Raw genomic sequence first — 70,786 nt, forward strand, 5'->3', positions numbered from 1 at the left:
AGATCTGAAAGCTCCTGTTTGACAGGAAAGCTTTTGTTTGGGAAGTAGTTTAGCTCAGTGGTTAAGGCATTAGAGTACTGATGTGAAGGTTGTGCATTTAAATCCCAGCACCACCAAGTTGCTATTGTTGGGCCCTTGAGCAAGGGCTTTAACCCTCAGTTTAATAAATGTGATGAATGTAAGTTGTTCTGGATAAATATGTCTGCCAAATGTTTGATTCAGGAGAATACAGGCAGCTCCTCTGGAATCTTACTATGTCAGCTGTTCTGGAGGAGTGCAGAGATGAGAACTTGAGAACTCATGCAGTGGGACTGTGGCCTGGAGAGGTAAGCATTTTGATGTTGTCCTGCTCTCCCCTTGCTCAAAGATACCAGGCTCTAGCAGCTGCCACTGCCACAGCCAGTGGGATGAGGCAAAGTGGCCGGAAGACAAAGGTAACTGACGGGTCAAGAGGAAGCTAGTGGGGAAAGGCATAGTGGCAGCAGCCAAGCCCCCCAAACAGTGCAGGACATTTCTGTTTTAAGGGTATGGCAACCATCAAAATTACAGACCCAACTGTATACAAAAGGGATAATCCCAGAGTGGTGTATACTATGTCACTGAGGAAGCCTCACTTCTGAGCAGCACCACTAGGTTTCTATGTCAGAATGATGGAGAGAAAAAAAAACTGCAGACCAGCTTTGATTCTCACAGGTATTTACAGGACAAGCATAGGGAAAATGAAGTATACTGTACTTGGTATATTTGTAAATGCTTGCAATATACACTACTCACAAAAAGTTAAGGATATTTGGCTCTCAGGTGAAATTTCAGGATGCACCTAAAATGCACTATAACCTTTACAGGTGAACTTAATTTGACCTTCTGTACACTTTTGAATGCACATGTCCAACTGTTCAGTGTTTCAGTACTTTTTGTATAACTTGCTGTTCTCTAACAAGGTGCTTGACGGCAAAATTCACAACTGGTGTTTGATCCATGAATCGACCAATAAATTTTCTGGTTCAATTAGAATTGGTATGTAAACAGTCCTCTTCATCATGCTGTTCACATTTTGACATCATGAGACCAAGACGACACCTAACAATTGATCAACAGTACCTCGCCATTGCGAAGCTTCAAACAGGATGTTCTCAGAGGGAAGTGGCCACTGAGCTTAGAGTGTCACAGAGTGTCATGAGCAGGTTGCGACAGAGATACAGGGATACTGGAAGAGTCACAGAAAGGCATAGAAGTGGATGTCCTTTGGCCACAACCCACGCTGATGACCGCTTCATTGTGAACAGTGCCCTGCAGAACTGGATGATGAATGCCACTCAACTCCAGGCACATTTAAGGGAGGTGAGAGGCACCCAAGTGTCACATCAGACCATTCGAAACCGTTTACATCAGAGTGGTCTGCGTGATAGACGACCAGCAATGGTACCTGACCACACCACCAGGCACAGGCATCGGGCCAGGGAGCATTTATGCTGGACGAGGGACCAGTGGGCCTCAGTGCTGTTCTCTGATGAAAGTCGATTCACGTTGAGCAGAAATGATGGCCGCCAACGATGTTGGAGACGTCAAGGAGAGCGCTATGCAATTGCAACTGGTGGTGGTGGTGTTACAGTCTGGACAGGTGTGTCTACTCAATACAGAACTGCCCTACATCTTGTGAATGGTACAGTGACAAGCCAGTACTACCTGAATAACATCATTAATCCAGTCATTGTGCCCCTGCATGAACAACACAGGCCTAATTTCATCTTCATGGACGACAATGCTCCAGCTCATCGAGGTCACATCATTAGGGAACCAGACCTGAATCCCATAGAAAACCTATGGGATCAGCTGAGTCGCTGTGTAGAGGCTTGTAACCCTGCACCCCACAACCTCAATGACCTGAGGGCCGCCCTTCAAGAAGAGTGGAATGTCATGCCTCAGCCGACAATAAGTTGACTCGTGAACAGCATGAGACGTCTTTGTCAAGCTGTAATTGATGGTCAAGGGCACATGACAAATTATTGAGACATTGACATTTTTTGTTGTGGTATACCCACCACTGTTGTTGGCTTTTGTTTCAATAACTTGTTTGAGATGAGGAAATCACCATTGCATGCTTCTACTTAAATGCCCTAATTTCATGATATAATATCACTGTAGCGTAACTTTTTACATTTTCCATAAATTTCATCCAAAAGCCAAATATCCTTAACTTTTTGGGAGTAGTGTATTTGGTTATTAACTGTGAATTTTAAGAATGGAAAATAAACTGTAAGAAACCACATCAGATCTGTTTGCATGTGCTAAGAAAATATAAAACACACACATGCACACACTCTACCCACCTGCAGAGTAAGGAAAATAGTTATTTGGCTCAGACAAAGATAATAACCCATAATACACACCTCCACCCAGTTATTAGTAGGGTGGGAATGAGTGCTTTCATCAGTGTTGGTATAGCAATTGAATTTGATGTTTTGATTGAAATATGATAAAGTTTTGCCCAAGTGTATATTCACTTATGATGAAAAAGAAAACGTTGTAACATATCCAAATAAAACAAAACAGTTTTAGCTAATACCTTCTAACTGGAATGAAGGCATATCTCATCCAGCAAAAGTGATTATTGTCAGACCATTTTATATTTTATATTATACATTAGCAACATTTCTATTATAATTGTCAAATGTCTGTTTACGGCTTACACTAATGTGAAATTATTCAATTTAAATTAAAAGGAAAAATACTTTGTTTAATTTTTGGAAATTAGTTGATGGGCATAAATCTCATCATCCTCAATTCTGAATAAGAGTCTAAATTATACTTGATTTCACGTAATACTTTTGGCTGTTCTTGTGCTGAATGGCATGTGTTGAATCTCAGCAAGTTTAACTCTCACATTAGTGAGAGCAAATAGTGAGGCCCTGTTCTCACAGTCTCTTACTTCCCACTCTTAAAAAATGAGACAATATTTTACACATGATAGTTCATATAAAAAGAATATATGACCACAACTCATGATATCCTTTTGATAAGTTAATAAAATGCCTTTTATTTAATTACATTATTTTTATATTCAGTTTCACTCATTAAAAACAAACAAGACTACAAAAAAACAAAAACAAATATACAGTATAATACACAAAGTACAAAGAAGAAGATATATGTGAATTGTATCAGATGATAAACACCTGCAGTAAATGTGTGCAAGCTTCTGGTCAAGGGCTTCAGAAAGGCTTCACACGCATAAAAGCACAAATCTGGCACCAAACTGATAGGAAACATGTTAAAATGTCATATTTGCTCTCAAGCAATGTAAAATTCCATTCACAGAGAATTTTCCCACACAAGAGACCAAGTCAGGCGAGAGGACATATCGTAGCCTAGTTCTCAATGTTCTGTTGGTGTGTGATATTTAAGGGATGCTTGATGCATGGAGCGAAGCATTAAGACAGCAGGGTAATGAGGGCATCAAGAAACTTTCCTTTGTCTTCCATCTTCAACTCAATAACTAAAGGAACAAGAGGAAATAAAACAAAAAGTTCATACTTGCATTGTGCAGAATATCTGAAAAAAAGTTAGTGTGCATGAGACTGCATGTGAACAAATGTGTTTATAAAAAGTGGACATACAGGAATGGAACAAAGTAGCAAAGTGTCAGTATCAGTGAGTCTGATACATAAGAGTCTCTATTTCTATGCAGACTACTGTGAGCAAGTGTGAGGGAAAACTAGTGGAAGCACTGTACTGGTATAAATAAAGTATCTCTTGCATTCACGTAACTGATAATGACTGCAACATGACTGATGTATTAAAATAGGACTGCAAAACAGTTATTGCTACAAATGTAATGTGGAGATCAATAACTGTTGCCAAAGTATTACAATTTTTACAGATCAGTCCAACATAAAATAGGTATCATTTTCAATAACCACATGACAGAATGGCTTCTCAAATCCATACTGCACAACACGCTATCTGGTCAGAGTGGTTTCTACAGATCACATAGGATAAATTTACAGTGATGCCTGAGTGGCTCATCTTTCAATAGTTATTTTTAGATTACATTTCCATAAAATATGTATTCCAAGTTCATTTTCAAAAGCCACAATTTAAGTCATGTTATAAGGAATTTGACCTGCATTTCCCAACTGTGGCTGACTGCTGTTTTCCCACAGTCTGAATGTAGCTACCCTGCTTTATCCTGACTAGAAATAGTCTAACTGGGAGGTAGGTCTGCCACCTGGTGGTACATGTACACTGTATGTCTCTAAAATAGGATGTTCCTTTGGCTACATCAGTTACCCACTTGAAGTGTCAAAGTGATCGTGCAGCGTCCTGGAGCTTGTACTTTCAGCGGCTTTCTCAAAGGCCCTGCCGAAGAAACTGGGGGGGGGGGGGGGAGAAAAAACCACAAGTGTTCATACTGCAATTACTAATGTTTTGCAAACACGCATGCATACTTCTGCTTTCTGCTGTGTCATGAGCTGTGGGTCACACTCACAACTCTGATATTACATACAGAAGTATTTCCTAATCTAGAAAATACAGAAGACCCTGCGTGCAAAACAGACACTATTTAAACAATATAAATTTGTTGGTGTTTATTGGTGAATTCCTACACTGGTGTTATGTTTGCTTTTTTTTAACTTTTTTTAATTGACATTTCAAATGATCTGTTTCTGTGATGCATCAAATGTTTATGTGAAATAAATTAATAAAAACAAAAACAAAGAAATAAACAAAAAGAAAAACAAGTGACTGTAAATCAAGTAAATCTAAATCATGCGAGTTTAAGACCGCATATTCTACTTACTTTTTCTTGTTAGAGGTCTCCGATTCTGGTGGAATGCCTAAGACAATGACGGTACCCTTCTCCACATCCATAGGAGCAGCCATAATGAGTGGCAACAGCTTGCAGCGCTTATTCCGAGTCTAACACACAGACAGGGAGAGCGTTTTTTATTCTCTAAGACATGAAGTGTCTTTTGTTGTAAGAAACATTTACAATTACTCAGGCAGACACTTCAAATAACCAACATGTGATGCTGTATGTTACACTGATCATTTATTTTTCCACCATATTTAATTGTTTTAATATAATCTTGTTTTTCAGGCACTCATGTATCATTTGTAGACCACCACCTTTGTCCAAAATAAACTGGTCCAGTCTTGCTACATTTTTAACTTTATGCATTAAATAATACATTTCCAATTACTAAACCATGATTAAACAAATAAAATAATGAATTAAAGGAAGTAATCCTGCATTAAATAAATAATTAATTAACCATTTCATTCAAAGCAGTACATTTCTCACACACAAATACACACTCCCAGATACCATATGTGAAAAGCAGGAGGGTACGTGTCACAAGTGTCATTAACTTGAAACATACCACATTTATCACTTATCAATAGCTCTAAAGTGTTGCTTGTGTGTTTTTTTTTTATATACATAGCCTTGTTTAATTTTTTAGTTAATGCTAATTATATGAAATGTGATGTTTCATTAAATGTGTGTAACTGAAAACACTAACTATTAACCTGGACAGTGTAATCCATATATAAAACGGCCAAACAATATGATTTGTAGTTGATCATGCATACACCCAAGGAGCATGATTCCCAAATTCAATGATTTTCATGAATATCAAATTTCCTGTGTAAATGGACAGATGAATGATTTACAATCATTTGTTCAAATCCAGCTTGATAAATGAGGTCCAGAGGACCTGTGCTGAACTGTGAGTGAGAACCTTGAGAATTTGAAACAACAAAGAATTCATTCATATTTAACCATGTATCAATCATCTGTTGTCCTTACAGAGCAGACAAAGGCCTTGAGCAGGTATTTACAGAGCAGAGTCAGGGCCAAAGGCTTGGAAAACAGCTTTACATCTGGAGTTCCCTAAAATGCCATAAAATAGAAGAGAATTCTATCAAAGCTTCACTTCATAAAATCAGAAAAATGTACAGAAAGTTCAAATTACACATCTATGTTTACTTTTTCTTCTATTATCTACAAAGAGAATGGAAATGAAACTGTATATGTACTTATTCCTACCTCCAGTAAATGACAGTAAAGAAAGGGTCCTTGTGATAGAATGAGATTAGTACAGATGCAGCTGGCGACTGTCTGCTGAATAGCCTTCAGCTTTTTCTTAGCAAGATCAATTCCCAAATGCAACCTTTCTATGTTACTCCTACACACACACACAGATGGAGCAAAGCACATAAAATTTTTAAGCACATTAAATTGGTCTAATAAACCATTGCATGCATGTTGTGTTTGAGCTCACCGTGAGAGGCAATCCAGAGCTTTGATGAAGTTGTCTGTAGCAGTCTCATCCTTCTCCACATTCTCCAGCAGGGCTGCAGTAGCATGTACCACATCACTCGCCAAGAAACGATTCTTAAAGCCGAAATGCACGCCAAATGTCTGGACACGGATGTCCTTCATTCTTATATCCACATAAAAAAAAGTTCCATATGAGCCAAGGAAAGGTTTGGTAATCAATTTAGAACAATCTGAACATTTACTTAATATAAACGCTGTCTTACCCAAATTTGTTGGAGGATTCCTCAATGACCTCACGAAGGTTCTCTTTGATTGACATGTCCATGGAGCTAAACTTCTGTCGTACCTGTTTGAGTGGGAGGCTATGATGACATGGAGATAAAGTGGTTTAAAGTGGACTATATGATCCAAGAATATCCAAAGAATGAAAATTGTCAAACCACTCCAGTTATATTAATAAACGATATAATAAAACAGGATTGCAGCAATAATAAATCATATGAAAATAAACAGTTCAGATAATAACAACAAAACTAACACTAACGCACAAATCATGATTTCATTAGCTAGCCCACTGGGTAAACGAAAGTTCCAGCACACGTTTGCTTGTCTGGATCTGCTGAGTTCGATCTGCCTACATAATACATGGAAAAGAACAAGTGCTATTATCCTCTTCTAACAGAGTTTCTAATGTAGCATATGAGTGGTGGCTCTGTGGTTAAAAGCTCTGGGTTACTGATCAGAAAGTTGACACAATTATGTAACAAATAAAGGCATCCATTCAGCTCTCATTTTAATTAATGTTTAACAAAAAAAAAAACAAACACACCAACAACAAAAACCCAGCAAGAACGTAAAGAAAGCCAGCAGTTCCACCATCAGATTTGTTTTATTTTTCATGCATTTCCCCATCCTCATATCCTCAAAAAAGTTTGAATCTGGCTGGCATCTTTAAGTGTTCAACCACATGACAATGACATCAATAATGGTATTTGAGGACTCCAATTTATTTTGCTCATTTTAGTCGTATTTTCACACTACCAAATTCTTTACATGTTGCAGACTCTGAAAATCACTCGTCCTTGGTAGCCATTCAGAATGTTTAGCGTGCATTACAGTGACAATATGTGGGTCACAACACTGTGAAACATTACATATGAACATACACACCAAATGAAAACCCTTTCAAATGTTTTTTTTTCCTGGTTCTTGAACCTACTCAGTTCCAGGCACCTGCTACTGATATGTCCTTCCTGGCTTAGATGTGATTTAGAAATAGACAATAATGGAAATAGAGACTCACCCCATGTCTGCCAGGAACTCCTGTAGTTTCTTCTGCCCATTGATAGACCAGAGTTTAAAACTGCAGGAGGTGTAACAGGAGTTGCAGATGCTCTCATACAGTGACCAGTGCTGGTACAAAGCCAATCTCAAGCTAACAGACCTAGTTAAGGGACTGTACATACCAACACAACAAGCACACAATATTGCTTTTCTAAAAATACAGTTTTGACAGGATACTCGTATTCAAAAGTGATCCTCATGCAGTCAATAGAGACAGAGTTATCTTCATCCTCATTGCGATGGTTATGGCGAGACACATGCCTTTGCAGAGTAGCAATGTCCGTTACATACTTGATACTGAAAGAGGCAGTAGATTCTGGAGTTAGATATTATTACCAGCTTAGTTATCACAAAATGAATGAGCATTGTGAACAGCCATTGATACAAGGTCAAAGGAGAAATACTTACTGTGTGATTTTTTCATGAACCCACTGATCAGTCAGACCAATGATGCTCCACCTGTCAAGCACAGTAAAAGCATTCATACCCTGATGGTATTCGTTATGTACATACATTCTGTTTGTTTAAAAATAAGTCCTACCACAGCATGTCTCTGGTATCTTTGGTCATAACCCAGGCCAGCTCAAACATAACCATTGCTGCCTGTACAAAACAACACAGTGATGCAGGAGGATATACTAAATTCAATAAACAACAAATTACTTATAACAGGCAGATAACAAGTATAACAAAACCACACTGAACAGAAACCCATACTTACTGAAGTGCCATGGTACTCATACTGCTCATAATCAAACAGGATATCCCTCCTGAAAACACAAAGGCATTTTCGTGATAAGCATATCGATTAAATGCACTGTTGAAACTAGCAATTCTTCAACCAGTATGACTGACCGTCGAGCCTCCCACTCTCTCCTTGCTCGCTGACGCTCAATTCTCCGCTCCAATGCCCCCTGAAAAATGTTAAAACATCAGGCCAAATCAACAAAAACAACATTATTTTCCCCAGGCATCATTAGGGAAAGAAGAAATCCTACCTCATCAAAACGCCGCCGTTTCCCAGATGGCTCTGAGCCACCATCACTCTCATTCCCAGAATCCCCTCCATCGCTGTCTTCATCCTCATCATCACGGAAAATGTCATCATAGGAGGGCACACCAAGGTCATCATCTTGTTTAATTAGCAGTTTGATCTGAAATAGAAGAAATCTACTTTTTTATTGGGGAATTCAGTTTAGAGATCCACACAAGCATCTAGACATTTGGCATGCACAAATTATGGCTATCATGTTAGCTATAGAAATGCTGGAATCTTATTTGGCACAAATTGAAAACAATCTAAAAAGTTATTTATTACAGAACTCTTAATGCCTGTTGTGGTTTGACCTATTTTATTTCTATCTAATTACATCAGTCATAGTGGTGTAATATTATTGATGTTAGATGACACGTAATAACTACAAAAATACTTACCATTCACAGCCATGTCCAGATTAAAAAGGTTACAAAGCTCACACTGAACTGCACTTCCAATAACACGGCTCATAGAGAAGTGACAAGATCATTTTAACTAAAATAAAATGTTTTCTACTGAATGTCTTCAGTCCACTCATAACAGAGAAATCAAACATTTTCCTGTTTGTTTCATATTACGCATATTTTACACCTTGAAAACATAAGTCGCAAGACTTTCATCTTTTGTAGGAATCCTAGAGTAATTTGGGTATGTGAACCTACCTGTGTGTCATTGTAAACATTCACCACATCAACAGGTCTGTGGGTATCACAGATGAAGAACACGGAGTCTTCATCAGGCTGGAGAGTCTCCAACAGGTCCACATTTGCCCCACAATTAATCAGCACAAAATACCTGTACTATAAGTTACAAAAAAAGAGAGAATTAGTGAATCTTTTCCCAGATTTTTGGTCCCAAACCATCAAATACACAGAAGAAGATGATCAATTTAGAAGGTGGGAGAATAAAAGTACAAAAACGGAAACATTACCTGTTCCTTATGCTCCAGAAAAGCTGTACCGAGGTCCTGCCATCCTGTCACAGGTACCAGTGTGTACTGCACCTGATCGCAGTGGAACAAAGCCTGGACAGAAATAACAAAGACAAAATACAGGACAGAATATTACGCAGTCACATCCCTTTAAGACACACTACGTAATTAAAGTGCTATAAAAAAAAAAAATCAACCGACCTGCAAGATTTTACACGCACACAGCGCGTCGATGTCCGAGGACACGAGAAGGGCCACTCTCTAAAACAATAACAAACGGTAATAATAAATAATAAATAAATAATTCCAAGTCCAGTATCTAAGCGGCAGGCTGTTACCGAGGATATGCGCTAACTGCTGCAGTCGCTAACAGACAGCTCTCCGCGAGCTAGCTATCCGACCAGACACGAACTTCGTTAACAAGCTTGTCAATAAAATGCGCGAGGCACTCACCTGATTAACAACAACATCATAAAATTCCTTTCTAATGTCTGTTACAAACATCTTAAATAGAGGACATAAAATCGTCAACACTTCCCCGCAATTATATATTCAATTAAAAACTCTCTGGTTTATAACGCAGGGTTGAAACTCTGGCGCCAAATTCGTTTGTGAAAGAGTGGGCGGAGCTTACAGCGGTATCCAATAGAATCAGAGCGACAGTTGCTCGTCTCTGTCCTGGAATGTTCTGTAAATGAAACCTTTAATATTTCCAAAATGTTCAGATTTATTCATGTTTCCCGATTTCTTGTAACAAAACTAAACATACTACAAAAAGGAACATTAGATGCTTACTGTCCCTGGATACCGAATTTGACGCACTTCCGGGTTTGCCTCATGGCGTAACGGTAATTTGATTGGACCGTGGGTTTGTTGTGGGGTAACGTCACATCCTCCTAGTCTGTGTGCACTTCCCTGTGAAGGGAGAGCTCTTGTTCCGTCGTGGACAGCTTTCATGAAATATTTTGTATAGTATTTGAAACTGTATAGAAATAACAGGACACCATGGTGGGTACTCCAGACTGTAATTATCAGTGTATTAGTGTCTATGATTGATTAAAGTAAATTGTACTAGTGAACTTAGCTGAGAGAGAGCTAATGCCAGTGAATAAAAGCTGCAGCGTCACTGTGTTTTGTTTTGAGTGTTCCGTGTTGTTCTACAGTGTGGAGTGAATGGTGAATTATTATACTACTGTTAGGAGGCAATCTGTAGTATTTACAGCAGTGTAACATAAGCAGAGCTAATGTGATCAGAAAGGCCCGAGGTCTGTGTGTATGATTTATTTATGGTCATCTTCTCTTCTGTACAGTTTTCCTTTAACATGTTTGATCACCCGATCCCGCGGGCCTTCCACAACCGCTTCTCCACTCAGTACCGCTGTTACTCAGTGTCGATGCTGGCCGGACCCAACGACCGATCAGACGTCGAGAAAGGCGGAAAAAGTCTGAAATCCTCCATATAGCACAGTTTTTATTGAATTAACTTACTTTCCTTTAGTAAATCATGACCTGTTTGAACAGTCTGTTGTATTTGCACTGCCAGTTTCTTATTTAAATATGAGCTTAAACCCACTACCTCTCATTTTGTACATGGTATTGTTTGGAAACTTTCTTGTCCATTGTAATTGTTCTCTCTCTCTCTCGACTACTGTAGTGAACAGGTTTCCACTTACTTCCAGCTACATCTGTTGAATCTGTCTATTCTCACTCACTCTTTCTCTTTTCACAGTTATCATGCCTCCATCTGCACTAGACCAGCTAAGTGAGTACAGATGTTAAATGCTTTTTCCTAAATGTTACTGATACTGAAATGTTACTGGACTGGTGCATACGTTTTCACCTATTTGGGGGAGAAATACAAATGTGGTGCCTTTTGCAGCAAATTGTCCATCAGTCAACCACACATAAAACCCTTGCATACACAAATATTGTTCTGGTGCTTGAGCACTTTGACCTACTAAGTATTCCTCTTAATGTTAATGAGATTTGGGGTTTAGAGACAGCCCGAGTGAGGACAGACACACTGTTTAGCTGTTCAGTTTGCTTATATAGCTTGATAAAACAACACATTAAGTAGTCTGTAATCAAATAGCAGAAGTCTCTGTAAAGGATGCTTATTTGAACTAGTCATGATACATATCACTTGTTAATCATATGTGAGTCACCATTGTTTTCTGTCTTACTACAGGCAGACTTAATATCACATACCCTATGCTGTTTAAACTGACCAATAAAAACTCAGACAGAATGACACACTGTGGTGTTTTGGAGTTTGTTGCTGATGAAGGGATCTGTTACCTGCCTCACTGGGTAAGAGTCAAAAATTGGAAAAAAAAAATAGTGAACTGAAATTATATATTTATTGTAATTACTGATGTTAATTTTTTAATAGGCAAAGTCATATTCAATTGATATTTGTATGATCTTCCCACAGATGATGCAGAACCTCTTATTGGAAGAAGGAGGTTTAGTCCAGGTTGAAAGTGTTAATCTCATGGTGGCAACATACTCTAAATTTCAGCCCCAGAGTCCAGACTTCTTGGACATCACAAACCCCAAAGCTGTGTAAGCTGCATGCATTTACACCGTTACAATTTAATGTCAGCCCTGTTGTAGAGAAAACCGTGCTGACCTAGCAAAATCTAACGAAATGTTATGTTTTTTTTCCCCTAGACTGGAAAATGCTTTGAGAAACTTTGCCTGCTTGACTACAGGTGATGTCATTGCCATCAACTACAATGAAAAGGTGGGTCAATGATTGAGATTCTTTTTTTTTTTTTTTTTATTCAGTGAAAAATGCAAGATATGAAAAGGTGATTTTTGTCTATTTCAGATCTATGAGCTGCGTGTCATGGAGACCAAACCAGACAAAGCAGTTTCCATTATTGAATGTGATATGAATGTAAGGCTACTGCACTGCTGTATTTAATTATATTATGTTATATATATATATATATATATGTGTATGTGTGTGTGTATAAAATTTTATATAATACACTAACAAACAGACTTACCAACCACATTCATACAGTTATCTAGTCAGCCAATCTTGTGGCAGCTGCACAATGCAAAATATCTTAATATCTTGCTGAAACAATGTGTGATTTCTGTGACTTTGACCATGGCAAGGTTGTTGGTGCCTCATGAGCTGAGTTGAGTATTTCAGTAACAGCTGATCTCCTGGGAATTTCACTCACAACAGACTCTAGAGTTTACTTTGGGTGGAAATGCCTTGGGCACAGACTCTGCAAAACTGGACAGGTGAGGCATGGAAAAAGATTAGGTTTTTCTAATCTTCATCTGTCCTGTTTGGCTGACTCTGTGCCCATAATGGAAACCAATGTGGTCTTCTGCTGTTGTAGCTCATCCACCTCAAGGTTTGATATGGTGTGCATTCTAAGATGCTTTCCTGCTCACCATGATTAAAAAGAGAGTTACTATAGACAACAGTATATTTCTACTCAGAGAACTCAGTTCTTTTTTGTTTTTACACCATTCAGAGTAAACTCTAGAGACTGTTCTATGTGAAAATCGCAGATCAGTTTCTAAAATACTCAAACCAGCAGATCTACAAGCAACAACCATGAATGTCTGCATGGTATTTTACATTTTCTGCTGGCACATGATTGACTGATCAGATAATTGCATACACACTCCTATACTATATAAATAATATTTGTGTAATTAATAATTGTTTATATATTCATTCATTCTTCGTTAGGTTGACTTTGATGCTCCACTTGGATATAAAGAGCCAGAGAGACCTACACAGCATCATGAGGAGCCAGCAGTATGTTTTTAATAATTACTTTATTGAAAAGACAAATTACTTTTTTTTTCCCTCTTAAACTAAATCAAACCCGTTTGCTTCTTAGGATGAAGAGACAGACCCCAGCAATTACGAGATGGATCTTGGATTCAGAGTGAGCAAAACACAACACTGTCACTATATTCTTACAAGACAATATACACACTGAGCACTTTTATTAAGAACACTACTAATACTGGCTAGGGCCTCGCTTTGCTCTCAAAGCAGCCTCAATTCCTCCTGGCATGGATTTCACAAAATAAACGATTCTTGCCCATGTTAACTTGATTGCATCATGCAATTCCTGCAGGTTTTACAGGTGCATTTTCATTCAGTGAATCTCCTGTTCTACCACATCCCAAATATTTTCTATTGGCTTCAAATCAGGTGACTGGGAAGCCCACTGAAGAACATTGAACTCATTGTCTTGTTTATGAAACCAGTTGGAGATGACTTGCTTTTTGACATGGTGCATTATTGAGCTGGAAGTAGCCACTAGAAGATGAGTAAATTGTGGCCATGGATGGATTCACAAAAATAAAAAATACTCAAAATGTCTGTGGCATACAAGAGATGACTGATTGGAATTAAATTAATAATTAATTAATGGTGTGTCTGATTAAAAATTAATTTTTGCCCATACCATGTGTGCCTCAATAGAAATTGAGTCTTCAGATGTCTAGTTTTGGTGAGCCTTTACCCACTACAGCTTCAGCTTGTTTTTCCTGTTCTTGGCTGGATACTGGAACCTGATGTGCCCTTCTGCTGTTCTAGTCCAAACTCTTGATACTGCTGTGTGTGAAAATCACAGGAGATCAGCAGCCATAAAAATACTCAATCCAGCCCATCTTGCACCAGAATTATGCCATAGTCAAAATCACTAATCACTAATCACCATCAGAATGGAGAAAAATGTGAACATTTGTCAAAGCTCCAGGCTTGTAATCTGCATGATTTTACATTGCACTGCTACCATGTGATTGGCTGTTTATAGAATTGCATGCATAAGTTGGTGCACAGGTGTTCCTAATAAAGTGCTTGGCGAGTGTATTTAGTCGGTTCTTACTATGTTACGCAATTAGAAATTAAAAACAGCACTGAATTACATTTTCTCTGCTCTGTCTCATTCTGCCTAGGCTTTCACAGGCTCTGGAAATCGTCTTGATGGAAAGAAGAAAGGCATTGAGCCAAGTCCTTCTCCCATCGTACCAGGTGACATCAAACGGTAAGGAAGAACTTTCACATGTGGCCATTCTAACTGCGATTTAGGACTTTTCATGAAACCTTTGTAACTTTTTGACAGGGGTATTCCGAACTATGAATTTAAAGTTGGGAAGATCACTTTCATCAGAAACTCCAGACCACAGCCTCGGAAAACAGAGGAGGTACTGCAAATGACTCGTCATATCATCTCTCTAATCATCTATCCACACTACAAACGTTTCTAAACCTGAAATGATGACTAGTTCAAGAAATAATATATAAATATAAAGTCAGGTACACTTCCATCAAATAGTGAAACATCTTACTGATTCTGTTCTTTTTGTGCAGGATGACTCTTCCAGTAGCTTCATTGCATTCTCGGGAGAAGGCCAGTCTTTGCGCAAGAAGGGAAGGAAACCGTGATTTAAACCACATGTAGACCAGAAACGAATAATAAAAGCATCTACAAACTACTCCTAATGTATTCTGTTTTTAGATGTAAAGGTCAAGTGCCAGATAAAAGAACATAAGAAAAGGAATTCACTGATAATTCGTGTTTTTGCCACAGGATATGACACATCATTACACCCCTTACTGGTGTAAATCCATTGACTATACATGATATTTTAATTAATTTATATATGCAAGGTTAACATAATTTGAATAAGGAAGAGTCCATGAGGCTACTTTTGAGCCATTGTTGCAGGTTGAATTCTTTTCTGCTTTTCGTATTATATTCTAATCTTAAAACACACACATTAATAAAGTTTGTTATATTTATATCCAAAAGCTTAATACACCTCTATGTAGCCTTTTGCCTATTCTTTCACAATAATATGTGTAAAATGAGTCATGTGTACCTTGAAATTAACTGATTTAATCCTATTTCATTAAAAGGTTACATAATAGTCAGAATTTTGCACATTAACTGGTATGTTAAGAGAAATTTGGAGTTTTTTGGTATTTTGTGTTTGTTAATGTGAGTGGTTATGTATTAAATTGTCCAAATATTGTATAAAAGGAGGGATGTTCTGGAACATGCAACTGCTCTGAGAACTGATCATAAACTCTCAATCAATCCTCATCCCTCTGCATAATTTCAATTATTTTGCTACACAGCTATTTATTGACATATAAAGCTGAAGTTGTGTCTCTTTTAACATTTTTAACAATGTTTATCAACAGAAATGTTACCCCATAATCATATATAATGCAAGTACAAAATATAAACAGAAACTTGAATAAAATAAGTTTGTACCTTCTACATTATTGGTCAAAAGTTTGCACATGTTCCTTGGACATGTACAAAAGCCTGAAGCTTTTTGTAACAATATACAGTATAAGAATATACAAATATGTTTACTTAATATGTGTATACTTTAATACATATAGATACACAAGTGATCATATGCAAGGAAATATAGCTGGATTTTCAGGGGGTCAAACTGACCAGCACAGCAGGTATGCTGTACATATTTGTAAAAACATTACACATAAAATGAGCTAAGGAGAAGAATGTCACAGTGCTGTTGCCGTCTGCATCACTGTAAAATAAGCCTAAAAAGAAGATAATACAGACAAATTCTAACATTTCAGCAAATAAACAACAATGAGACAATGAACAATTGTCTGACTGCTTTGTGAAGCCAGTGCAGAGCTCACAGAGAACATTCCCTCTCTATATTAAGCATCTGATTGGTAGTTCCAGATAGCAATTTCTCCATTGTCACTGCATGTGGCCAGCAAACCTGCTTCTTTGGGATTCCAGGCCACACAGTTAACATCTTGGCTATGGGCTTTGGGCACATGAGCAGATAAACAAAACACAGGTTGCTCAGGATCAGAGGCTGCATCCTCTTTAAAAACACGAACTCCATCATCTCCACAAGCAGTAGCCAGTGCACCAGTTAGATGACACCTTAAAAATAAATAAATAAAAATGATAAAAATAAAAATAAAAATTTTGTTAACACACAAATTAACAAAGTTACACATTCAGCAAAGTCAACAAAGTACTGTATTAAGTATTCACTGGGTAGACTTTTATACGTGAGGCAAAATACAATCAAAGCAAAAGACAAGTAGATTTCTTGTTAAGCTATTATTTTTTATTTGTAGTTGCCCATTGAACAAGTTTGTTCGACTACCAGAAAGAGAAGTAGGCCCAGTCTTTCACAAACGTTTTTTTTTAATTTTGTATGTTTAAAGATAATGCACTTCAAGTGTTATGATGTACAGTGATGCTGTAACCAAAGCGAAGAACATTTTTTTCTAGGCAGATTATCTTTACATAATAAGGAACATTAGTGTATGTGAAATCACTGACCAAAACAAGCAAAATAAAAGTCCAACTTAATTGTCATACCCTCCTGACTAGCACATCATGGTCACGTCACGATTTAACAAACCAAAAGAAGATAAAGACTCTAGTCAGACTCAAATGATGTATTTTATGTATGGTTTGAGGACAGCAAATCCTTCAGGCATTGCTTAACATTTGCCAAGAGTACAGACATGGTATACTACATGATCATACACGTCTTCCTTTCTTTTAGTCTGTGTTAATGCACTTAACAGGCTGAAACATTACATTAGCTACCACCTTTTCAACAAGGTCTCCTCATCGAAAACAGCACACTGGAGCTGCCACCTACCTGCTGGACAAGCTAATGTATTTATGATTTATTTACCTCTGCTTAGTGTTAAAGCCCAGAATTTCTCTCACTTGATTCAATTTGCATGGTTATTGATTTATGAAAAACTTCAGAGATATCTGATCTCACAGTCTTCCCTTTGTCTTCTTCTAGATCATCATTTGATCCACATGCATGACCCTCACCTCTTAGATTTAATGTAAGTGTTTTTTCTTGGTACAAGTAATGCCATGAAAACTCAAAGGGCAGTGCAATAATATTTGTTAAAGCAAATCCTTAAATATGTTTATACATATAATAATTACTGGATGTTTTATTTCTCACCCACTAGACATTCCAAATAAAAAAAATAAAATAAAAAACTGTAAAAATATTAAGCCAAATAAAAACATCTTGTTAGAATGTATAGAATAAATTCTATGCATTCTGGTGTTTTAAAATGGCTTTGAAACATGACTTCTTATATTCAGAACAAAATTTTAACTCACTAAAGAAAAGTACAAGATTGTAATAGAAACAAAAAGAAGTCACAGCTCTTGGACAATGACAAAGGTCAAAGCCAATTCTAGTACTTACCATGCAACATCATATACTGTGCGGCTGTGAAAGCCAGACAAGGTGCAAACACACTTCCATGAACCATCGACAGATTCATCACCTGTAGGGAGGTAACATGTAGATTTTAAAAATCAATTTAAAACTAACTTGGAAAACATTTAAAAGCCTTTGTAATTTATTCATTTAATACATTTTCTTTTAAAATTCTTGTTCACCTGCTAAACACTCCTTCCATATTTTCACAGTGCGGTCATCACCACAAGAGGCCAGTCGCTGGCCCTCAGGGTCAAAGGAGAGACTCCACACTGTTGATGTATGTCCCTCTAAGGTTGCCCGGCATTCCCAGTCATCATCCTCTTCTTTATAAATACATACTTTGTTGTCATAACTGGCTGAAGCTAGAAGCTGTTAAAAAGAAACACTAACATTGACATGCTCGAAAATAAAGAGTCCAGTTTTTTCAGTGATACAGGCAGAACTGCAGATAAGAACAGAGCCGCATTAGTAAATCTTTAAACAAAGAAAATAATACCTCTTGTGTGGGGTGCCAAACGACATGTTTCACATCCTGCGTGTGAGAATTTACGACGCTCACACACTCATACTCATCCTCTTCATCCACTGAGGAGAAAAAAAAGGCAGCTAATATAAAGCTACACATTTTATAAGATTAAAATAAGACTTTTTCCAGACTGTGCTGGTGCCCTAAATTGGTAAAGGAAAACATTCAAGATGATTCAGTACTAAAAACAGTGCTGCACAAAATGTAAATATTTATCATGTTTTTTTATGTTCTGAAATTGAAAAGTGATTAAATGGTAAATGAGAAACATAACATTGTGTAACATTGACAAGTCTGCCACTTCAGTAGGGTATAATTCCAAACATTGAGCTGATAATAAGTAATTAAACTGAAATGCAAAACTTTATAGGGATTTCATTCTGTCAGGTGATGTATGAAAACTTTTGAAAACAGGTGTAAAAATAGAGATAAACCAGTAGTCAAATTCTTTGGAATTTTTGCTCTTGACTGAAAACCAAAAGGGTCATATTTGACTGAAATTTTGTCAAAGTTTTGTTATAATACACACCTTCCCATATCCAAACACTCTTGTCTCTGCTGCAGGTGGCTAATAAGTTACCAGATGGGGCCCATGCAACACACTTCACCTCATTTTCGTGTCCCTCCAGCACTGTAAGGCACTGAGAAAAAAACATACTCTGTCTGAGTGCCAAGCAGAAAGCTTTTAAGTTAGGTTAAATGTTTTCACTTATACTCTTGCACTTCATATCTCTAATATAGAGTAGTTCATTTACATACTTAAACATTTAAATGTTACTGTTTATATATTACTGTTACTGACAGTAGCCCATTACAGTTTCTCAGTGCTCTTCATCTTCATCATCAATGGAAAGGGTCAGTTAGATAGCCACTGCTGGCTAGGTATTCATTTGCTGGTGGATCATGTTCAGCACAGCACTGATAACGCAGTAACTGAAGCTTAGTGTGTGTTGTGCTGGTACAAGTGTATCAGGCAGAGCAGAAAATGATCCTTAGTAAACTAAGCACTGAAGAGGGATATAATTAACACACTGTGCTTTTCATGGTTTTACCTGAAAATCGTCATCCTTTTTTTTCCAGATACACGTGGTGGCATCAAAGCTGGCGGATGCAAGATAATTCCCACAGGGGGACCAGGAGATCTTCCTGACAGTTCGCTGGTGTCCATCTGACAGCACACACTTACACTGCCAACTATCTCCTGTGCGCACACAAACCACACAACATTCATTACATAAAGTTTGCTTTACATTTCAGGCATGAGTGTGAGCCAGAATGAGCAGCGTGGACATGTGAATAAGGTCTACCTTCTCTGCCCCATATCCGTATAGCTCGGTCTCCTCCACAGGAAGCCAGCAGCGCGCCTGTCGGGCTCCACGCCACATACCAGCACCGTGAGTCCGGGTGAGCGCTCAGTCTGTGCCCCAGCTCCAGTGTGTCCTTCATTTGATGCTGTTCTAACACGGGAACCTCACTGATTAAAAACTTCAGTCACCTGATAATGTTAACACAGCAATGTCTGCTACTTACAACGGTTGTTTATCAGATACTTCCGACTTTGAGTCGATCCTTCTTCGGTGCTTCCTGGTCAATACTACTACATAAACTATAGCGCCGCCTACACCTACAGCTGCTACATACATACATACATACATACATACACACATATCTCCAGCCCCTTGTGCTAGAAAGGTTTTATTTATTTATTTATTTATTTATTTAAAATAATAGAGATAAATTAAGGCAGCATTGCCCCTTTGTGTCTGTGTGAATGGGAAAAAGCCGAGCTCCACTAGTACTGTAAATTGATTTTTATTTTATGACCAATTTCCCTATTTGGTGCGATAAACCTCTCTTACACACATAGTGTGACAAATTGTGCTTTTCAGGGAATTAAAGGACATTAACTCTGTTACTACTCTTCAGCTCTGTTACCCTTGGAAACTGAAAGTTGTTCTTGTTTGTTCATTTTCCTTATTTGATATTTAAATAGTGTCAGCTCGATAAACTTGTGGCAGTCCAAGTCCGCTTTTTATTGGGCAGCAGTCAGACTGAGTTGTGTTTATGAAGGAGGCACCCTACGAAGGGATTAGGGCTTAAGTATGATCGCTTTACAATGGACTGCAGCCTTTTGCTTTTCAGCAACGCTGTAACACAGGAACCGGAAATCTATAGAACGGAGATAAAACGCGGAAGCGGATCGTCTGCTGCTTCATATACAGCCTTTGTGTTTTTGTTTTGTGATTAGATGTAAAACGCGACAATGACACTCTCCTAGTTATAAAACTGGTAAGGTTTTGTATTTTGAAAGAGGACATAATCATTTTCGGAACCCGTCATGTGTTAGTTTGTATGAGAATCTCTGTTGGCTTTACATAGCAGTGTAGCTGTTTAGCTTTCGTGTTGTTGAGCTAACCTGGGCCTGTGCGATTACTGTAAAACTTCACACTCTTCCGCTATGACTGGCTGTGACTCTGAGTAAACACGAGCGTTGATCTATACAGGTAAGGGAAAGAATGTTACCCAACGAATGTTTATAAATCAGGCCCACATTTTCTCTATAATAAACAGATTAAGCAGACTAAGCTACCATTTCCGATTATCTTTGTCTTCTAATGTAATTCTTTGTCTTCTAAATTTTCTCACGAAGTCTAAATAATAAGGCATGTATTCCCCAAAGCTTTTTTTATTTTATTTTTTTAAATTTGATACCGATATCACCGATGTAAATGCATTTGCTGTTTTTTAATTGCTAAAAAATAAATAAATATGATTTTAATGACACTGGTGATTTTTGGTGTCAGAACGATCAGAGGTATAATACAAAGTCCATATACATAACTGACCAGTAATGATAATGTTTGTGTTTAAATTGTTCATTTTATACTTCTTTCCAAACCTGAATCTCCTCTCCCTGACATGTGAATATTTGTATATGACATTGTGAATTATTATTATTATTATTATTATTATTATTATTATTATTATTATTATTATTATTATCATTATTTTTTATTATTATTTGAGCCAGTAACAATGAGACATATATTGTAGTATATATATTCTAAAGTATATATTCTAAAATATATTATATGTCAACAATTTGTGCTCTGACTATAAGTAGAGATAGTACTTACCCAATTGTGTATCAGCTCCTCACAACAACAAAAAAGGTAGATCAGTACATATTATAGATATTGGACCCTATAACAAAAGGCAAAAACTTAAAAGGATTTGGGGGAATAAAAATTTGGACTGGATTACAAATCTGCATTTTCCACATCTGTTTTAGTGCAAAAAGGTTGCTGTCCTATAATTATCAGGATGAGGTCATATGTTAAATGAACAGTGTTATAGCATAGCAGCCTGCAGACAATTATATATTATGCTGAGTACCGCTAAAAATGACTCCTATGCTAATGTCTACTCTTGTCTGTTTCAGTATTCGAAGACAGTCATTTCTCTGTTAAGCCCCACCATTTATTTACTCTTGTGAGATTTGACTAGTGGATGATGTATGCCCCCGCGGGAAACACTCTTCCTGGAGCTCGCAGGAGACGAGGTGGACCTGCCATTCCCAAGCAGCCTGAACGCAGTCTAGCGTCTGCATTCCCTGGTGCACTCTCCATCACAGCCCTGTGCACAGCCCTAGCTGAACCAGCATGGCTGCGTGTGCATGGAGGAACTTGTCCCAGACAGGAGCTCGGGGTGGCTGACGTGTTGGGATACGTAGACGAGAAACTCATTGAAGGCAATTATTCATAAGCTTGTTGTTAATAATCAGTAAACACTCTAGTACTTATTAGTGAAGACCACTGAGCTTGTTTTACAATCTCAAATACATAATAAAGCCCTTTACATGAAATGTCTTTAAGAATATGCCACAGGTTCAGGCACCTCAACTCAAATAGCCATCCAGCTGCATAATGCACATGACAACATGTTCATCGATAGCGGAATTATGTAAACACTATTCTTTAATGCACTGTCAAGACCCTAGATGGTCCACATTTTAGCTCATTCTCAGCACTGTAAAAAACATGCCCTCCTATCACTGTAAATTCCTAGCTCAGCTTGTTCCAAGCAACAAATAAAACTGTTTAAAAAATTTCTATTAACAATCAATGTTTGTTTTGATTTCCCAACAGACTACTGTATTAATTCCCAGACAGTCCTACTGTTGCGAGTCATCGCTGCCTTCTGTTTCTTGGGCATCTTGTGTAGTCTGACAGCTTTTCTACTGGATGTCTTTGGGCCTAAACATCCTGCTCTCAAAATTACACGTCGATATGCCTTCGCTCACATTTTTACAGGTATTCAGCATGTCAGGATGCATTCTACTATTTTTTTTTCTAATGAAAAATACACTAAAGGACTCCTGAAAAGAAATACTGACATGAAAGTTTTTTCTCACTATCTAGTGCTCCAGTGTGCCACTGTGATTGGCTTCTGCTATTGGGCATCAGAGCTTATTCTCACACTGCAGCAGCAACACAAGAAGTATCATGGCTCGCTCATCTACGTCACGTTTGCCATTAGTTTTTACTTGGTGGCTGGAGCTGGAGGAGCTTCCATTTTAGCAACGGCTGCTAACTTACTCCGCCATTACCCTACCGAGGAAGAGGAGCAGGCCCTAGAGCTACTCTCTGAGATGGAAGAGAGCAGTGAGACTTATCCAGTTGACTATGATGTTGCCAACCAGTTCCAACCACCACCCGCTTATACACCCTGATGAAAAAGCATTCTTAAGTCTTTTGTGTTGTCCAGACCTTCCACCCTCATGCTTAAGGTACCTTTTAAGCCTTCCAAACAAATCATGGGCAGAGCAACATGCGAAGTCCATTTGCCATGTAATAAATCCTCTACATGTAGGCCTAATACTTTACAATACTATATTGCTATTTTGTCCTTGTTACCTTTTTATCCATATGTTTAACTGTCAGTTATGGCAGTGATTCTGGAATGGCTGATAATCACTGGGAAATGTTCATCTTTTGTTAGCAAAAATTGCATGTAAATGCCTGTAGAGGCTTGAGACCCAAACAAAACTCTTTCTAGATTTGGTCAAAAGTGGCATGCTTTATGAACAAATGTGAAATATAGACTGAGATAAGGTGCACAGTAATCCAGCTGTTTGGCTCATTGACTAGGGTTTGAGAGAACCTTTGGTTTCCTCTACTTTTTTTTCTTCTGTTAAATGCTACATTGTCATTCTCTTGTAACATTCCACACATAAAAATACTTCACATTGTAGTAATCTTTAAATGATGCTTTCCATTCAGTTTGATTGTAAGATTTTTCAGCTGGGTATGTGCGCGCACACACACACACACACACTTTGGTCCAGAGTATGCTTTTAATTTTCCATGCACTGTTCACATAATTTTTGAGGGGTGGTTGGTGTCTTTTTCTAAACACTGAAACTTAATTGAACTCTGCACTTCAATGATGCCCAGTATGTTTTATATTTATGTACTTCATGTTTGATATTATAAAAAAAGTGATTTTGCTGTTCAGAACAATTGACCTTAATGCCAGATTTTATGTAGAAACATTTTAAATTCAGCTTTTGCAAAACTGTAAGAAACTTTTTCTCCAATGTCTTGTGGATTTTTTTTTTTTTTTTTTAAATTAAGTTATTTTCCCTTAGATAGTTATTTGGTGATTTGTGGCTTTTAAGAAAACAAACATATTCCCCGCAGCAAATATACTATTTATTTTATCTTGTATATTGTTAACATCTACTTGCATCTGTATGGCTTTGCCATTTTTATCAGGCTTAACTGGCTGTGATTTTGAAGTGGTCCATTTTGCCAACTTGTGTTTATATATTCACTGTTTAGTTATAGTTATATTTCTACATCTGTCTGTGTTTTTGCAGTATGCTTTGCTAGGTTATATAATTGATTATGTCCCAGCTCACAGTGCTACTCCAAAATTCATCCAAAAAAAAAAATCAAGTCTTGTGTGTATTCATATGTTCACAGTTCACCTAAATTGTTTATAGTTCTGTAATTGTTTGATAGTTCATAGCATGCCCAGACTATGTAATGTATTTGTGTTTACTCAGTGATCACGAGAGATCTGATTGTAAACATGTACTATTGAATTTTACACCCATTGTTTTCTCTTTTATATTGGGGTGGATTGTGACAATTCTCCTGTGACAATGTTTCTCCTTCTGTATTCATTTATGTAGCTTTGTCATGAAAAAATAAAGGTTCATGGACGATTTTTGTGGTATCGTGGCTTGTCAGGGTGACTTTGTTCAGAACCTCTGTATTAATTCACATTTGTTTTTCTTTAAAATAAAGAAGTGTTTTAAAAAGTCTGTTAAGTAGTGGAACTCACAACAACCAATTATCCAAATTATATTTATTATTAATTTATATTGTCCTGTTTGATGACAACAATAATAAGTCTTTCATAATAAATTGACATTTCTTTTTCAAAGGCCTTTAAACAATTATATTGTTAGCTCAGAGTTTTCTATCAATATACAAGCCTAGGTGTTTCTAATATACTTGTCTGGGGTTTCATTGCAAGTATTAGCCTCTTGTAAGAGGTTGCTTTTAAAACATGTCTAATGTTTGTTAGAAACTACTTCTGCAATCGAATGCACCATACTTTCATACATAACTACTGAGTATCTAACCTATAGATAAAGTAATCAGTTGGTTAATTTTACAAAAATAAAAAGTTCATTTATCCCCCAAGATCCTGACCAATTTTCACCACTGCATCACTGACAACATCTTGACGAGCTTCATCAGTGTGGTATGGCAGCTCCACAATGTATGAAAGGAAATCTCTGCAGAGGCTGGTGAAAACTGCCCAACACATCATCAGCACCCAACTACCTGCCATTGAGTCTTCACCACAGTAGATGTCTGTACAGAGCACACAAAGTCAGCAAGGGCTCCTCCCACCCTAGTCACAAACTGTTCAACCTCCTTCCATCTAGGAAGAGATACAGGACCATCCGCACCAGAACCAGCAGGTTCAGTGCCAGTTTTCTCCCCACAAATCTACTGAACTCTACACTACACCACTGTGTCTCACACTTCACTGCCTGTATATACACTGTATATTATCTCGGTTATTTTTGTACATACAAGGTACATAATGCATACATATTACATGAATATATAATTATATTTTTCTTTCCAAATTATGTGCTGTAAATACAATTTGCACATTCTTTTCTATCCACATACTGACATAGCCTTATTTATTGATGTACATATTTACATCTGCACTTGTTCATTTGCACAATTTCTACTATTTGCACTGCTGGTAGATGCTAAACAGCATTTTGTTGCTATGCTATTTTGCAATGACAAAGTATCTATCTATCTATCTATCTATCTATCTATCTATCTATCTATCTCTCTCTCTCTCTCTCTCTCTCTCTCTCTCTCTCTCTCTATCTATCTATCTATCTATTTACAAAATCAATGGACAGAGTCATGGTAACTGGACTCTACAGGAGATGCTCTTACCATGCATGAAGGTAAGAGCATCTTCCGTGTTCTACATCCATACTCTTTGAATTGTCTCATGACTAGATTACAGTGTTGTTAATAACAGGATGAACCCCCAGGTGATTAGCTCACCCTAATGTGCTGAATGTCCTGAGGATGGGTTGGTGGAATTAAAAGGACTCTAGTTCAGACCAGGTAGTCCCAGTGTAAGCACTGTATTCTGTAAATGCTGTTTATTAAACTTGTATGATATTTATGATGTCACCACATTGTTCACTGTGAAGCATGGATTAGATTGGTACCCAACATGCCCTGAGGAATATTTATCACTTTTGACCTTAAATAAATGACTGCCACAATTAATAAATATACAAGTAACAACAACAACAACAACAACAACAACAACAACAATAATAATAATAGTAAAACAGGTTTCAAAGGTCACGTACATGCCACTTCCGGTGTTTTTGCCGAGTTTGCCGTTGTCATGGCAACGTTTGATTCTTGCCGAAGACCAGAGGAAGCCTTTTATGCTGAATTGTCATTATGCGTTTGATAAGCTGTTTAATGTTTTCAGGTTTTTCGATCGTGGAGATGTGCTCCTCGAGGCTTCGAGGATAAGCTCATCCAGGTAGTATTAGCCATGTTAAAACAACAAACGAGGTAGCTGGCTGAAACAATGATCAGACAAGGTTTAGATTAAATGTTGTGTTTATGTATAAAATGCACTCCAGCAAACTAGTACAGGTAGATCTTGTCTCAGTATTGCTTCGTGCGTATCGGCAACAGATGCCTGAAAGAGCCGATAGTCTAAGATTATAAATAAGAGTTAAAGTAGGCTAATTGGCGCATACCGTTATGTCCACCAGCAACTTACCCCCTCTGCGATATTTGCCCAGCTGGAGCCGGGTTGGGACCCTCGATCGGGCTCGTAACCCTCCTATATTTATCTGTGAATGTGAGCATAAAGCAACACCATCATATAGACACGGCCATAAGACAACTCAAACCGGTGTAGAGATGGACACGACCGGGACAAGAGTAGCCTCACTGGAGAAAGACATCCTGTTTCTTCAGCAGACGCATAAAACCACACTGGAGAAGCTACACGAGGAGATCGAACATCTGAAGCGTGCTAACAAAGGTATGAATAATCGTTTTATCTATTGTAGTTCAGTGTTGTTCTGTATGCAAATAAGCAGCTGCACAAATGTCTTGCCTTGCTCAAGTAGTATGTTATTCTTTTTCAGAGTTGCAGTATCAGCTGATTATGGGAGCATATCTTCCCCCAAAAGGTAGTGTAAAAACTTTGTGCACAACATTTCTGTTAAATATGAAGGATCTGTAATATATATTTTCCCTCCACTTTTTTTTTTTTTTTTTTTGAAAGAGCCTAGTTCAGGGGGCTTACAGGAAAAGCGTTGCCAGACTGGAGTCATCAGGTAATCTACTGCACCTATTCCAGCTACTGTACATAGAAAACATTCACAAAATAACCAGTATAAATTATTCTTTACTTGCTCTGATCTGCTAAAGCTCTAAAGAGAAGCCAGGGACAAGACATCATGGTGTAGAACAAAATACGTCAATCGTCATGTCTCTGCTTCCTTTGAGGATCCAAGATAGTTCATCCCATCCTCCACGTGCTCCAACCCTGCAGGAGTGTGAGGACAAGATCCGACAACTACATAATGCCAACACCTTGCAGTCTCAGGAGGTAGACCTCAATTAAGCACAGCATTAAGTTACAATGGTCAACATAATTAGTTGAACAGGCAGTTCTGTCAACTATTAAAAAAAAAAATGAAATAGATCTATTATACAGTGATCCAATTAATGGGATCACCTTAGAGAGAATGGTAGATGTGATTCTGGATTAAACAAAATAAGGTCAAATTAAAGAAGCTTAGAAGAAATCTACCGCTACATTGCTTCTACCTAGGCATCTGCTATAAAGTGTAAGTGACTATATTGAAATACAATAGCAATATGTAATAACGATCATTGCAGTGTAATGTATAACTTGATTATAGGCACACTCTACCAGCTTTAAAGTTAATATGCTATCAAATGTACAATGATTTTAGAAAAAATAGTGACAAAGAATTTTCCCAGAGCCAACGAATGTAAATGATTTTGAGAAAAACAGTGGTATGTTAATGTTTATCATATAGTGCACAGCATAATCACAAAGCAAAAAACAATTGAAAGCATTTTACAAGCTATCTAAGGATAAGTAACACAATACATATGAAGGTCATGTTTTTCTTCCATCTCAGCTGTTGCGGGTGAAGGCTGTTCTTAGAGACTTATTAAACAAAAAGAAACTCTCACCTGAGGTCTACAAACTAAAGAAGACATATTTCTCTGACAACACAAGGTACTATTGTCATTATGTCACTATATTATATCACTAATGCACTAAATACATATCTTCTACTGATGTTGTTATTTATTTCTTGCTTACAGAAGTGAAGAGTTGACGCACATTCCAAAACTGTCTCCTATGTTTTTGCCACAAATACAGTAAGTTCACTTGTCTGCATCCCTTATAAATAATATACATTTATACAGTGCCTTGCATAAGTATTCCCCCTCTGGCATTTTTCAATAATTGGTTTCCTTACACCATTTACCCTCAAGTCTAGTTTGGTTACTTGGCTACTTGGCTTCTGGACTTTGGTGGATGGCCTGCTCTAGTATTTTAATGATGGATATACTCGTGCTTTCTGAATACTTCTGAATTCATTCTGCTCAGAATTCTTCATTATTTCCATTATCAAAAAAGATGAGTGGCCACTACCTTCAGTGTGACTTATCATTGAGGCTGTAGATCATGAGGTTTTAGATCATGAGCAAACCCTTTATTATTCTACACCAGGGGTGTCCAATCTTATCCAGAAAGGGCCGGTGTGGGTGCAGATTTTCATTCCAACCAAGCAGAAGCTATACCTGATTCCAACTGGCTAATCAACTGATCTTAGCTTTCAGTAGACTTAGGTGTGGCTTCTGCTCAGTTGGAATGAAAATCTGCACCCACACCGGCCCTTTACGGATAAGCTTGGACACCCCTGTTCTACACTTTGGCCTTTCCATCACGCTGATAAAGGTTCATTTTTTGTTCCAGAAAGTTTGTGGCTCACCTTTGTATTTCTTATTGCTGATGAGTCACAATAGCAAGTTTTTCTCCCATAGTCAACTATCTGGGCTTTATATTGGTTTATCCTTTGTAACTACAAATGCAAACATTTGTTGCAATCATTTCAAGCTATATATAATATACTTCTTCTCCTGCAGACATCAGACCAAGGTGAGTGTGAGAGAGAAGGTTATTCTGCCTGCCATCAGAAAGACTCTAAGCAGCAACCTGACAGAGAGGCAGAAACGTGCCCAGGATGTTCACAAAATGCGTCTTAGAAGAGCGATCTTCTCCTAGCTATATAACAGCTGTATGCAACAGTAAAATAATGAGTAAAATGAACTTTTTTGTTTATGAATTATTATGTTTTATCTCCCACTTGTCTCTGTATCATCTTACATAAGATTTCTTATCTAACTTCATCTCATAACATCAGAATGTCAGTGCCTTAAATGCTGTAATCTGCTTTGAAATATTAGATGAGAACTGCTGATATCTTATTTTGTTGTTTTGAATGATGTGTAATGTATAAACCATAATGGTGTGTTTTATTTTCTAGGACAAAATAATCTGCATGGCATGGTGTGATGTGGTTACTACCCCTTAGCCCAGGAGTGTCCAATCTTATCTGCAAAGGGTGGGTGCAGGTTTTCAATCCAACCAGCAGAAGCCACACCAGAGTCTATTAAAAGCAAAGATCAACTGATTAAACAGGTGAAATCAGACGTGGCTCCTGCTTGATTGGATAAGATTGGACACCCCTGCCTTAGAATATTTTTCTATAACAGCATATCACAAAGTGTTTTATTTTTCTTATAGAACAGCAATTTGGCAACAATATTTTTTAATGAAGTAACAGGCAACACAACATACTGTGTTGTTTCTAGTTATGTTTATTTTGTGGAAGTTCTGTTATCACTTATACTATAGCAGATTTAAACAGTAGTTCCTTATCAGTCTATCAATCTTTCTTTTACCTAATATGACGAAAAAAAGCTTTTCATGTTATAGAGAAACTCAGAAACTCCCCTGTCCTGTAGACTGTAACATGACTGACATCGTTCTGACCATTTAAATGACCATTTGAATGTGCTGACTCCTCCCCCCTGTTAAATAAATATCTTCTTACAGAAAACATCCCAAATCAATGCTTATGGTCTAAGACTGTTGATTCTTAGCCTTAGAATAGGTAGCACCTCCACTATACAAGGCACATTAATGAGTAGTAAATATAGAAAGGATAAAACATTAGAATGAGGAATTAATATAAACCTGGGACACCATCTGACCAGTCAAATTCAAGAAAACAGTATCACCTCTTTATAGAATGTACACCATATGTCCAAAAGTATGTGGATTCCAGTATTGAACATCCCATTCTAAAACCATAGGCATTAATATGGAGTTGGGCCCCTTTTTCTTGCCCATTCAGCCATTAGAGTGCAAGAGGTTAAGCACTGGTGTCAGACAAGATAGCCTGGCATCTATTTGATGTTCCAGTTCATTCTAAAAGTGTTCATTGAGGTTAAGGGTCAGGTCTTTTCATCATATAGTGTATTACTGTGTGAAGTGATTTTTGTCTGCATATATCAACACTCACTACAGGGTTACTCATGAAAAACAGGTCCTGGACTGTACATTTCATAAAAAATAAACAAACAAACAAACAAACAAATTATAATAAAAAAGATAATTAACATGACATGGGTAAATACTTCTTTTGACTTATTTGAAACATTTATTCTGTTACTATTTTCGATTGACTTTAGACATTTATTTGCATTTATTGCAAATTGAGTTTGGGTGTTTTCCTAAGTTTGGCAAGAAGAGATATGGTCTTGTGGTATTTTATCACACAAAAGTGCAAACAAAACATGGAAGTCCTGGCTTTCCAATGTAGCCATATGAAAATAACATGAGTATTTAAAATATTGGTGAATCAGACAAAATACAGCTTGCCTATTACTGAGATAACACTTAACACTAAGCTGCCTTAAAGGGTGTTGTGCTTTTATCTATAATGTTTTAGCTTCATCTTGAAAATTCCTCCAGTCAATTGAGTTGAGATTTAAAACTTGAGTAAACTAAATCTCATAATTAAATATGAATGTAGCTGGAAGTGTGGATTGGCCCTGTTTGACAGTGTTTGAAGGTATATTTTAAATTTGCAAAAACGGTTCACCATAAATCCTTTCCTTTTTTCTGTCTTCTCTCATGTGTACCAGGTGAGATCCATACTCATTTCTCACATGAAATACAAATCAATGAAAACATATTTAGCCTTAATGTTGTTTATAAACATGTCAAATGCCCTAGCCTCATATGCTGTAGTTTTTAGTAAAAAAGCAGTTTTCCACATGTCAGACATATCCATTTAATAAAAATGTTTCATTTGTTGAGCCTGTGTGCTGGCTGTTTAGTGTGCACTTAGCCATGTAGCCTCTTGGATTAGTCTGCTTGAAGCCATTAGACAGTACACAGTACTAGTGTAACTAAAAGTAGCTGTGCAGTGAAATTTAGATGACAGACCTTGTAGTCACTTAAATTCTGACGTTCATCACTCATTCATCTTTGTCCTAGACAGTCTCAATGACCTGGGAATTTAACCTTAAGTGCAAAATGTTAGAATTCATTCCAAATGTGATGCCAGTCCAATGCATGGCACCATGTACACATTCACAGTTAGTGGCACTGAAATGCGCAGATTTTCACTAAAATTGAAGGTTCCACAGCAGATTCAAATTCCATGTCTCGGTCTCCCAAAGTGAGCCCCTTCAAGTTTCATTCTCCGCAAGACTATTTTATACTGTACCAGCTCAGATAAGGCAAGATAAGGAAAGCTCATTAACCACACCCATGCCAAGAAGCTCCAACTGGTTATCTAGCCACTGCAACACCCCATTAACATCCAAGACCTGAATGGAGGCAAATCTCCTGTCATGACAAAGTTCCCATTCTGATGTCATTCCCTTGGATGCATGAACACAATCCTCAGATCTCCTGGACAGAAAGGGAAATCGTGCGCTGGTCATCACACTGTCTGTTCCATTGCCTCAAGATCTTGTCTGTGTGCTTAATCTCCACCACCGAAGTTCAATGTCAATGGCCTACCACCTCACTGCCCCTATGACGATGACATTGAGCTCCTCATGGATGCCATGTCTCTACATAACTACAGGAATAATGCTGTGTGTGGGCTAATGCCATTTGAGAACCAGTAGATTTTCAGTTCCTAATTAATGATGTTCACTGTGACATGTGGGTTAAGGTTATTATAGCTTATATTAAGAAGAAGAAGAAGAAGAAGAAAAAAAGTCTTTATTATTGCCACACATGACATTGCACCACAGTAGAATTCTGTTGTTCATATATCCCAGCTTTGGAAGTTGGGGTCAGAGGGCAGAGGCAGCAAGGATTCACATACCTGGACTAGAAAGGGTTAAGGGCCCAACATTGGCAGCTTAGCAGTGCTGGAGCTTGAACCCCAACCTTCCAATCAACAACCCAGAGTCTTACGAAACAGAAAAACACAAAACAAACATCCAAGCCTCTACAAATTTTGCCCAAACTATGTGGCAAAATGTGTTATGGTCTGATGAGACCAAAGTAAAAATTTAATGTATGCACATTAAATGTATATTTAATGGGCACAAATGTATGTTTAGTGCAAAATCAGACAGCTTATCACCAAAAGATCACCATGCACACAGTGAAGCATGGTGGTGGCAGCATTATGCCATGGGCCTGCTTCTCTACAGCTTGGACTGGTGCTGTAATTATGATGGAGGGAATCGTGGATAGCTCTAAATCTCAATCTATTTTGGCATAAAACTTAATAAAAATAAAAAAAAACACAAAAAATAAATAAATTCCTTCCAGGACAATAATGACACAAAGCACAAATCTAAGTCACAAAGGAATTGTTTCAGAAGAAGAAGCTCAACATTTTGAATGTCCCAACCAGGTTATTACTATTATTTTATTGAAAACGTTTCTATTTGAGTTTCACTTTTATTCATTGCTGTATCATATTAAATATAAAAAACATGATGCTTTCCAGTCTGGACGTGAACAGCTTCAATGCAGTATTTCTTGCTGGAACATGTCACATGAAAGTTGACAATGAAAGCAAAACAATTGTTTGATAATGGTTTAAAATAGCTAATATCATTTGTCACAATGTATCTGAAAACACATACACACACACACACACACATGCATGCATGCATGCACACAGGAAGCATACATGGTCCATCCACTACCACTGTAATTTACAAAATCTATCCATTATACAGAAGGTCATTAATTTCACAGTAATATAGTGTTTTTATATTAATATTACTAATATTAATGTTACTGGGCATACAAGCTACTTTGAAAGCTGTTGTGTAATCATAAACAGTAGGCAAGACTTATTACAGTGCAACAATGACACTGGAGTGGATGTAGAATACATGTGCAGAGTTTTATTAAGAAATTGGAGCATTCAAATCCAAATCGTGTGACAGACATACAGGAAACGAGTATGCAGGGTGAATGTGCACCGGATGTCGTTAAGCTCTACACATTTCAAGTGATTTCTGAGATTTAAAAAAAAGTGACTCTCAGCTCATACCAGTGTATCAGTCATAACGTATAAATTTTACATTTTAAGAGGTGCATGTAATTAATGCTGAAATACACAAATACACAGAAACATGTATATTCAGTTTGTTCATAATAATTTAACCTTTATTTAACCTGTAGGAAGCATTATAAAGTAACCCAAATACTCTACAAAGAGATAATAGGTTTGAGACAGTAGTTACATCTGGCTTCTACTTTTCAGCAATTTTTCTCTGATTCTTGAAAGAAAAGAAAAGAAAGAAAAACTTTAATAGCCCAGACACATAAGTTTTAGTAGTAAACACATTAGTAGTAAGTTTCATAAATCATTAGATACTCTATTACAATATTGCAGCACTGACTACCATGTCTACAACACTGAACTAAATAACTCACTTGGTTAAAATTCTTGAGGGTACTCAGCATCTACATGGTAGTAATCTCTGTATTAGTTCTATCAACTTAACACTTCTGTGGTATTTGAGACTTACAGTCTTGTGAGTGATCATGTGATGTCAGCTCTGGATGGAATTTATTACCAGGGTTTTTACCAGATAATTTATAATTTATAATAATTTATAATTATTAATTTATAATTTATAATTTATAATAATTTAACAGATAATTTATTACCAGGGTTGACTACCATGTCTACAACACTGAACTAAATAGTTGATAGAACTAATACAGAGATTACTACCATGTAGATGCTGAGTACCCTCAAGAATTATTAATAATTATTAATTTATCTGTTTGAGTAGGTCCAGTGTTAACAAGAATGGAAAAAGTCATAGTAATGTGAAGTGCTTATATCACATTCACTCACATCAATTTCTATAAACAACAAATAACCTCAGATGACAATAACAAAAATCTACAACAGATATCACTATGTAATCTGATAAAAATTAAACCAACATTCAGAAACCAGGTGAGAAAAATGTGTACACCCTATAATTCACAGAATCACAGTGAGCAACAATAACAAAGTTAATTTTTTTTTTGGTAGATGCTTACTGATCTCACATCTCTTCTTTTTGGAGAACTTTTGGCCCACTCTTCCTTACAAGATTGCTTCAGTTCATTGAGGGCATTAGTTTGTGCATAGCTCTATTAAAATAACAGCATCTCAGGTGTTGAGGTATGTGCTTTAACTTGGTCATTCCCACACCTTGATTACTTTTCTTCTTTAGCCATTCAGAACACCTCCACCAAGGCTCATGTTGGGAGTGAAGGCTTGTCCGATCCAACAGAGAGCTACTTTAGCACAATGGGGATGTGTGCATCAGAACTGGACCATGGAGCAATGGAAGGTGACCTGGTCTGATGAATTTATGATTTATTATCATGTTGATTGCTGGGTGCATGTATGTAACTTGGGGAACATGTACTATGGGTAGAAGGCAAGTCTGCAGAGGCAGTGGGATTCTCTGGGCAATGTTCTGCTGGGAAACCTTGGGTCTTGTCATTTATGTGGATTCATTCTTTGACATGTCCCACCTACCTTAACATTGATGTAGACCAAGTATATGGTACTTGTATATGGCAGCAGCATTCCCTAATGGCAGTGGCAGCAGGTTAATGCATCTTTCCACACTGCAAATATTGCTCAGGAATTGTTTTAGGAACATGACGAAGAGTTTAATGTTTGACTTGGTCTCCAAACGTCCTAGATCTCAATCGAATTGAGCATCTGTGGGAAGTGCTGGACAAACAAGTGCGATCTGTGGAGCCCCCACCTTGTAACTAACAGGATTACTAAAGTTTTGGTGCAAGATACCACAACACACCATCACAGACTTTTTGGAGTCCATGCCTCAACAGGTCTAAACTGTTTTTGCAGCACAAGGGGAACCTTCACAATATTAGGCAGGTGTTTTAATGTTATGGTTGATTAGTGTATAGGTCTTTAAAGGACAGTAGTGTATTTCTGCAGCATTTTCATTCAAAGATGTCAAGTATAGCAATGGAGGTGGATGCACGTGCAGAATTTCATTTACAGTGCAGAAAATAACTACTTGGTTGAAACAGAAACTGGAAAAGCAAATACTTGAGTACAGGAACACATAAGAACTTGTTTAAGGTTGGGTATGACAGAAACACAGATATCAGACAAACACATTGTGAGACAAAGGGGTTTAAATCGGGTGGCTAATTACATGTCTGACAAATTACCTAAGGCAAAACAGGAGAGAAATGAAATGAACTGATGAGAAATGAAGCACACTACCATAGAAGAGCTCAAAAAATGTGCAGGGTTGCTGGTAGGTAGTCTTGTGGGGAAATGTCCAAGGTGTCCAGACAGAGCACCCCCCCAGTGCATAGCTCCTGACAAGCCAATACGAAACCTGGGGGGAATTAGGAACATGGCGAGACCAGGGGGAGTGAGGTACATGGTGAGGTCAGAGAGTAGTGAGGAACAGAGTGAAGCCAGTCATGTGAAAAAATTAGGACACCCCATTGAATATTCAGTTCTTTATTAAGAAATGTCAACATATCAATTTCTGAAAGTGATGTAGTTGCATGTAAACAACAAAATATCACTTATTAAACAAAAGAAATCAACAAAAATGAGAATTTCACCTGAGGAAAAAGTTAGGACACCCTATGTCCTAATAGCTAGTGTTTCCCTCATTGACTGAAATAACCTCAGTGAGACATTTCTTGTAGCCATCTACCAGTTCCTGACATCAACTAGAAGAAATCCAATGCAAAATTCTTATAGCTGTGTGATGTTTGGGGGGTTGGAGGGTTTTTTTTTGCATGCACAGTCTGTTTCAAATCACCCCACAGGATCTCATTAGGATTTAGATCAGACTTGGCCAGTCTAGAATTCTCCATTTTTTACTTTTCAGCCAGTCCTTGTTGGATTTACTGGTATGTTTTGGGTCATTGTCATGTTGCAAGATTCAGTTCCGCTTTAACTTCAATTTTTTAAACAAATGGTCTTACATGTTCCTCAAGCAGCTTCTGATACAATGTAGAATTCATTATGAATTCTATGCTGGTGAGCTGATCAGGTCCTGCTGCAGCAAAGTATCCCCAAACTATAACACTTCCGCCTCCATGTTTCATAGTTGGTATAAGGTTCACTTGTTGAAATGTTTTTGGTTTACCCCAAATTTATTTGGTTTACAAATTCTGTTTTGGCCTTTGTCTCTGTGCTCTTTGGGAAACTACAGTCTTGCCCTCATGTTTTTTTAGACAGCAAAGGTTTCCTTCTTGCACACCTCCTATAATAAAGTTGTGTAGTCTCTGTCTGATTGTAATTCATGTAATTTGGCATAAACTGTAGCAAAAGCTTGCTGTAGGTCCCGTGATGATATTTTAGAGTTTTTGGAGACGTCTTTAAGCATCTTGTCATCTGCTCTTGGTGTGAATTAGCTTGGATGGCCTGACCTGGCCATGTTAGCAGTTGTTTTAAATGTTCTCCACTGGTTAATGATTTCTGGACAGTGGAATGGCTGATTACAAATTCTTTTGAGATCTTTTAATATCCCTTACCAGACTCATAATCAACAACAATCTTTTTTCTGAAGGCCTCAAGAGAGCTCTTTGGATCTCACCATGGTGATACCTCTTACTTCAACAATTAAAGGTGGGAGTGTCTTTACTTTTTCCTCACAGGAATTTGGGTTTTTTTAAATTACATTTTACAGATCATTTAAAAAAAGATGTTTCTTTGGTTTTATGTGTTATTATATTACTTGAAATTTTCACTATTGTTAAAATTAAGATCAAATGCCCACTGGTGTCCTAATTTTTCACACACACACACACACACACACACACACACACACACACACACACACACACATATACATTATATATTACAAATTCTTTTTTCTTTTAAATTGCTTATTTCTTGCTGCTATTTATTAGTATACAATTTACAAATCAATAACTGAACAACTTTATGATTCTGAAATTATTTAATAAAATTGTTGACAAGTGTTCATGAAAAACAAAATAGAAAAAACATACACATACAAAGCTTGAAAAATGCTGATAATTTTTTAAAACAAAATTTACATAAAGTATTTTAAATATAAAATAGATTTCTTTAAAAACTACTTAAAACATGTCTTGGCAAAATATGATTATTATATATAAACAGAAAAATTCTGGAAAAAATACTATATATACACAAAACATTTACAAGAGCTTGTACACAAAGATGTGAAGGCTTGAATGTAAACACTGCTGCATTGTATCATCTTCAGTCACATTTATACACAACTGTAAATTAAAGTCTTAATGTGAAACCAAAATAATTATATGAAAACAATTATGGCACACATGCTTCATCACAGTAGTCAAAAACTGTACAAATAAATTGTGGCTTACTGAGCAGGGCATGTAATACAACTTCAGACAAAGAAGACAGGAATCTTACAAACTCATAAGGCACTGAGTAAGTCATCAAATTTTGACACTTGACAGCTCTCAATAATATATCTAAAATAAATGGATTATTAAAACAGCAATGGGAAAAAAGCCGAATGGAACAAGACAGGCTATTAATTACAATTTGATGACTGATACTCTACTTTATAACTTCCATATATCAGATATACAAAAAAAAAACATGGTGAAAGCCCCAGTTAGAAAATCACTGTAAATAGAGCTGGGTATTACAGCATGGTGGTCATGCTATAAGCAATGCAAGAAAATATATGCAATGCTAGAAGACAACAACAGTTACAATATACACGTGTGTTATATGTATGCTTTAATTCGACAGCACTGGACATTTTCTGTTATAATATGCAGCATTAAAGCCCCTGCATATTGTAAACAGAAACGGAAACCCTTGTGTTGTTAGCAAGCAGGTAAAGAACTATCACTTGTCCTGAAACAAGAAGACACAGGCAATGCTAAATAAATGATAGTATTATTAATGAAGAAGTTCATTTTGCATTTTATGTAATTTTTCATAGAGGTGATAAAAATATTACTTTTGGTAATATGATTCAATATTTTGTTGGTTTCATAAACAATTCAAGCAAAGATATATATAGTATTGATGAACTGGTGCAGATATTACACAACATACAAGAGCTTCTTCTCCAAACAGCCTTTGAACAGTTTCAGCTGTAAAGGCGTATGGTCAGGGCTGATTCATGCTTATTAGGTAACACATTTCCTGATGTAACAATGTACCAAAAAGTTGCATATATTAATTTCACGCAAATTCAAATCTAGCTTTGTACACAGTGAAGTGAATTTAACAAAAACAGTAAAAATGGGTCATAGTACATATAATTCCTCCAATTTTAGGCAGGAGAAACAGATTGTCCAAGCATATGTATATAGTCTTTATGGTTTTGATGAAGCCAAAGTTTTTATCACAAACAAGGTCTGTGCACACAAGTCTCTGTAGTGAAGCTCATAGTGAGAAATGTATTTGAAAATTATTTAAGTGGTTTTGGTTTTTAATCTGAGTATAGTCACTACGAATTCCAAACTTGGTGTATACAGAACATAAGCTTCTGTATATCAAGCGCCTGATATTACAAAAAGAATAAAACACCTGAGAACATAAATTTGTTTTACAAATTTTAGAATTTCCTAGTAAATCTTATCAAACACTGATGCACATTTAGTGTCTCTCATTAAAAAAATCCCTTTGGGTGATAAATATTTATGGTTATATTTAGGAATATTTAGGTTATTCCTAAAATCATGATCAGCAAAAGCATTCACAGATAAGCCAAATAACATTACATTTAAAACATAAATACTGAAATTGGCACTGGAAGTATTGGCATTCAGTAGCATCAAACTCATATTTCATCTACAAAGTATTAGCTTCATAATAGGCACATCTGTAGTCACAAAGTGGTGTTCAAAATTAACAGCAAGGTAGGTCTTTCAAAGCAGGGCGGACTCTGACTCATGGTGAAAGTCAGAATTGGGGCAGGGGTCTTGGGAGGAGGATTCCTGGGCACTGCGGTACTCCTGGAACTCTTGCATTAGGGCATTGAAACGTGCTTCACTAAGTGAATGACTGTATTCTTGTTGACCCTGGGAGGCTGAAGGAAAACTAATGAAGGAGTTTGGGCCTGTAGTTAAGAAAACAGGAGAGCAGAGGTCATATTTGACCCAGTACTTGCAGCGTATGTATATATATATATATATATATATATATATATATATATATATATATATATATATATATATATATATATATATATATATATGGGAAGATAGCTGATGGGACACTCCTCACCTTTCTTCTGCAGAACCCGGAGGCCAGTGCTGGTAAGGGGCCTATCAAACCTCAGCTCCCTCCCTTGCCTCATGCCTTCCTGCTTCATCTTCAAGGCCTCCAAGAGGTCAAGGCCTACTCGGCGTTCAGTAGCATCAAACTCATAACACTCATCTACTGATGTATTCCTACTACAGGCAAATATAAAACATGCAATAAGACTTCTAAATAGTATATGAGGTCATTGAAACAGTTGTTACAGAGGTAATTCACCTTTTTGACCTTCGCTCTCGCAGGTCTGATTCTCTCTTGTGCCTCTCACACTCCTCTGTAGTCTCAGGCGAGCTCAATAATGTAGGAGTGATGGAAAGGGACTGGCGGAGTTGCCCAAATGGCCCCACACTCCCCCTACCACTGCTCTGGCTGGCATAACTGGCACGTCCACCGTCTCCTGTACTGTCCCTGCCCTCTCCCATGTCCACCACCCCATACACTTCTCTCTGCATCTTCCCCGAGGGAAAAGCTGCTTGGTGGGGTGAAGGCCAGCTGTAACCCCTAGGCAAGAATGACTTCTGAAAACTCTTTCTGGAGTCCACAAGACGAGGATGGTCCCACCGTGCAACTAGTCTGGGTGCACTAATAGGTCTAGGGGGACCATGTGGGACATACCTGTGCTGGACCAACCTAAGAGTCTCTTGATATGACAGTGGGCACCTTAGAGATTCTGGAAAGACTGTGGCTTGTCGGCGTGGATCTGACTCTTGTCTATAAGGTTCTACAAGTTTTGCTGGATCTAGGACTGATGGACCATATGCATGCATGAGGGATGTAGGGGTCATGTATGGCCTCTCACTGTAGCAAGGTCTCTCATAACTGCTGTAAGTTTTGGCATGCTCTGTCCCCTGCCATGAGGGACCAGACCTCAAATAAGAATTGGCTGGTGTCCAACCCAAGTTGTAAGACTTATCTTCACTAAGATTGGGTAGCTCACTTTTGTAACAGTTATTAGAGACATATGTCCTTGAGCTTTGATGATGGTCCCACTTCTGGGAGCCTAAACTAACAGATTTCCTAAGGTATGGACGAGGCTGTCCCATATCTGAGAAATTCCTACATGGACCAATGCTGACTGATTTCTTCATAAAAGGCACAGGAGCCTGAGAGATCCGCGCACTTACTTGGTTAGTCCTCTTATTCTGAGGTTGACACCACTGAGTGTGCTCTGATAAATATTCTTCCCTACTCTCACACTGATAAGGTATATTATAGATTACTTTAGTACTCACTGGAGGCTGTGCTGGGCTCAACCGTGTTGGTTTATCAGAACCAAGGCTTTTGTGAGAGAACAATGGCTGTGGACAATTTCCATAAGCTAAGCACTGTGTTGAAATACATTTTGTCTCTGAGGACCCTGGGTTTATACTTGTATTTTCTTTTGCCAGCTCTAGACAGGGTTTAGAACTAGTTACATTTTCAGGTATGGAACTACCTACAGAAATGACAGGTATTTTAAGGTCCACCAAATGTCTGCTTTGCTGATCATTACTCTCCTCTAAGTTGTAATCACCTTGATTCTCCCAGTTCTTTGGAACCACATCAGGTTCAGTTCTTAAGAGAGTCCCATCAGCTTGTTCAGGGCTGAGCCAAGTAGATTCTGACATTTGACACTCCTCAATAGGTTCATCTACGCTCATCTCAACAAAGCCTGGCAGGCTCAAATACTCCAAAATAGTGCTTGGTTGCAAAGGAGACATCCTGTCAGGTTGGGACACAATTCTGGCTTTTAGTAATTCAGATCTAATTGAGGAATTCGACTGATCACTTTCATCTTCATTTTCAAAAAGGGGCAGAGTAGAAATGTGATTGGGACTAACACTGAAGACACACTTGTCACTCTTGCGAGAGCGTGCCCTGATACCCTCCTTCTCTTCAGGTTGCAAGGATGTGGAGCTGGGATTATCTGCAGTTGTTATTATGTTCTCACTATCACTCTTCTGATTATTATAGGTAATGGTAGAACAACCATTAAAATTGTTGCTTAAGTTAGTTGTGAGTTTGGGGAAGTGTTTATCAGGGCTGGTTCCTTCTCCCCTTTCAGTAGCAGGGTACTTTGTTCTCTCAAATGCCTCAAGATGCTGAAAACTGGAAGGGACAGGGCATGTAGACATAGGGGCAATTGCTTGTGTCTTTATATTCCTATCCTGCCTCCAGTTATCCTCTTCCCTTTCTGTTGTTCTCTCTGGACATCTGGCCTGTGCCTTACTTACATCTGACTCACAGCAAGAAGGACTGTCCCTTTGGTGGGAAAGTATTGAGAGGGAGGTATACTGTGTAACTGGTGAATGTGAGAAGTCGTCTGCTGGGGAGTCTTCTACACCCTTCAAACCTCTATGTGGTGTGTCTGGGAGCATGCAGTGAGAGGTATTCTCCTCTGAGAGGCTTAGAACAGGGACTTGACTGGAAGGAGAGGTCACAGGGCTGATGTCCCATTGAATGCATTGGGATGTGGAGGTGAGTAGCCTGTCCATTGGGCTGCTGGTGCTGCCAAAATAACAACCCCTCCGATATTCTGAAACTCGCTGGGTCAGGCTGTTGGTTCTCTGGGCTTTTTGCCGGAGAAGAACGTCTTGAGGTTTCGAGATGGGTTCCTCCATCTCAACCCCTGTCCATCTTCTAATAGGACTTGCTGACTTAGTCTGTCTCTGCTCCTTCTCACATTTTTGTGCTCTGTGGCTGGTCATGAAGCTTTTCAGCTCCTCTTGCTCTTTCATCAGTGTTAGACATTTGCTATGGCTGACCTGTGCTCTTGATGGCGGACCTTGTATCACTCTCTTCTCTGTCATATTAGAACAGGATTTAGGAGAGTCTCGGAAAGAGCTACTCTTGCTCCCTCCACCACTACCTTGTCCAGGGGACTGAGGGAATTGTTTTTTTACTTCAATGTGCACTGCCTTAGAATCCTCCAAATATGGTTGGGCAATGAAACGCCCATCCGGTCCTCTAGAAATAGACTCAATGACAGACAATGAGGATGGAGAGCCGCCGAGGTGGCTCTCAAAGAGAGTGTAACATGGTGGTGGGGATGATGAGGGGAGAAGTTGCTTCTTCTGATCCTGACACTCACTTTGGCTGCCCTTGTCAAAGGATGAGCGATTTGAATGGTCAGAAAAAGAGGAATTGGAAAAAAAGCTAAGTGGAGGACATAACTTCATCTTCAGTATGCTGTTGGGACTGGCATCAGGCAAGCTAGCTCTGAGTGGAGAAAAAAGCAAGACAACAAAAAAATAAAAAGTTTATTATATCAAGATATGCAATAATGTGCATGGTCAAAAAGCATTTTGTAAAACTCATCTTAATATTTACACAAATTTAATTGTGAAATTATAATTGTCATAAAATGTAATACGAAATGTAATATTAGATTTTACTTTTTCCTGCAAATTTGTGAGGTTATTTTGGAATGATGATTACATGAATAGTACTGAGGGAAACTTACTGTGGAGATCGAGTCTTCTGTAAGGCAGTAGAGATAACTAAAACAATAAGGAAGCAGGAAATGAAGAAGACAGTTTATATAATGTCACAAAAGACAAAACAAATAATCAAAACTAGGACGGAAATGTGAAATATTAAAGTGTTATTGATCATTTCAATGTTGTTTTTTTTCTTTTTGTGGCTGTCTAACAAAATACAAGTATGCATATAGAATAAAAAAATCAAAAGCAATCTGCAAAGGGCCTGTGTGTCTGCAGGTGTTTATACCAATCAAGCAGGAGTCTCATCTAAAATTTTTAATGAACTTCCACTGACAATGGATGGAACAAGCATCTACAGCCACACCAAAGCCAGCTTTTGTAAGTAAGACTAGATACCCCGGCTCTATCTGAATTACTGTTTACTGCTCTTGTATTCCCCTTACCATCTCGTCTCTTTCTAAGGTGCTGTTCCCTCCTATGATTCATAACACATGCTGTCACCACTGAAAGAATGATAGCCACAAATAGGAAGCACCCTCCCGCAATCACTCCGGCCATTAGGGGCTGAGTAACAAAAGTCAACAAGCTGGGTGGGGCTGGATATATCCCCATACCTGCAAGATCACATGTTAAAAAATGTTAAAATGGAAAGTGAATAAAAAAATACTATTACTTAAGCCAAGTTAAAGACTAAACTACTAAACTGCTTTATTTGTTACTAATATTGACAATTAGAAGCTCTTCTTGGCTGTTTCATCCTTTTTTTTGACAAATCAGAATCAAAATTGTGCTTTACTGGCCAAGTACTCTAGTGTGATAAGGACAACACTGAAATATTATTATTTATTTATTTCTATTGTGTATCAGCTTGATGTTTACTGTAATTATGTAGATATAATCTAGTATTTGTGTTATTACTGGTGCCAGTGAACAATAACTATAGATAAAATCTAAATCTATAAATCTATAAATTTAAATTTAAATAGATTCCTTAAATAGAAATTGGATTTAAATAGAATTCTAAAAAACTAAAAAAAAAATAAATTGCTTCAACGATACCTATAAATAGTGTACCTGTGTATAGTGTATACTTAAAAGAACAGCAGTGTTGCAGTGGAAGTAGTGGAAACACAGATGGTCATGAGCTAATATGATGGTTAATAAATGAAATGAAATACTGTCAGTTTATTTTTTTAATTACCTTTAGTAGTGATATTAACTGATTCACTGGGATCACTGACCAATCTAACCCCATGTGACAGCAGCCGCAGCTCATAGCAGGTATCCTAAAGTGGGGAAACTAAGACAATTAATTTATATGCCATAATGTTGGTTACATTCTCTTACATGTCATTTTATACACATTACAAAGCATTATGGATCCTTACTCTTGTCAGTCCTTGGACAAGTACTTCTGTGGCATTGACACTTATTCCTCTATCAACTGTAACCCATTCACCCTTCTCCTGTCTTGCCTGGAGCATGAAAGCTGTGATCAGTTGGGACTGAGCAGGGGGTGGCAGCCATTGCAACAGAACACCCACTGCTGTGTAATTGACTGACAGTGAAGTGGGAGCGAGTAGTGCTGCTAAATCAGTTACTTCAGTGGGTGGATCTGTTGGAGGAGCTGAATATGGGAAACAAGAGGAGGATCAACATCACGAATATTTAAAGAACAATATCAGAAAATAAAACTGGATTCAATGAAATACAATAACAAAACAGAACATTACAGCACCAACAATATGACAAATTTAACTAAATGAAAATGTAGTAAACACAGGGTCAGAAAATCCACAGACACATAGCCAAGGCTATACTGACCTAGTGTCATAATGGTGATAATCTCACTGAATGGGCCAGAACCCAGCTTGTTCTGGGGTAAGATGCTGAACTGGTAACTGGTGGCAGGCTGGAGACCTGTCACAAGGAGGCTGGATTCAGATGAGGGGACAGAGATTGAGGTCCACTCATGTTTCCCTCTATTAGTGGGCTTCACCCTGAGGGAACAAACAATAAAATAACAAACAAGAACCGAGAAACAAGAACAGTTCTGCCTAGAGGCTTCATGCAACAACTGATAATTTGTATCAAATAATTTGTAAACAAATTGTGCTTAAATTATGCAAAATTATGCTTTGGCTAAATAACATTAAGAAATCAGTATTTGGTGGAATAACCCTGATTTGCATGCATTTTGGCTCCACGCTCTCCACCAGTTTTTCACATTGCTGTTGTGAAATTGTGAATTGCACCACTTTTTTTTTTCAAAAAGCAAACAGCTTTGTGACCATCCATCTTCCTCTTGATGACATTCCAGAGGTTTTCAATAGGGTTTATGTATATATATATATATATATATATATATATATATATATATGAGGCCACTCACCAGATGCTGAACCTCTGGGTGTATCCTCCATCAAAGCCAGGATCCCAGGATACACTGGCATTGTTGATGCCTGGATCTATAGATACTGCAGTCACAGCATGCGGGCTTGTGCCTGAGAATAAATGAGAATCAGTTTATGGAGGAAGACAATGAAAATACAAAAAAAACCCCAAAAAACAACCAATTTGGACTGTTAAATGCTATTCTCTTCACTTACCTAACACTAGAACCATAGTGCCTTTACTGACTTTTGCCACAGAGTTGGTAGCATGACACTCCCATGCCCCTTGATGGTTTTTGGTGAGCGGCTGCAGAACCAGAGAACCACTGGACAAAACAGTAAATGGAGAGTAAGGCGTACCTCCAACCTGGAATATAAGACCAGAAACATCCTGAAAATGAGCCACACAGCAATATCATAAAATACTCGGAATATGAACTTAGTGTGTAAAAGAAGAAGGCTTAGTATTATTAATATTAATAATATTAATATTAATTTCTTTATCATTATATTAGGAAACTGAGTGCACACCTTAGTCCAGGTAATATTAGGTGCTGGGTCACCATGGGCTTGGCAGGGAATGATCAGCTCTCTACCAACTTCCTGCAGGTACTCAACCTTGGGGAACACCTGAAATGATGGGGGATCCTGTGAAGGAGAAAGAATGTTAATGGCCAATCCAGGAACTGTCCAAATCTGGGGCCTCATTTATAAAATGTTTACACAGATTCTAGCATGGGTGCATGTATGTCAAATAAAGCATGTACTGAAAACAATCATATATACAGAGCCATTTATGATCTCATATGCAAATAAATTAAACTACAATTGTCTATTGTGTACAATCTATATGTGTATAGATATACCAGTTAAAACCACATTAGTCAGAGCCTGTTACAAGTCTCTGTTTATTTATTAATTGTAAATTAATTGTAGCCATCTGTACCTTCAAAATGACTTTGGTGGGTTCAGACTGACCCATAGTCCCATAGCTGTTGTAGGCAGTGCAGGTATACATGCCTGCCGCATTATCATTGACTGTGGCTATAAACATGGAACCTTCCGAGTTTATCATCCAACCTGGGTACTAATCAATAAACAGAAAACAAACTTTACTGTCCAGAAATATTATATTTATGTATTTGTGATAATTGGGTTGATTTGTATGGCCTTGTTCAGTACCTGGCGTAGGTCCAGTGAGGCGCCATCTTTGGTCCAGTTAACAAAAAGCATTGGAGGCTCAGCTTGAACTGGGCACATAATTGTTCCACCCATACCAGCAGGGAGGTAAGTCTCCCTGGGCATCTGCAACACTCGTGCAGGATCTAAGACATCACGAAAGGATAGAAGAAACAACTAGCATAACAAACTTCATCATTCAATAACAAACAAGAGAGCTGCTTATTATAAATCAAATATTGCATATCCATTTTGATATATGTTAAATTCCTTTGACTATTATGCAGCAGGCCTTGTCCAGACAGTGTTTTATAATACATAATTTATTTACAACATAAACATACTACTTACATTTCACTTTGAGGTAGGCAGAAGCAGAGGGTGGAGTAAGTAATCCATTGGAGGGAATACAGGTGTAGTTTCCTGAGTCTTCAGGGATTAGCTCAGGAATGAGTAGAGTACCATCCACAAGGATCTTTACACGAGACCTCAAAGATCTACAAACATATGCACACAGCGTATATATACAATATGATTCTGTAACCTCTATCCTAACCTCTATCTATCTATCTATCTATCTATCTATCTATCTATCTATCTATCTATCTATCTATCTATCTATCTATCTATCTATCTATCATATTATATTACCATATTTACTACCATATTTATTACATTATATTAAGTACAACCATAATTACATATCAGTTATATAAGTCTATCTAAGGGATTAGAAATATTAGTTATTCCACTTAATTACTCTAATAGGTTAATAATAGCTTCACTTTAGTATTATATGCTTTATGATACATAACTTAATAATAGGATGGAGTTTAAAGATTAGTTATATAACTACACTTGATCTACATAAAGGGATGTTATTCTATCGGAAAAGATACAGATGCGTTTAGCACTCACTCAACATTATAGACATTATGTCCTTCTTTCTGCCACTCGTATGTGAGATTTGAAGGGTACGCATTGGCATGGCACTGCAGAACTGCATCCTGAGACATGTTCATGATGGTGTCCTCAGGGGGAATAACAATAACTGGAGGACCTGTTTGAAAACAGAAATATTGCCCAAAATTACAAAACAGCTATAAATCCTGCTTTGATAATTTGTAATTAAAGAATTTAGTTGCTTATCCTAAAAATAGACAACAGGTGGCACTATTTGTTCTTAAGATTCAGGATTTACAGTTTCTAAATAACCAAAGCTTACTACTATTGCTTGAGCCATTAGTGCAAAACTGCAAACATAATAACAACAAACAAAATAACAACATTTTTATTAACAGTACAAACATTAAAGAGATTTCCTTTACAATTCAGCATTCAATATCCCAGTAAGAAAAAATATGTTACAATGTTTTTCTATTGACAATACATTGTAAAGACAGTAAAAAGTATAATTAAGCATTTGTCTGTTCGTTCATCTTTAGTAGGCATTTTATCCTGATCGGGATTGCAATGCATCCAAAGTCAGTGGCAGGAACTCTGGGCATGAGGCCGGGAGAATATGCAAAACATAAAATGGCAAGGTTATAAGGTTAAGGGATTGTCTACACTTTTTAATTGGGGTCATCAAGCCTGGTCCAGGACAATTGTTTCTCCAAGTTCATATTTAAGGACTCTAGAACCAAACTAACCTGGTTAAGCCCCACTTGTACCCATTAATACCTCTTGCTTTGTTCTCTCACCTGAATGAGTAAGGGTCACTGACCTTTAACCTGGAGCTGAGTAACGTGAGTCAAGTTTCCCTCAGAGTTGGAGACGTGACACTTGTACATTCCTGCTGTTTCCCTGGTAACTTTGACCATAGATAAGGTTCCATTGATTACCTAATGGAAGCAAGAATGTCAAAAATGAAAGGAAAAAGTTACATAAACATCTCAGTATCAGCATTTTGTAGATTTTGTTTATTTACACAAATTTTGTGTCAATTTTGTTTTATCTGTCTCCTATGTTTCTTATTGTTTTATTTATCTTATATATGTTACATTTAATGTTTAATTTCTTTTAATAATTTTAAGTTATTTTTTACCTTTCCTGTCCTGTTTTTCTAGGATCTCAAACAAAGAGTGCATTTGTGTGTGCAAGCTTATTATCTGATCATACAGTTGGTGGGTGTTTTGTGGATAATGTATAAAAATAATAATTCAATGGGAATTAAACATTACTGAAACTATACAAAGCCCAAGTGAAGCCAATAGCCTGTTCAGATCTTTAGGAAAGTCCCAAAAGGGTATATTGAATGTATTTCTCATTGTAATTGTATTATGTTGCGTAAAAATTTGTTGATGCCAAACTATCTTAGAGTCCAAGCAATTTTTGCTAATAGTGAGAGCTAAACAACGAGAACGTTGGTTTTGTTTTACCTGCATAGTTCATGTCTAATGAATAAATGAATCTGTGGGTTCATACTGAGTTTGCTGGCCAACAATTTATGGGTTTAGACATAAACCATTTAACACATCAGCAAACAATGGCCTCCAATTTTCTATTCTTTATTTACTACCTGAATTTTGTCTTCTTCCTCCACTGCGTTGTCTTCTTTTCTCCAGGTGACTGTTGGTTTTGGGTTGCCAAGTGCACTACAGCTAAGTGTGAGTGATTCCCCCGAAAGGACCTCCACAATGGAAGGGGGTATCTTTACAAACACTGGAGGAGCTACAGTGAAGACGAAATGGGAAAAAGTTACGCTATCTATATAGTCAAACACACCTGCAATATTTATCTAAATACATATACTAAAAATATTTAAATAAATAGTTTTTCCCCTCTGATCAGTAAAACATGGCTAAAACTGTTAAGCACAAAACAACAAAACAAAGATTTCCAAAGGCCACACAATGACATTCATAACCTGCAAACAATGACATATGTATATAAAATACACAGCAATTATCAATATAAAATTTGTGAGCAAAAGCTTTGAAAGAACATCTGTTTAGATAATTAATGAGTGGTATGATCAGTCAAATGGGAATAAGATGAAAAGTGTCATCCTCCTTGGTGTTTTAACAATATGTGTAGGCGTCTTGGGGATGAGTACAATGCAATGAAAAAACAGACAAATGTGAAATGAATGAATGTGAAAGATAAAAAAAAATGTGTTACAGGTGACACACTCAACCCCAGTGTAAAACCCTCACGTACACTGCACTACTGTGTTCATCCTCTTGTCTGTTTAAAACTTTGTATTAAGGTAATCACATAGATGACCTAACATTGCAAAGCTTTACAAATGTTAACAATCATACACAGTTTAATATTTTCAGCATAGTTGTGTATGCACATAATGTGTATACATTTAGAAAAAAAAATTAATTTAATTCATTATAACCTTACACACGGCTTTCTAAGATGGAACATTCACTCCAATCACTGATTAATGAATAAGGAGAACAAGACAGCACAATGGGTAGAACAAGGAGGTACAATGGGTAGAACAGCTGCAAGTTACCTTTTTGAATCCTGAGCTTAGGTTACTCTCTATGTGGAGTTCTCTGCATTGCATTTTCTTCCCATATCCATATGGGTTTCCTTCCATCTCCCAAAAAACATGTTGCTACATGAATTCTTGGCTCTTAATTACCTCAAATATGAAGGTGTGCGTAGGCATAATGAGGCTGGCGTTCCCATATCGGGTGCTGCATAATCCCAAGTGCTCTAACTAACCAGTATAAAAGCAGTTACTGAAGATGAATGAATAAATGAATGAATGAATGAATGAATGACTACAGCAGGCAGTTAGTCATGTTACAGAGGAAGCTTGTATCAGAATCAGTCTAGGCTAAATCAGTTTAGCCAATTTCTCAAGCTGTAAGGAATCATACCTGTAATTGACAGAAAAGTCCATGTGCCATTTCTGAACTCATCAGAAGTTCTGTCCAACAAAAGTATGCGACACTCAAACCAGCCTTCATCCTCTAGAGTCAAGCCATCAACCACAAGAGATGCTCCTCGTGTCAGAGACACACGACCTGAGGAGAGAGTGTGCCAGAAAGGCAGAAAATGAACAAGAAAAGATATAACAGCTATTTTAAAAAATGTCAAAAATACACAAGAACATATTTTCTAATAACTTTAGGTAAGCATATAACTACACAATACAGTAGAATTAAACACACAATTGTTGATACATGAAAGTCAGCAGTATTCACCTATCACTCATCTAACTGGTGCACCTTTAATTAGCAATACACCTGTGGGGACCTGGCCATCACATTCATACAATGTGTGTTTTAGTCTTCTTTGGCTGTTATAATAACCTCAAATCTTCTTGGAAGGCTTTTTGAGCCTGGCTGTGGGGATTTGCCTATTCAGCCACAAGAGCATTAGTGAAGTCAAGCACTGATGTTGGGTGAAGAGGCCTGCAGTGCAGTGCCATTCCAATTCATCCCAAAGTTGTTCAACAGGGTTGAGGTGCAAGCCATTCTATTTCTTTCACTCCAACCTTGGCAAACCATGTCTTTATGGTCATGTCTATATGCACAGGGGCATTGTTATGCTAGAATATGTTTAGGCCCCTTAGTTTCAGTGAAGGAAAATTGCAATACTACAGCATACAAAGACTTTCTACACAATACTTTCAGCATTGTTACAATAGTTTTGGGAAAACCCACATATTTGTGTGATGGTCAGGTGTCCACAAACTTTTGGCCATATAGTGTACATTATCACATACTTTTAGCAGAATGCCAAACACCCATTTTAGAGTTGACAGAATTTGCATAACTGTGCTCTCTCAAAAAGCCTAATCCACCCTGACAGACATACAGCAAATATCTGAACACTTTTTTGTCTATTGTGCTTTAGTTTGCGATCAATAACTCAGACAAAACTAAAAAAGAGAGACATGTTTATGAAAGTAAATGGCAGTAGATTGTAGTTATTGCAACAAGTGAACACAGAATTATACACTGCTGTAATGTCACATGACACTGTGTAATTTCAACTAATAAGCAGGTTATGATCATTTTATTGAAGGGAATGATTTTTTGGGTTCAATGAATAACTCTATCTTTCTCTCTCTCTCTCTCTCTCTCTTTCTCACACACACACACACACACAAGGCTGACTCCCCGATTCTGGACACCCCTGTTATTGTCATTCTGCTTCTGACATCTCCTGGCTCTCTGAAACTTGATCTGTCAGTTGCCTAGTTACTGAAGCCTGCTTTTTCAGTTCCTAACTGTCCCCTTTCCTTATAGGCCCCCCACATCTACACTCTTCCTTACCATCTCAAGCTGATGGCTTTTTTCAAACTGTTTGTGGTTTTAAATAACAACACTGAAGGTGATGATTGGCAGAAGATATTTACTCTTTTCCTGTTGGAATTTAAATGCAAGCCAAAGCCCATAGCGATGCCACCAACACTGAAACTTGCTGTGAAACGGTTTTTGTCTTGGCTTGAGAATTACACATACACACACACACACACACACACACACACACACACACACTAGGCTCTTCTTGACCTCCTACAGGAAAATTATTAACTCCAGATCAGGAACAGTACAAGTGCAAGTGTTATTTGGGTAGATTCAACTGTCACATTAGCAGCTGTATTACAGTATTCCTTATTGCTTCTCTTGGAGGTATAAATCAAAGACACACTGCTTTCAAAGAATTACCCAAAGGAACATTACTTGATGAATGTCCACTGCACAATATGACTAGCAAAAGCATTTTATTAAATTGTATACTTTTACATAAACTTACGTAAACGTGAACTGAGCTGACATGCCCCTGATAACATTGGGGCAATAAAACAAACCAAGGATATTACAATAAAATATTACAGACAGAAAACCTTTACCCTGTTGCTGGAAAATTATGAGTTTGATTCCAGACAATGCTACAGCCATCAATGGCCAGGAGTGCAAGAGAGCAAAACTGGCCCAGTACCCTGGGTGGGAGACATGGCATTACCCTCCCCTGTCAGTCGGAGTGACATTAACCAGTACTGGACACCTGTGAGCTTATTTATGCAGAAGTAAGTAGTTAGCACTTCATGCTATTCATTCTTGCTAATACATTTATTCATTTGTTTTAGGCTTTAATTTTCACGCAAAACACTGCCCCAGGTAGAAAAGCCTTACAATCAAATAATCTTATAACCTGAGGCTTTATTATACATAGACTATGAATTACCCTTAGCCCCAGGCCCATTTCTCTGTGTAAATGTTTATGCTCTCACTGGGGTTAGCTGCTGCATGATGAAAGCCCCAGTCCCATCCCCCTTAAAGCAGTTTAACAGAGGCTTCTTTTAAAAGGAGTGTCTGTTTATGTTCTAATAAATATGGGTCACCAGGAAGGGGAAGGTGGTTATTAAAAGAGCAGGGGGGGGCAAACATTTACAGATGTGACAGCAGGTGTGTTGAAGCATGGGCGGAATTTGCTCTTATCTCTCTTGTAAGTTCCTCCTGGCTCATCCCATTTCCTCTCTGTTTAATTTCAAAACAGCAGTAAAGATTATTGTGATCAGACTGTAATTAGAAACCCCACAACATGTTCTTAAAAGAGTTTAAGGTGTATTCCAAACTGATCTCTGAGAAACAGCACAAAGCCTCCACAAAAAAGGTTAAAATCCACCGGGTAAAATAATAATTGGTGTAAATCTGAATGCAGATATAAATACTCACACATGTACCGAACTAGTTTAGAGATAGTAAGAGTTTTTCTATAATATAGAAAAGAGGGCTTTCTTGCTGCATTTAACCATTTAAGTCAGGCTCACTTAACAAAAGTGAGTATATATCTGCATACATAATCATGCAAACTAACTGAATTTGCAATATCCTTAATCCTGGCTGCCAACTGCTGCAGTGGGAATATAAGCCTTCTATTGGACACTTAACCCTTTCCTGCTGTGGTGTGTCTGTTTATCAATGAGGGAGAATGAGGTTCCTCACCAGCCTGCTTAATTCTCAGGTTACCATAGTGATGGACCCAGGGGTGGGGTGTTTAGATTTGAATTCATTGGCTGAGGAAGGCAGGCTCACAAGGCAGGGAGTGTTTGTGTATGCTTTTGTACAACGTATAGAGGAGAAAATGGTGTATTTTGATTTGAAGAGGGTGCACAAGGGAATGTGTGTTTGTGTGTGTAGGGGCTCAAACAAAAGGTCTTAAGCTAGTTTGTTTGAGCATTTTTTTTTATTTAAGCACATTTGTCTGCTAAGCATTTCAAATCAGCACATGGTCAACATGAATAAATTGTAAATGCAATAGATGCAAGCATATTATTTAAATTTACATTCAAAGATTGATCAATTTGAAGAATATCCTCTGCTAATTCAAAACAAATGAATATTGATATGTATTCTTATTTCCAAGTGGACTTCTATCACAAAAAACTATTATGCTTGTAAAAAATAATAATAAAAGTACATAAAAATAACACTACAAAAAAAACCCTACAATAGCACTGATGAAATTCCTTAAGAGGTTTAAGTGGAAACCTCAGGATCAATAAATCCTCCAAGATCAATGTGCTCAGTGAGTTTTGACCCCTCTGTCACCGTAATTTTCCTCCAGACACGTCCATCATGCTGTGCATTGTTTTATTGGCATGATGGCCAGGTCATCCAGTCCTGACCAATCACAGCACAAGAATCCCAGACAAAGACAATGAGATGTTGCTCTACCTTCCTTCTCACCAACTCTTTGCTCCATTGCTCTCCATCTTTCTTGCATTCTGTGTTTTTTATTCCCTTTTTACTGGATGATATTTTACTTTGTACTCCTAAATTCATTTATTTTTCTTTTACACAGAAGCTCTCATACTATGCAGCATCTTTATTTTAACACTGTTATTTTCTGTCTTTTTTCTTTCTGCAATGTTTGCATATTCTCTTTCATTTCTTTGCTATTTCATTTTCACTCACCTATTTACCATTCTATACACTTATAACATATCTCCCACAATGCTATTATGAAATGTCAGTATAGTATGTAGTTAAGGATGTAAATTAGAGGACATAGTGGTCATTACTTGTATGGCAGTGTAAATCTAGGGGCTGCTAAAACTCTTGATCTAAAATGCTGTAGCATACATGCACTTTTCTAGTCTAAAGCTAAATGTAATCTAAAGTAGCAAAAGCTGTTTCCATAGATACCTGTCAATTATTTCTTTCAGAGAGAAGTAGATATATATGCACAGTGTGTGTGAATCTCTGCTCAAATAGACATGGTATCACTTCTAAGCACTGAAGCTTACACAATCTAGCAAGTCTCCCTTTTGTTTTGTTATCTTTTCCCTTACATTTTTGTCTGCAGACAGTGGACTGTAAATGTGATTGTTATAACTGTTTTTTTTCTGTCTCATATGAAGGCACCCATGAGGTGGGGTCCTGTGCTAGGGGGATGCAGCAATCTATGGAAACGATGGATCATTGTGTAAAGGGGGCCCTCAGCCTCGTTTTTCTTTGTTGAACCCTGTGTGAGTTTACGGGAGACGTGGCCCAGTTGCATTTTGGGATATGTTTGGATTTGAATAAAATAATACATCTAGACCCCCCCTACAACCCCCCCCCCCATCTTTTTGCTTTGCCTCAAAATGTTCCTCAATCCCAATCCTCAACCGCTCTCTCCTAATCAGTTAAACCCTTCCATGAATGGCCCTTTGTCATGAGATAGATTACAGTGAACTCTCTTGCCTTTTCACTGCACCAGTGAACAGGCTATGGCTAGAAAGTACAAGGCTAAGAGCAGCTATGAAACATTTCTCAAAACAATTAACTGTTAACACTGAATTATGCAAAACAGGGCAAGTCCACTACAAACTGAAATACTGCTTTCTTATATCTTTTCTCTATCTTTTGATTAAATAAGGCATTTAGCTATAATCATACAAGAATGTTGAAGATGTTTTTCAGATATTTATCAGACAGTTGCAAAGCACTACAAGCTTCCCCCCCATATATAAATATGATATGATGTCAGCTTTTCTTTCATAATAATACAGGGACAGTGTTACTACCATAGTGGTTTCTTTCATATGCTTTCCATCTCCAGAAATGAAAATGAAATTATGGTAAAAGAAACACTGTATACACAATCTACTCGCACACCTGTGCTGAATAGTGGAATTGGACCAAACCCTTAATTCCAGTTGTTTCTAGTCTTGTACTTGAAAAATACGAATGATGAATGAAGAAAAAAGATCAGGAGTCTTGCTGTGTGGTCTCAAGACAATAGTGTCTCTGTCCATAAACCATGGTTGAAACCATATAGTCAATTACTGTTGCCCTTATTGATCCTTCTTTATAGTGGCTGTTCTTCACCACTCTGTTCCTTTTCTTTTCCTCTCTTTTCTTCCTACTGCTTGGACTGTCTATCTTTTTCCATTTTAACATCATCCACTCAACCTCTCTTTATAATCCCTTCTCTTTCATCACTCTATTTCAGGCTTTTTTATTGATAGTCAGCTGTTTTATTGATAGTTTTATTGATAACTAATCAACTTGATGGCAAAATGAATTTGTTACAATGTTTTGGAAATTGGCACACACTTTTGTGAAAAGTGTCAGCAATTACATTTTTGGAGAAATATAGGCTTACAAGAGGCTGCAAAACAGTTCTGAAAACATTGGTTTTCAATGATTTGCGTGTGGTTTTTCGGAAATACTGTGTAGGTAATTTGAATTAAAATAATTTGAAAGTAAAGTGTGTTTAATTTAACTATTAGAACTTCAGTTAGCTGTGTTTAATAGTTTGGAGGCACTGAACTCCCACTGGAGAAATGTGTTGCTAAAATTGATCAAATTTTTATTGTATATATTGGTGACTGCAAGCTTTAAAGGAAACCATTTAAATGGCTTTAAACAACAGTCAGTAATCTGATGACTATGTGACTCCAGAATATTGGAATGTCTTGAATGTTCACGACGTAGTAAATGATTGCCAAGCTTAGTGCCCAAGAATAAGTTTCAACCTAGGTTACGCTAACATTCTCCTGAAAAAAAATCTGGATTTTTTTCTCCTTTCAACCACACTAGGACCACATTAGTAATTAGATTTATTTTGTTCTTAAAGCACTGGTGATTCAAATCAAGGTGTATTTAAACAGAGGCCATGATTTCTATAAAGCCAAGCTTCTGATCTTGTGAACACCTTAGTGAGACTCCTGGTCACCCATGAGTAGTTTCACACACAGAAACCATGCCATGCCCTCTCCGATTGCATTCCAAGGTACAGATCCTCCCTAAGGAGGCAAAACACTGTGATTCTACACAATAGAGCTTTAAACACAACAGCAGGCTGGACTGGTTCCTGGCTTACAATCTATTTGGTCCAGTTTTAACAGTGTAACAGGTCTGAACAAACTGTCCCAGTCACGTCTATGGTGAGTTGGTTACACACATGGTAAGTAATTTGTGAAAGTGTTTCATAAGCAGGTAAGGTGCAAGAATTGTATGTGACAATGAAAAAGGTCATGAAAGGTGCAAACTTTTTTAGGCACAAAAAAAAAAGGAATTGAAGATTTAGCCATGAATGAAAGACTGCGTTGTAAGGGGTGGGTGGGACTGAGAGGGGCTATTCTTTCAGTGATTTATAACCTATACACTAGTCTATACAAGAGTAGTCTTTCTTACACAACAGTCTTTCAAGTTATGTGGTATGGCAGCCACACAAGACTTGGACATTTAAAAGGCAAAGGACTAAGTAGGGAGAAAATGGTGCAAAGGTTAAAACCGGGTCCTGTTGAAAACCACATAGTGATAGCCTGGTCTGAGAGAATTATACTCTCCCCTCCCCTTACAGGGGGCCTAGCCTTCATTTCCTTTGTGCTGGGGGGCATTTGATCTAACTCTGCTTAGGATAACAGGCCCTGACAGTGGAGCACAGGCTAAGCATCCAGGGAAGCAGTACAAACAGAAGAACCCTATGGTTTTCAACCATCAAAATCATATGATTCTTACTTATGACTGCATCAGTGTATTTAGGCAAAGGTACAATATTATCAAAACTAGAATGGTTACTTACAAGTCTGTTCAACTACTAAACTTAAGAAGTCTACTTCTGCATATCTCTATTAAAAAGGAAACATAATTTTAAACATGGCTTATCTATATAAGTGTGCAATACTATATATAATATATATATGTGCAATATATTCTCATAGCTTTCAGTTGTGAGGACAGGTGTTATTAAGATTGCCCAGTGGAGTTGTGTAGCCACACATTTGTTGGTGAGTGATCAAGTGAACTAGCAGAATATCTGCTTATCTCTGTTTGATCAGGAAGTACTCCACATTGGAAGTGGATATACTGCTTACATAATGTACATGATTTTTGTTTTGAACATGCATGCTAACATATCTTCTTTATTAGTTGAATTTAAATCACCCTTTACTTGGACAACAGAAACCTAAAATAAATGCAAGTGTGCTCAATGCTTATGTTTTGTTATACTGAAAAGGCACATGGCATATAATGAAACACTAAAATAATGTTTGACCCCAGTATCTGAAACGGGTTTATTATTAAAACTGTCTGCATTAAAATCATAGATGACAGTAGGTGAAAGCATATAACTGGTTAAACTTCTGTATTATCAGGGTAATATTGCATTTTTGTAATTAGCTGCATGCTATGTTTCCTTGCACAATATCTCATGGAAAAATTTTTTTTTGCCAATACCTTCTTACACAAGGGAATTTGTGACACTGCAAATAAGTCCAAAAATGAGGAATCTTAGAACATTACTGCCCTAATTCTGCCTCCAGTAGTGCCCACCTTGTGTCTTCCTAATTAAACTAAAACGTAGTATTGATATTTGGACATTTGTATGATATTGTGCCTTATTTTCTTGCTCATTATTTAAGTGTTGCTGACAGATCTGAATAGATGTTGCATCAGCTGCTCTCCCTGAAGGGGTTGTATGAGTGATAGCACAGAGCATGGGTGCAGGTCAGGCAGAGCCCCATCTGTGCCATGGCCCACTGGGAAAACAAGGAAATTATCATTTTCTCTCTGATCAAAAGCTGGCTGCATGAAATGTGGGCCCATCAAAGTAAACAGCAATAACCAAGATGAACCAAGGCTCAAGATAGGATTTTGCTGAGGTAAAAGCAGTTGAGTGGGTTAATATAAGGGGGGAAAAGTCTCTGGAAGTTTGTTCTTCATGAGATAATGTCTGATTATCATTTCTAGATTATGGACTACATAATGTTTCTCCTGTTCTATTTTCATCTTGCAGCAAAAATGAAACCTTTCTTTTAGCAGGTCAGACATATTAGATCAGGATGCTCACCCAGATAGCTCAATATGTCCCCCCAACCTGCTTACCCCAGGATCCTTAATCCAGACCTCTCTGAATTCCCACCTCCCCCACAGGCTGATCATAGCCCACCCCTCCTTCACTTCAATCCATAAAAGCTCTTTCCTCTCCTCCCTCCTTCCCTCCTAGCGCCATCTCTCCTACACACTCAGTGTAATTAGAGGGTCCTTGTTATTTGGGCTGGATCACCTATTTGATGATATTCTTTTCATGATTGAATGCTTATACACATACACACTCATACTCACCAACATACACACCCATGCACACACTATAATCAAGAAAAAGATTTGTCTTTTCATTGAAGTAGTTCTCTTTAGAAAAAAAAATCACTAAATGAAAGCATCCATAGGGCCTTTAAAGCACACTTACGCTGTTTATTTCAAGAATGCCATAATCCAGCTCATAATATAAATAAACAAAACACTTTGTGCTATACACATAACATACACAAACAGAATAGCAACTTTACTTACTTTAATGACTTCTTCAGGAGGTGAGGACCTAAAAGGGTACTGGGAAGACATGAAGCAGTAACTCACCTTTATAATTTGGGTGCACTCGTGGTGTGTAGTCTCCAAATTTAATAAGAATGGGCACATTGTAACCCAGCCGCACCCACTCTACCACGTGCAGAGGGAATAGATTCGGAGACATGACCCCATTCGATGTAGAGGTGAGGGTGCAGCCCAGTTCTACAGTCCCCCCTACTCTTCCTTTCACCACCGTTTCAGTACTCAATGAGGGATCTGGGGGGACAAGACACACACACACATATTAATTATATATTTAATTAATGCTATGGCTTCACTCAATACTGACCCTAACCTTTACATCAGTAACCAAAATTAAATTACATGAAATAAAATGCATCCTCATTACATGAAATCCTAATTGCCTTTTTGATGTCTTTTCACCACTTCTGGGATAAATCACAAAAGTATTTAACATTACAACACAGGTCCTTTTATCTTGACTTATTTCTAATAGATGTAATCTGAATTACTGAACCTTCATGGACACATAGTATGAAAGGTGTTTACAGTTCTCATAAGATCAATTAAGACTTAACAATTACTGTTTAACTTTCCTAACTAAAATTAGGCTTTTAAATTTACTTTCTTAATTTTTCTAAAACAGGGGAAAAGAAATATACAACTTAGCACACTCAGTGGATTCACACATGTGCACAAAAGTTAAACTGAAAAATATTTAACATCAGCTTGCAAGTTCAAACATCTATACAAACAAATCAATTCTCCCTTCAGATCCACTGCAAAGTGCATTAATGTGCTGAAAGCCTTGTTTAACAGCTAGGCCTTCACAGGGGAGGTTTGTGGATTTTTCATGTTGACAAGTTGCAATCTCATTTCAGCCAGCTGTTAACCTGGTCATCTCTTCCCTGTTGCTAGTGCTGATCCTTCACTTTGTCTAGACCTGAGATTAGGACTAATCTCTCAAAGATGATGCTCTCTGATAAAGCGAGAGAGCAGCATGGCCCACCACCTGCCCCTCTTCAGACTGCTGTAAACACATGCCCTGTGACCTATCAGCATCCCCCTCCCCCTGTCACAGACAATGAAACCATGCCTTGACTAAAGGGGAAAAGCCTAAATCCCAGACTGATCAAAATCCGGATTTACAGAACATAATGTATGTGGCAAGATTTGGCCCCCAAATACATTCTTGCTCTTTCTCACATTCTTCCCCATTATGTTTTGAATGTTTATCTTAATTTGGTCCCGTTTAATCCACAACCCGCTGGTTTATTATGACATCTCCTATTAAGTGGTGAATGCAAATATAGTGATATTCAAATATGATTGGAGCAGAACATTAGGAGAGGGTGGAAATCAAGGAGAACAAAGGGTAGAACAGAAACAGCATCCAGACAAAGAGGACAGAGGAATAAATAATGAGGTGAGGTAGTAATGGTGGGAGAAACTACAGTGGAGAACACTAAAGAAAATGCTTTAAATATATATATATATATATATATATATATATATATATATATATATATATATATATATATATATATATATATATACATATACATACACATATACATATAGCTCTGGAAAAAAAATAAGAGACCACTGCAAAATAATCAGTTTCTTATACTTTATATAACTTTTTGCAAAAAAACAAACAGCTCAACTTTGCTTGATGATCTTCCTCTTGATGACATTCCAGAGGTTTTCAATAGGGTTCAAATCTGGACTCTCACTCTCTCTCTCTCTCTCTCTCTCTCTCTATATATATATATATATATATACTAATGCTGCTATATGCTATATATGTTTATAGACACCAGTTCCTCGAGTTTGCACAATCCATTTTGGTTTTTGGTTTTCGGCACTGTGTCCTGTACTGTCTTGTGTTGTTTTTTGTACTTTCTGTTTCTGCACTGTCTTGTCTTGCACTGTCTGCACCTGGTTGCACACATTGCATTTTATGTAGCCAGGACAAACCTTTCTGTCCCTAGCTCTGTATTGTTGTTTCTGTTTTGTGTTGTTATGTGTTGTACGCTGTCAACACTGTAGCACCAGGGTCTTGGAGAAATGTTGTTTCACTGCACTGTACTGTCAGCTATATGTGGTTAAAATGACAATAAAGCTTCTTGACTGCACTTGAAATGGTTCTATTTTGCATTCTTTTTTAATTTAATACAACAATTTTCATTACTAAGTATATTATTGACAACAGTTATCATTTGAATATTTGTTATGACCCTTTTTTGATCTCAAGCTGCTGCAGACTCCAGAAGTATGTGCAAAGCCTTATGAACCATTTTAGATCGTATGCATCGGGTCTGAACATGTTTCAATAGAAGAGATTAAGCATGAGAAAAATCTGACCTTTTGTACAAATCAGGTAACATGCTCAGTATTACATTTTTACTTACACTGAAGTAGGGACTTAGAAATAGTGCAAAATCTTATATCTGATAATATAAGCAATACAGAACAAAATGAGTGGGTAAAACTGTGAAATAGAATATTGGTGAGTTGAGAAAAGTACTGTGTATAATACAGAAATATAGTAGGGCAGTTGAAAGTATGTGAGAACACATTAGCAAAACCAAGACAGTAAAGTAAATATTTACACAGTAAAGCAGAGTATAGCTAATTATGACATGAGGATATAAGAGTACAGAACAATAGCACAGAGAACAATACAATTACAATTTCACAGTACTTACTTATAAGATACAAGAAGGAAGCAAGTCTGACACACAGAAGCCAGAGATTCTTCTGTCCCATGGCAATAACACTCACTCACACACCATCACATATTTCTGTAAAAAGAGAAATACACACAAATATTGGAACACTGCTTTATTTTGCACTACAGCAGTAATCATATAGTAACAGAGTACTATAGTGAAGTACAGAAAAAGTCTTTATGATATAAAGTTTCATGGAACCATAAAGCAACATTCATTTATTGTGAGTGAGTGGGTGGATTGTGTAATTCAAAGTGTAATGTAAGATAATACTGAAAAACTGATCAAATACAAGCTTGTTAAACCACAAGAGCAAATAGTAGTCAAATTTGGCAGTCACACATTTTCCATAACCAGAGTTTGGCAGTCAGTCTGAAAATCATATTAAGTGCATGAATTTGTTCCTTAAGCCTTCATGGTAACATTACAGTGAACTGTCTGAGTTGTGCTTTGGAACGGTGCAATGAAGGTGTCACAATGGAGCACAGCAATCATGTGAAACCTACACAGCTAAATCTCTAAATACATCACAGAAGGCTGTTGGTTGTTTAAAAAATAATTGATTAAGTGAGTTAATCAGACAACTTATCAAATTAAGTACACTCCATGTGTACACATGATTCCAAACACACCACTCTAAACATTCATGTGCTTCTCTAGGTAATCTGAGCAACTTTAGTCTGAACTTTACAGAAATCAATTCTGTGCTTCTCAGTGCTGATGACAAATTGTGTTCTAAGCAGCCGTGAAATAAAAATCGGGTACATTTAATAATATCTTAGCAAATATCCATATAGTGGCGCACCAGAGAAATAGACCACTTCTAAATCCACTAAACACAAAAACAGCTTAATACACAGATATAATTACAACCACTTTAAATAAGAAGACTATTAAAGGAATGAGGAAAAAGACCAGGTGATTTCTAATATTCAACTATCCAGACTTCATTGCTGACAGAGGTGGAACCTGATGTGGTCTGCTGATGTAACACGTCCACCTCAAAGTTCAATGTTTTGTGTAGGTTGAGATGCTTTTTTGCTCACCATGGTTGTAAACAGTGATTATTTAGTTACTATATCCTTCTGGACAGCTGGCCATTTTCCTTTGACATCTTTTACCAACAAGGCATTTCCATCCACTGAACATTGCTCACACAACATTTTTGTTTATCACACCATTCTCTACTTCTCTTGTGTGTAAAATTCCCAGGAGACCAGCAGTTTTTAAAATACTGAACAATAGCACTTGACCTGTAGCTGCATGATTTTATGCAATGGGCTGCTGAAATATGATTGCCACACTGCTTGGGTAACAAAATAAATAAGCAGGCATACCTATTAAAGTGGACAAGTGGACAAGTATCTGTATATTACAATATCATTTTCATAATAAACTTGCAGAAACTCAATAGCAAACCTTTCAAACTAAGGACGGACACACTCAAATCTCAATAGCCTTCTTTTGCAGCTATGATAATAAAACATGGTTGGCTCACTGGAAAGACTGAGTAAAATAATGCTGAACAACCACAGGTATGATACAAATCTTTATACAACACTGCCCCATGTTCTGAAATGGTATTTTTCAGCTGAGATGTACAGAAAAAATATATCAATATATACAAACATTTTACATGTGCCAATAATATGGATTATTGAATGATGATTGAATGCTGTAGGATAGATTTTTAGTATTTCTTAGACTACACATATCATTATGAGGCAAGAGCTTAAAGTTAAAAAGTAAAAAAAAATATGGGTATAACGTGCACCATGAACCAGAAATGGTATGCACACTGTGGGCATATTTCTGCAGTGAGGGTTTTTGATTTGTGTGAATGGCTGTCATTGCTTATTTTGTACATACTATTGTACATATGAAACTTGCAATTCATGTCAAAATATGGCCTGGATTGCATGCAAGTGCATCATTCAAGTCAAAATAAGGCTACTGTGCAACAGTACATTTGAGAGGTAAACTAATATCTGTCTTGACATTAACCTAAATTACAATGTTTACAAGACAATATAGTGTACACAACAATGACAAATACCATATTTTTAATTGTTCTAAATGACTAAAGCAACCGATATGCTAACATTTTTGCTGTAATTACTGATACATGCTGGGTAAATTGCATAAAGACATATTCTGTCTACTTGAAGTTATTACTGTATCAGAATGCTATTGGATGAACACTGACAGCCCTGGCTAACTGCAATGCTCTCAGCTCCATAGATCCGATTGTGCTTAATTGTTACTTCCTTTGGGTAAATCATTAATTTACTTAGAGTTGCTAGTAGGAAATCATGCAGAAAACATACATGGACAGAGAGAGCACGTGAAACTCCACATAGACTCCAGAGGGAAGTAATCGGATAGTAGTCCACAATAACACTGAGACGTCCTTAATTCCAGTCATGGAGAGACTGCATAAATGCTATGCATATATTAAAGTTGTCCCTACTCTAATGCAGATAAAACCTGATTTGATAGTCAGCTGATGATCATAGATGGGTGTCTTAAAGAAAAAAAAAAACAATGTGCAGAGAACGGGGTTTTTTGCATTAAAATGGAGAACCACAATTCTAAGTAAATGGAGCAGTAGGGCTTCATGTCTCTCTCTGTCCCCTCAGCAGGCTGGTTGTAAAACAAGGGGATGGAATGGGGTGTTAGCCATGAACAGAATCGTAGGGAGAGAAGGGAGAGAAGAATCGTATAGGCCACTAATACAGCTTACTGTATATTGTGGCCTCTATTGATATTTAAATATCAATTGGCCAAATAACTATTAGGACTATTAAAATTATACAGAATGGACAGTATCCTTTTGTATATATTAAACAACACTGTTATGTTAAAGTGTTTCTTAAGTTACACAAGGACCTGGAGGAACACTTACTGGCTGATATACCCACTCACAAGTTATAAAGGGAGAAGTAGTTCTGTGGAACTAATCTCAGCCTAGTGGCCATACATGGGATCCAGCTTTATTTAGCTATGAACATAATGTTCCATATAGGACTGTATCTAAATTAAATTCATTCTAAAAAAAAAAAAATTTCTCCCTACATACAGCTTTTTACTATTAAGTAGAATAAAATATATATAAATGAGTTCATTCACCTAATATATACATGTTATTTACAAAGAATAGTATCTGTGTGTATATAGTATATGTTTGCATGAACAATTTTTGCAGTCATGAACAATTTCAGCAGTGTAACAGGGTACATTATCCTACCAGAAAAGCCTACTGCCATAAGAGAATACAGTTGCAATAAAATGGTTATGTTGTCTGCAAGGCAGGGGTAGGGGGTCGAAGCAACATCCACATTAATTTTAGGACCAAAAGTTTCCCAGATGGCCAACTGCCTCTGTCTTTTTGCTGTCTTCCCAAATTGTAAGCCTTATGTGCTGATTGCACTCTCACTGGTTTACCTGTTTTCCTTCTTAATGACACAAGACTGTTACAGCTGCAATTGCTATTACTACTATGATGACTATTATTAATATACTCATCACTAATTAATGAATAGTAATATGAATTAAACACTACTATTCACTAATATTACCTGTTTCTATTTGTCTGCACTGTGGAAAAAGTATGGTAATGCAACATAAGTTCTTAAGATTCACTTCAAAGATTAACTTCTAAGAGTACTTCTTAGAAGCTATATACATACTTGCACAGAGTTGTTCTCCCTAGTTTAAAGCCCTAAGATGCTACAAAAGCAACTAATGCTCACTAATAGCAACACAGTACCATAATGCCCATTTGGTCTATACATACCCAAGTTGGTACATCATATTACAACAGATCAATGGACTGTGAAAAGTACAAATGGTACCAATCTCAGCTAGAGATGACATATAACCAGCTGTGAATTTATCTAATAATTCAACACATTATATAGTGCATTACAGTGCTATTATGTCACAAACTAATGGATTAAAAATGCATTAAATTTATTTCATGTGCACAGACAAATATAGGTTAATGGTATAAATAGGTTAGTGACATGCTGTGTATGAGAGAAGTTCAGAGAAGTTTATTTAGAACATTTTTTAATCTAAAGTTAGGCCTGTCTGCTTGTCTGCTTTGACCTTATGGAGCACCAAAATTTTTATAGATTAATATTTTAAAACCATAGAATATCAAATAGAGCCATCAAATTTTAAGGTCTCCAATGATATCAAGGTGTGATCATTCAAACTACAAACACATTTAGAAGCTCTACTGCCACAGCCATCTAGCAGTAGTTGTGCAATTAAGTTAAGTATATAAATAAAAGTCTCATGCCTACTTTACACATTAACTCTCATGCCAAAGTCATGTGTAAGTGTTAAATAAAACAACGCCAGTGAGCTCACACAATGCCTCCTTTACTTTTATGATCATTCTTGCACCTTACTTCTTTACTGTGTAGGAACAAGAATTGATATTCAGAGGAGAAACACTGATCAGGGCATGTATACTGGGAAATGTATAACTTTCATTAAAGTAACATTTCATTATCAAGGTATAACACATATACTCACTAATCGTAGGGTCTTATTATTTACTGTATGTTTATAAAGTCACAGAAGAGGAGCCATGTGTCTATAAACAAGCTACTGTTTTAATTATGTGTGGTGGATGTCTGAATAAACATGGCTGTTTAAATGTCAAAGATGTCAAAGAATATGGACCAAGGACCAAGGACCAATGTCACACTACACAAGATGAACCAGATCACACACTGTGTAATCCCAGACTCCCAAAACACACATGCATGTCTATACTGGTTCCACACATTATTGGTAAATAGAGAAGCTTTACATGCATTTCACTTGCTACACGTTTACAAATGTTTGGAAAACAAATATCATTAATGGCCCAACTGGAACAAGGCATGGGATTTGAACTCAAGAAAAACTAACATGCCAACGAACATTATGTTAGATGACTGTGGCATAACATAACCAAGGTCTAGGGTGTCTGAAAATTCCTTATATCTTATCCTAAACTCGGTGTGCTGGATGGCGTATAGGGCAGCAATGGGAGATGACACTTAGTGAAAATGCACACACTACAAATCCTAAATCCCGAAATCATGCGCAGTCAATACAGAGCATTATGGCTTGTGTAAATTGTATGTACATCTTTACCTGAAGCTCTGTACCTTCTTTAAGACATCACTTCATGGAAGAGTTTTCCTTTTCCTTGCAAAAAGGGAAGTTTCTTCCGAATATGTCCGGGTCCTTAGTCCTGGTCAGAATACTTTTCAGTGCAATGTAAAAATATTTGTCTGAAGATAGAGAGAGATGTTTTCTTTACCTTGCACGTGCAAACGAGTTGGTTATGTTCTTTGTGAGCTTTACATTATCGCCAGTGTCCTCCAATATCAGATGCGGAGTTAAAAAGGTGCTGCTGTAGACCAATTTGAAAAAAAAAAAAAAATCCAGAAGAAATCAAGCTTACTTCACGTGAATAATCCGAAACACTCTGACCGCAGTGAGTTAGAGCTTCCTTCACAGGACGTTACCTGCTGCCACAGGTTGTCCAAAATGCGCAATGCTACACGCAATTCGCTACAGGCTACAGACGCGCGCACTCGAGCTTCAACTTCCCCTTTTCTGTTCACTTTACAGTAGAATAAAATCACTTAAGCCCCACTGAAAAATCCTCTGGTCGACGAGCGGAAAGATCGATATAGCTGCCTCTTAAAAGTTAGTACAGGGGATATATAAAGCCATGTGTAATGAAATGAACAGCGTCTACTTTGTGCTACTCCTCCTCACCTCACCTCTCTCCCTCCCTTCCATTCTTCCCTCGTTCCCTCCCTCTCTCTTAACCCCCTCCACACACAGACACACACACACACACAGTGGGCTTCTTCTCTCTGGACAGTGAAAAATCACTCTCACACTTTTGTTAGATTGATGTAACCCGCATACTAAGTCTCACCCACTGTTTCTGAACATGACCGACAATTAACCCCAGCGCTGAATTTTCATAACTAAATGCTGTTGTTCATATTAGTCTAATAACTGGGTAACAGTACAATAAAATAAAAATAAACAAGAAAACGGTACAAGGGTTGAAAATTCAATTAATTTAGGTTATAACACTAATTAGGATTAAACACTAATATCGTCTATAATTCAGGTCTACGGCTGAAACCTCATACTGCCTTATACGAGTTATGTGACCTGCGCTGTAAGTGTGGTTCATATAAAGCATGGGTATGCGGTCAAACTTATGATTTATATTTATAAAGCATATTTTTCCACACTGGTCAAAAAAAAACGCTTACACAAACAAACATTTTGCTTTTGTTACCTCCTACCTATTCATTTTCATACCACTAGAGGGCGTAAGGTCCCACATAAAATGTTTTCATCAGCGTGTTCGACCAGTTAACTGACAATTTTATATTTTATTTTTACATATATTTATATGAAATACCTTTTTAGATCTGTATTCGTCAATATTTAAGTGCTTTCACAATGTCCATGCCTCATATCTTTTTTGGGGCAAAGTGTGCTCCAGAAGGAGGTATTTGTTTAATTTGTAGACTTAAAAGCAATTGACCGTGATCATGGATATTGACTGATTACAATGAAAAGGAAACAAATGAACTGAAGGGGAGCTAAATAAATAAAACAATCACCAGCATTTTAAACAGATCAAAACTCTGATATTTATTACATGGTAATAAAGGCAAATCATAAAAAAATCAGTACTAATGATTTAGCAGGAAACCCAGTCACAGAATGGTCTAGACATTATATATTTCAATTCACCTGACTTCAAACCTGATCTAATACAGTTCTGTCTGACCCACGGATAATGACAGGATTCTGCTCCTCATATGAACCTATTCTACAGTAGAAACACATCAAACACAATATTGAAAAGTAGAACAGAAATATTTATACATTTCAAATAGCTTGCTTCCTCTCACCTCAATTTTAATATGCACAAAAGACAATTACATGTTAGCATAGCATCACCACTGCTAGAAACATTTTTTATGTTTCTGAAATATGGATTATAAATCCATATATTGGATTCTTTAGGCTCAAGGTACCAGCTGTTTTTCCAGGTGAAAACCTTTATGTTCTACAAATGCAAGCCTCTCTAGACTGATGCTGTATATGCAGATACAGGAAAGATCACATTGATAAAACACTGTTCTATCTTACTCAGTCATCAAAGTCTGGGATATCATCGTAAGAGTAGCCGCGGTAACCCTTATAGGCATAAAAGGCAATCCGCAAGTGGTAGAATCCTGGGAGGAAGACCAGAATTCCAATGATGAGGACAGGTATAGTGCGCTCACGGTGCTGTAAGTGAAATAAAACATATTATCATTTATGGAAAGTCTTCAGAAAACACTTTAATCCTGACACACCTTCTAACAATAATAAATAAGAATGCAATCAGCAAAATATCTAACTACTGCACTGGTAGGGTAAATGATTATTGATTACTCTGACTAGTTAATGTCTTTAAAGGTTTGATTGCCGGTTTTATTCCCTTGACCCTGACTGACGACAGATTAATTCTAGTAGGAGTGGCACCTCACAACAGGAAGGTTATAGCACTAGGTTCTGAAACGTAAATACAGCTTGAATTGTGTATTTTAGCAAGACATGATGCTCAGTCTTTTATTATGCAGCAAACTTCCCTAACTATATCCATTGTTTTAGAATTATCCATTGTGCTTTTCTGTTAGATATTCAATACTGTAAATAGCTTTAACTTGAAACTTGGTTGATGGTTCTCATGTGTGTAAAATGTCTTATTTACTCCCTGTTCAACATGACACTTCTTCATACACTGACATTTTCAAAAAAATAAAACAGGAAAAATATTTATACTCTTTATTACTTTTATTGTAAGTACACTCTACATTCTTAATGGTATTGATAACATTTCCCATGTCTTAAGAAGAGCTCTGGATTTTTAATTTGACAATTGTGGTAGTATACAGTATTAATAGAGCTAATGTGATCAAGAGACTTTTCTAGTCAGATTACTAATTCTTTTTTATTTATATCATCTACCAGGATTATTAGAGTGCTATTCTAAATCCTCACAGGACATGAGGTTTATTACTAATGGTACTACTAAATAGAGCCAGTTCTCTGTTTATCTTTTAAATAATCTGAGTATATGTCTTTCAAGTATTTAAACCATCTCAAACTTTGAATATGAGACAACAGAAGAGATTTAATTTCCTGATATTTATATCTAGATGTGTTAACCAACTTAGAACATGGAACCATTGGTGGAAGATCACCCAATTGTTAGGTGAGCAAAAATAATAAAATGTCTGTTTTGGGGGGTTCCTCTCTTTAGTCTCCTCTTCAGAAGGTGAAATGAGTGCTCAGTTATGTCAAGAT

General features: G+C 37.2%; 7 protein-coding genes across 16 annotated transcripts in view; 3 read left to right on the forward strand and 4 right to left on the reverse strand.

Moving 5' to 3' along the window:
- Positions 1–3,306: 3,306 nt before the first annotated feature.
- Positions 3,307–10,227, reverse strand: cdc45 (CDC45 cell division cycle 45 homolog (S. cerevisiae)). Its single transcript, XM_058389139.1, has 18 exons — positions 10,051–10,227; positions 9,799–9,858; positions 9,598–9,690; positions 9,329–9,466; positions 8,629–8,784; positions 8,486–8,544; positions 8,352–8,400; positions 8,172–8,233; positions 8,039–8,089; positions 7,808–7,927; positions 7,590–7,721; positions 6,550–6,648; positions 6,288–6,449; positions 6,053–6,191; positions 5,813–5,896; positions 4,802–4,920; positions 4,295–4,371; positions 3,307–3,496 (listed from the first exon to the last, which is right to left on the reverse strand). Exons 1-18 carry the CDS (start codon positions 10,099–10,101, stop codon positions 3,432–3,434), a joined length of 1,716 nt encoding a protein of 571 aa, XP_058245122.1. The 5' UTR covers positions 10,102–10,227; the 3' UTR covers positions 3,307–3,431.
- Positions 10,228–10,456: 229 nt separating this feature from the next.
- Positions 10,457–15,081, forward strand: ufd1l (ubiquitin recognition factor in ER associated degradation 1). The gene is made up of 12 exons (XM_058389145.1): positions 10,457–10,605; positions 10,908–11,040; positions 11,327–11,359; positions 11,786–11,907; positions 12,032–12,162; positions 12,271–12,343; positions 12,431–12,499; positions 13,319–13,387; positions 13,473–13,520; positions 14,542–14,630; positions 14,709–14,790; positions 14,957–15,081. Exons 1-12 carry the CDS (start codon positions 10,603–10,605, stop codon positions 15,029–15,031), a joined length of 927 nt encoding a protein of 308 aa, XP_058245128.1. The 5' UTR covers positions 10,457–10,602; the 3' UTR covers positions 15,032–15,081.
- A 754-nt stretch (positions 15,082–15,835) lies between these two features.
- ciao1 (cytosolic iron-sulfur assembly component 1) lies at positions 15,836–20,016 on the reverse strand. Of its 3 annotated transcripts, none has more exons than XM_058389143.1 (8): positions 19,913–20,016; positions 19,690–19,839; positions 19,435–19,583; positions 18,912–19,023; positions 18,353–18,441; positions 18,036–18,225; positions 17,839–17,920; positions 15,836–16,526 (listed from the first exon to the last, which is right to left on the reverse strand). In XM_058389143.1, exons 2-8 carry the CDS (start codon positions 19,826–19,828, stop codon positions 16,292–16,294), a joined length of 996 nt encoding a protein of 331 aa, XP_058245126.1. In that variant the 5' UTR covers positions 19,829–19,839; positions 19,913–20,016; the 3' UTR covers positions 15,836–16,291. The 3 variants fall into 3 exon arrangements, with proteins under 3 accessions (XP_058245126.1, XP_058245127.1, XP_058245125.1); XM_058389144.1 differs by having other exon boundaries at positions 19,690–19,834; positions 19,913–19,999; XM_058389142.1 differs by having other exon boundaries at positions 19,690–19,977.
- A 502-nt stretch (positions 20,017–20,518) lies between these two features.
- Positions 20,519–24,625, forward strand: tmem127 (transmembrane protein 127). 2 transcript variants are annotated; one of them, XM_058389148.1, is made up of 4 exons: positions 20,519–20,671; positions 21,825–22,133; positions 22,531–22,695; positions 22,804–24,625. In XM_058389148.1, the coding sequence occupies exons 2-4, from the start codon at positions 21,893–21,895 to the stop codon at positions 23,112–23,114; spliced, it is 717 nt and encodes a 238-aa protein (XP_058245131.1). In that variant the 5' UTR covers positions 20,519–20,671; positions 21,825–21,892; the 3' UTR covers positions 23,115–24,625. The 2 variants fall into 2 exon arrangements, with proteins under 2 accessions (XP_058245131.1, XP_058245129.1); XM_058389146.1 differs by having other exon boundaries at positions 20,547–20,886.
- Positions 24,626–26,277: 1,652 nt separating this feature from the next.
- LOC131352768 (coiled-coil domain-containing protein 74A) lies at positions 26,278–30,677 on the forward strand. Of its 2 annotated transcripts, none has more exons than XM_058389141.1 (8): positions 26,278–26,497; positions 26,736–27,010; positions 27,117–27,161; positions 27,257–27,308; positions 27,481–27,583; positions 28,146–28,246; positions 28,336–28,392; positions 29,164–30,677. In XM_058389141.1, exons 1-8 carry the CDS (start codon positions 26,316–26,318, stop codon positions 29,300–29,302), a joined length of 954 nt encoding a protein of 317 aa, XP_058245124.1. In that variant the 5' UTR covers positions 26,278–26,315; the 3' UTR covers positions 29,303–30,677. The 2 variants fall into 2 exon arrangements, with proteins under 2 accessions (XP_058245124.1, XP_058245123.1); XM_058389140.1 differs by having other exon boundaries at positions 27,403–27,583; positions 29,164–30,673.
- Positions 30,678–39,109: 8,432 nt separating this feature from the next.
- igsf9b (immunoglobulin superfamily, member 9b) lies at positions 39,110–68,203 on the reverse strand. 6 transcript variants are annotated; one of them, XM_058389911.1, is made up of 22 exons: positions 67,713–68,203; positions 67,558–67,643; positions 62,366–62,461; positions 59,703–59,909; positions 50,712–50,858; positions 49,391–49,542; positions 48,596–48,713; positions 47,788–47,929; positions 47,221–47,366; positions 46,873–47,015; positions 46,637–46,777; positions 46,222–46,338; positions 45,907–46,057; positions 45,690–45,801; positions 45,122–45,297; positions 44,686–44,924; positions 44,499–44,583; positions 43,741–43,911; positions 43,318–43,354; positions 40,095–43,073; positions 39,843–40,012; positions 39,110–39,675 (listed from the first exon to the last, which is right to left on the reverse strand). In XM_058389911.1, exons 3-22 carry the CDS (start codon positions 62,424–62,426, stop codon positions 39,485–39,487), a joined length of 5,685 nt encoding a protein of 1,894 aa, XP_058245894.1. In that variant the 5' UTR covers positions 62,427–62,461; positions 67,558–67,643; positions 67,713–68,203; the 3' UTR covers positions 39,110–39,484. The 6 variants fall into 6 exon arrangements, with proteins under 6 accessions (XP_058245894.1, XP_058245892.1, XP_058245893.1 ...); XM_058389909.1 differs by having other exon boundaries at positions 67,544–67,643; XM_058389910.1 differs by lacking the exon at positions 67,558–67,643.
- Positions 68,204–69,067: 864 nt separating this feature from the next.
- Positions 69,068–70,786, reverse strand: part of tmem230b (transmembrane protein 230b) — a 3,392-nt gene continuing 1,673 nt past the window's right edge. The window contains exon 4 of the mRNA XM_058388755.1: positions 69,068–69,724. Within this exon, the coding sequence (XP_058244738.1) occupies positions 69,584–69,724 (141 nt within the window). The 3' untranslated portion in view covers positions 69,068–69,583. The remainder of the gene's footprint in view (positions 69,725–70,786) is intronic.

The sequence above is a fragment of the Hemibagrus wyckioides genome, linkage group LG05 (assembly GCF_019097595.1).
Source record: "Hemibagrus wyckioides isolate EC202008001 linkage group LG05, SWU_Hwy_1.0, whole genome shotgun sequence".
NCBI classification, from domain to species: Eukaryota; Metazoa; Chordata; class Actinopteri; order Siluriformes; family Bagridae; genus Hemibagrus; species Hemibagrus wyckioides.

Coding starts and splice junctions, on each gene's coding strand:
- cdc45 (XM_058389139.1), bottom strand. CDS start 10,101: ATGTTTGTAACAGACATTAGAAAGGAATTTTATGATGTTGTTGTTAAT. Junction 8,545..8,628: donor AACGGCGGCGTTTTGATGAG/GTAGGATTTCTT, acceptor AACATTTTTCAG/GGGGCATTGGAGCGGAGAAT. Junction 8,090..8,171: donor GATACCAGAGACATGCTGTG/GTAGGACTTATT, acceptor TGTGCTTGACAG/GTGGAGCATCATTGGTCTGA.
- ufd1l (XM_058389145.1), top strand. Junction 11,360..11,785: donor ATCTGCACTAGACCAGCTAA/GTGAGTACAGAT, acceptor GTCTTACTACAG/GCAGACTTAATATCACATAC. Junction 12,500..13,318: donor TTATTGAATGTGATATGAAT/GTAAGGCTACTG, acceptor ATTCTTCGTTAG/GTTGACTTTGATGCTCCACT.
- ciao1 (XM_058389143.1), bottom strand. CDS start 19,828: ATGAAGGACACACTGGAGCTGGGGCACAGACTGAGCGCTCACCCGGAC. Junction 18,442..18,911: donor GAGTGTTTGGATATGGGAAG/GTGTGTATTATA, acceptor TTTTCTCCTCAG/TGGATGAAGAGGATGAGTAT. Junction 16,527..17,838: donor ACAGTATATGATGTTGCATG/GTAAGTACTAGA, acceptor TTTATTTTTAAG/GTGTCATCTAACTGGTGCAC.
- tmem127 (XM_058389148.1), top strand. CDS start 21,893: ATGATGTATGCCCCCGCGGGAAACACTCTTCCTGGAGCTCGCAGGAGA. Junction 22,134..22,530: donor AGACGAGAAACTCATTGAAG/GCAATTATTCAT, acceptor ATTTCCCAACAG/ACTACTGTATTAATTCCCAG. Junction 22,696..22,803: donor CTTCGCTCACATTTTTACAG/GTATTCAGCATG, acceptor CTCACTATCTAG/TGCTCCAGTGTGCCACTGTG.
- LOC131352768 (XM_058389140.1), top strand. CDS start 26,316: ATGCCACTTCCGGTGTTTTTGCCGAGTTTGCCGTTGTCATGGCAACGT. Junction 27,011..27,116: donor TCTGAAGCGTGCTAACAAAG/GTATGAATAATC, acceptor ATTCTTTTTCAG/AGTTGCAGTATCAGCTGATT. Junction 28,393..29,163: donor ATGTTTTTGCCACAAATACA/GTAAGTTCACTT, acceptor CTTCTCCTGCAG/ACATCAGACCAAGGTGAGTG.
- igsf9b (XM_058389910.1), bottom strand. CDS start 62,426: ATGGGACAGAAGAATCTCTGGCTTCTGTGTGTCAGACTTGCTTCCTTC. Junction 44,584..44,685: donor TTGTCCAAGGACTGACAAGA/GTAAGGATCCAT, acceptor TCCCCACTTTAG/GATACCTGCTATGAGCTGCG. Junction 43,355..43,740: donor CCTTAGAAAGAGACGAGATG/GTAAGGGGAATA, acceptor TTATTGTTTTAG/TTATCTCTACTGCCTTACAG.